The sequence below is a fragment of the Macaca nemestrina genome, chromosome 3 (genome assembly GCF_043159975.1).
Source record: "Macaca nemestrina isolate mMacNem1 chromosome 3, mMacNem.hap1, whole genome shotgun sequence".
In the NCBI taxonomy this organism is placed as follows: Eukaryota; Metazoa; Chordata; class Mammalia; order Primates; family Cercopithecidae; genus Macaca; species Macaca nemestrina.
The window spans coordinates 48,198,063-48,270,151 of record NC_092127.1 but is presented as its reverse complement, the minus strand read 5'-3'; the positions used below and the strand labels follow the sequence as shown (position 1 = coordinate 48,270,151).

Sequence of the window (72,089 nt, the reverse complement as noted above, 5' to 3'; positions counted from 1 at the left end):
CAGACTGTTTTTAGGTTGATTTGAAAAAAAATACATGCTAGCATACTGCCTGTTACAGTGTTACAACTGCACGCTCTTTCAGGGTAGGGATGGGCTGACCTATGCTTGTTTTTCCTCACACATTACTAGAGCACCAGGCCCATAACCTCACATATAGAAGGTACTCAATATGAGTAGAACTAATGAAAGAACTGCCATATAAATAGGTTGGCTTAGAGAAACAGAGGTGTGAGTATTTAATCTTCACACTATTCACAGAAAAGGTAAATTGCATAAACATGGAGCCAGACTGCCCGAGTTCAAATCCTAACTCTGCTACTTACTTCATCTTGTGCTTCAGTTCCCTGCTTGGAAAAATGGGATAATAGTGGTATCTGCCTCATAGGCTGGTCATGAGGATTAAATGAGTTAATTAAAACATGTAAAAGATTTACAACACTGCCTGGCATATGGTAAGGACACAATAATAGCTACTATTATGTAAGATAAGTACAGATCTTCAAAAAGGAAACATGAAATACAATGCTATTAAGCCCTTTCTACCCTTTCCCCTACACATACCTTTCCAACACACATGAATACACATGAATACACACACACACACACACACACACACACGCCTGTGCACAAGCATAAACCCCTCATAAAACTAAAAAGAAAAGTTCCTCACAGGCTACCATGAAAAATACTCAATTGCCCACTGGAGATCCTGATGTAGTGTCTGTCACTTTAAATGAACTCAGCCTGCCATCCTAAACCTGAGCTAGGATTATGTAAACAGCCACTGGAAGGCCTCCAAACTCTATTTCTGGAATTATTCCAAGTCATTTTCCATCTGCCAGTAATGCTAATCCTTGATCTTGGTGTGACTAGATAATCTTTTCAGATATTAATTTATGTGGCTTTCTCCCTGTATCTTTCTTTTTCAGTGCCCCTGACTACCTCCCTCTCCCTCTTTCTCCTTTCCCTACCTCCATTCAAGCTGTCCCTTGATCTCAGCTCTCTGGCTTCAGTGACTGGTGGAGCTGGGTAGAAGGTTGAGGGATGTGGTTATGGTAGAAAGCATCAGTAATCTGTAAAATGACTTACTTTCTTTGCTAAAAATCTAAGCCCACAAGGTAATTAATTATATGGGTGGTAAAACTGGTAGAAAGGTTAAGTCAATTTATGGGAGTAGGATGGTTTAGAAAAACACAAGGGGAGAAAGATTTTCTGCAATGTTTAAAAGGGTTCTATTATTGGATTGTGACAAGGTTTGCAATCTGAGGGTTTTTATCAGTAAAAGAGACCTGATTATTGTTCATTGATAAAGTCAAAACATGCATCATGATTCTAGAGAGGTTTGGCTGTGAAGTAGTCTGGGAAACTAGAGTTATAGGCGCCTCATTACAGATTTCCACATGCACAGCTCAGGTTGGAAGTGATAAAGAACAGCAGAAAGGGGGCACATGGACAAAGATTATGGACTTCTCCAAGTAATCTATGTGGACAGTAGACCAAAATCCAAAGTGCTCCTGTGCTTTGGCAATGCACAAAGTTTTGGAAATGTAGCAAAATCCCTATGGTGAAGAAACCCCAAGAAACAACAGGTAAAGCTTTCCCCTTGTCTCGTTGGATGGGGCTCAAAATAGAAATGAATTTGATGTACACAAAGTAAAGAGGTATGATGATTCTGGCAGGTGTTTTTACCATGCTGCAGTTCTTACTCTTTCTTCTGTTGGCAAAACCCTGATCCCCTTAAGGGGATTTCTGTCTCCTCCATTTGAGGAGACTTGATGAAACTGTTGGTCAAGTTTTCCTGTCTTTCTATAGCAAAAGGAGGAGGGCAAATGACCCACATTACATCAGTTAGGTTCCCCCTTTTGGACTTTGATTCTTGAGAGGGATGATGCAAATACCAAGGAGCTGTTGGATTTGATTGCCCCAGTATCAGCAGTAATTCGTTCCTGCCAACTAGATCTTCTGAGCTGCCTTCGGTTCCGCCCTTTGCAAGTTCAGTTCTTTGAGTTTGCCTTTGATTTTGAGAATTGATTCATTATGCTTCCACTACATTCTTTCTCAAGTCAGAAAGGCTTTTGGTAGAAATATAAAGTTAGAAAGAGTTGGTATTTCTTGTTACAACTCATAAAACTATCAGTTCTAGTAACTATTTTACCATCCCACTGTGCATAGCTTTGGATTGAGGAACTAGTGATGAATTGCAGTTGTGGTTGGCCTTGGCTTCTTGATAAGATATGCATTTTAGTATCTCTTTTAGCTTTACAGATTGGCCCTTTTAATAAGAGGCAACTCACCCTTTCCCCTGCCTCAGCACAAGTGACTGATTCCTTTAACTTCCCATCTTCCAGAATCTGCCTTGGAGACAAGTCCTAGAAAGGTGGCCAGCTGATCCAAAATCTCCTGATCAATTCAATGATGGTCCATCTATCTCAGTAAGTGTCAAGGTGAAGGTTTGCTCATATCCAGTGATCAAAACATGAACATAAGCTAATCTTCTTTTGATCAGTGTCTGATGTCAAGAGCTGGATTAATTTCATCCCAAAGACAAGGTGTTTTAACAATTTTTTTTTACTTCTTTGTGCTATTTCCTTTTATCTGAGTTGTAGCTTTTGTTTGCTGTACAAATGCCACGCTAAAATTTTTATTTTATTATAAATAATTTATGTCAAAATCTTAGTGAATTCAGAATTACTATTCAATTTTGAATGTCTTCATTTGGTTTTTGTAAAAAAATGTAAGTTGAATATATGTTACTGTTGTTTTGAGTTATACAATAATAAATTTAGTTTTACATGTTAGGTACATAATTTCTAAATTTTGAATGTATCTATTTCCTCCATTTTTTGTAGCAGATTATCTTAGTATTTCAACATATAATATAAGATAAAAGACACTCAATGTATTTATTTTAAAATTCTTAATAGTTTTTATTTGTAACTTATTGTATTTTAGGATAAACCATTTTCAGAATAACAAAGCAAATTAAGCTAAAACACATTTTGTATTTTCTCTCCAAATTTACTTTTATCATCTTTTACAATTTGTATTTTCTAAAGTCAACTAATCAAATATTTAGAAATGATCTCGGCCAGGTGCAGTGGCTCACGCCTGTAAATCCAGCACTTTGGGAGGCCGAGGCAGGTGGATCACGAGGTCAGGAGATTGAGACCATCCCAGCTAACACTGTGAAACCCCATCCCTACTAAAAATACAAAAAATTAGCCATGTGTGGCAGTGGGCTCCTGTATTCCCAGCTACTCGGGAGGCTGAGGCAGGAGAATGGCGTGAACCTGGGAGGCGGAGCTTGCAGTGAGCCGAGATCGCACCACTGCACTCCAGCCTGGTCAACAGACCAATACTCTGTCTCAAAAAAAAAAAAAAAAAAAAAAAAAAAAAAAAAAAAAATGACCTCAATAAGCAGAGTGCTCAGCACATAGTAAGTGCTTAAATATTTATTGTATCAATTAACAAGGCAATTTGATTGGCTTTTATTCACTATGAACTATCTTGCAAAGTATTAGACCACTCTTCTTTTTCTTGGGTTTTTTTTTTTTTTTTTTTCTTTTTTTTTTTTTGTTGTTGTTGTTGTTGTTGGAGTTTTGCCCTTGTTGCCCAGGCTGCAGTGCAGTTGTGCGATCTCGGCTCACTGCAAGCTCCGCCTCCCGGGTTCACACCATTCTCCTGCCTCAGCCTGGGAATACAGGCACCCACTGCCACACACGGCTAATTTTTTGTAGTTTTAGTAGGAATGGGGTTTCACAGTGTTACCTGGGATGGTCTCGAACTCCTGACCTCAGATGATCCACCCGCCTCAGCCTCCCAAAGTGCAGGGATTACAGGCATGAGCCACCGTGCCCAGCCTAGACCATTCTTTATTTGTCCCTTTTCATAGATCATGAGAGATTAATTCATAGATTTTTCAGTTATGTCTGTTTCCAGAAATGCTCTCAGTTTGTCCAAAGTATTTACATGAAGTAAGATTCATTCACTACATAAAGTTTTGTTGAACACCTATTATGCTTTGGACATTGGGCTGACCTAAAAGTTAAACACATGATTCCTGCCTTCAAGGAGCTTGAGAGAGTTGAATAATGAACAGATAATGATAAGAGTGAAAAATGGTAAGTGTAATTATCGGTATGTTCAGAGGACCATGACTAAACGGAAGTATACATCAGAAAGGTTTTGGGGGTTCGAAAAAGATTCACAGAAGATGAGTTTGCTGATTTTTAAAAAGTATAAAAAGTCAATAAAAGTTTTATTGCTCTGTTTGGGGCTAAGAGCCTCTCAAGCATACTTGTCTCTGCCTTGAAAATAAATCTTATCAGATAAGGCTAAAGTAGAACAATTAAGTGGCTAAACAGAAGTAGGCTTTTGCAACACCAAAAGCATAATTCACAAAATAAAAAAGATAAATTAGACTTTATCAAAGTTAAAACCTTTTTCTCTGTTAAGAGAATGAAAAGACAATTTACAGACTGGAAGAAAATATTTGCAAATCATATTATCTTGCAAATATTCTTATATTCAGAAGATACAAAGAACTTTTGAAACTTAACAATAAGAAAACAAACAACCCAATAAAAAATGAGCAACAGATTTGAACAGACACTTTACCAAAGAAGTGTGAATAGCAAACGAACACATGAAAAGATGCTCAACATCATTCATCATTTAGAGAAATGCACAAAAAAAACCTGAGATACCACTGCACACCTATTAGAATGTCTAAAAAACACAAACCAACAATACTGAGTGCTAGTGAGGATATAGAGCAATTAGAACTGTCACACATTGCTGTTGGGATTGCAAAATTGTATAGTCAATTTGGAAAGTAGTTTGTCAGTTTTTTAACATATACTTACCATATGACCCATCAAGCTACTTTTTTATCCAAGAGAACAGAAACTTATTTTACTTAAAAACCTTTATGTGAATGCTTATACATTGATTCATAATGTCCAATGGTGGAGACTATCCAAATGTCCTTCAACTGATGACTGGATAAAGTAACTGTGAGACATCCATATAGTGAAACAGTACTCAGCAATAGAAACACGCTCCTGGTACACTCAATAATGTGGATGAATCTCAAATGCATTTTGCTAAGTAAAGAAGTCAGACCACTAAATCTACATAATGTATGATTTCATTTATGTGGCATTCCAGGAAAAGCAAAATTATAGGGACAGAGAATAGAGGATTGGCAGAGGGCTGACTACAAAGAAACAGCACAATGGGAATTTTCAGATTGATGGACTGTTCTGTATTATAATTATAGTGATAAATATCACTATGTTTTGTCAAAACCATACAACTATATAACAGAAATTACATTTTACTGTATGTAAATTTTTAAAATGATAAAAGTAGAATTTCTATATTCTTGTATCTTCCCCCAAATTATACATAAGGAGGCAAACTCAATTTTTAGTAGAATGCCCTCAATATTTATAGTGGGTAAACAAGAGTATCAATTATTTACAATACATATGTGCATGTATACATATTGACAAGTGCTAAATCCAGGTTGACCATTTGAAGTACAAAAGATTGAACAGAGAAAATTAAATTTAAAATAATTAAATTACTGATGAAGCTTAGTTAGTTTGGGCTACTATAATGAGATACTGTAGACCGAATAGCTTATATACACAAGAAAAATTTATTTCTCACAGTTCTGGAGGCGGGAAGTCTGAGATCAGGGTGCTGGCATGGTTCGCTCTGGGGAGGGTCCTTTTTTGGGTTACAGACTGTCATATTCTTGCTGTATTCTCATATAGTGGAAAAGGTGAGAGAGCTCTCTAGGGTCTCTTTTATAAGGGCACTAATCCCATTGATAAGGATTCCATCCTCTGGACCTAATTGCCTCCCAAAGACTCCACCTCCTAATACTATCACATTGGGATACAGACTGTCATCTTCTGGGATACAGACTTTCATCTTCTTGCTGTATTCTTATATAGTGGAAAAGGTAAGAGAGCTCTCTAAGGTCTCTTTTATAAGGGCACTAATCTCATTGATGAGGATTCCATCCTCATGACCTAATTGCCTCCCAAAGACTCCACCTCCTAATACTATCACATTGGGAATTAGGGCTTCATTTTATGAATTTGTTGTGTGTGTTGGGGGAAAACACATACATTCAGTCCATTGCAGGCTCTTCTGCAAAAAAAATGTATGAAAATAAAAATTAAGGGTAACTCACATGGAGGTACAAAAGCATCATCAAGAAAAATGTTATGAATAGTGAGAAAGTAAGTCTTGGCTTTTGATTTTAAAGAATCTTCGTTTTCAGTTCTGGCTTACCACTGACCCTGAAATAAGTTGAAAAAAGTAGGCACTAAAAGTTCCAGTATCATCTGTATTGGGGATTCCCAATAAATCAGATCTATTTTACTAGTTAGGACTCATTTGGTTGCAAACAGCAGAAACCCAATCTCAACTAGATTAAACAGTAGGGTAATTCATTGGCCCACAGAACCAAAAGGATGATAGAAAAAGAAAGGTGTAGGAAACTGAGATAATACAATAGGTCAGATTATTATATCAGACTCACATGAATTAGTTACCTTACTCTGTGAATCTTTACTAATAATTTCAGAGACATAAGTAATATGAGACACAGGTGAAGCAGGGGAATGTTCTGGGACCACCAATGTAGGTCCACACATCTTTTCTTATATCTGGATGCATTCTGGCCCAAATTGATATACAATTACTATAAACAATGCATGAGGCCACATTACTCACACAGAAGAATGTTGTTTGGTTATGAAGCATTTTCATTTTATACCCAAATATAAAATGAAGTTTTAGGTTATAATTTACATGGTTTACATGAGACTTTCCAGATAGCCATGCCTCATAAATCCATAGATTCCAGATTTGTTTATATTAAGTGATTCCACACAGACCAGGTATATCTTTCTGAAGACATTGTATGAATGATGATTCTCCTTGTAGTTTTTATTGGTGTGTCTTCCAGAAGGTCAGCCATTCAAGGGTTTACAAAGAAATTTTTCCAGGTCACCTTTCTCATTTTTCTCTCTGGATGTGCCACCTCCTCAGTGTCTCCATGAAAAGGAGAGAATGGGTGTAGTCTTGCAGCTATTTTCTTCTTGGAACCAAAGCCTCAAGGACCTCTTAAATCAGGGACTCCACCTCACCAAGAAGTTTCTTTCTTTTTCTTTCCTTCTCATCCTTTCTATATCTCAATCTCCGCTTGACTTCATTTTGCCAATGTTCCTTCCTTATAGTTTGGAAGATGGCTACCAACAAACAGCTTGACTTTAGAAACCTTGTGCTATGGTCTGAATGTTGACCTTTCCCCAAAATCCGTATATTGGAACAGAATCCCCAGTGTGATACTATTAAGAAGCGGGACCTTCAGGTGACAATTAGGCCATGAGGGTTTCCACTCTCATGAATGGGTTTAGAGACCTTATAAAAGGGCTAGAGGGAGCTTGCTTGCCCTTTCAGCCATGTGAGGACACGGCAAGATGGTGCCATCTGTGAGAAATTGGCTTTCACCAGACACTGACTCGGATAGGACCTCGAGCTTGGATTTCCCAGCCTTCAAAATAAGTTTCTGTTGTTTGCAAATTACCCAGTCTAAGGTATTTGTTATAACAGCCCAAATGGAGGAAGACACTCCAGTAAATAGAATTATTTTTTCTTCATTTGTTTTCCTCTCAGAATCCAAGGAAAAATCTTGATGTTCCTTGTCTGGCTCATGTACCATTCCACTGTTGTTAGGGTATTCAAGTCTGGGATCAAATGAAATCAGGGGAGCAAGTTTCTCTATTTAGGAAGAGAGATAGCAAAACTTCCTGAACTGCTAAAAAATAATAGCTGAGTTCACCAAAACATTTGAATCATTCTTGTTTTAAACATAACCAGAATTTAGTCAGAATCCTAGTATTTTGTTAATTGATATATTCCTATAGACACTTTTATTCATGTTTTACTAGGTCTGAGTTTAAAGTAAGACTTTTTCTTAAAAATTACATGAAATTAATATAGAATGATTATTTTTCAAATTTTTTTTTGGAGGAGGAAGTCATACTCTAATTTAAAATAGTCTTCAAATATTTAAAAACTTTTTGGAATTTTGTATAAAAATGCTTTCAAAACCAGTTTGTGAGTTTTACAACAGAACTATTCTTATTAATTTATAAAAAATATTAAATTTTATTGTCTGTAGTCAAATGTTTTATCATTAGCATTTGTCTTAACAGGAAAAATGGAAAGTTATTCAATATATAGTGACAAAAAAAATTTCAAAAGTCTTTAGGGGTCAGACCACTAGCAAATTAACAAATAATATTTTACTCTGTAACTGCATGCTATTCCATAAAATGCAATACTGTCTATAAAAAATACAGTGGCAATAAATCCTTAAGAGTATGAGGTTTGGCACACATTAAAAAAATTTATGGTTTTTTTTGTGAAAATGCTGAAAGATTTATTTTCAGTTTTGTTTTATGATATATATTTTGACCATATGACCACTGAGTTGGGTCTCTTCTTGGAGATTATTTTATATATATATAAAATATATATATTTTTTACATATATATAAAATATATATGTGTAAAATAATCAGACTGGGTAATTTGCATATATAATATATATATATATTTAAAAATACATAAAATATATAAACATGCCATATATACATATATATACGTATATATACATATATACGTATATATATGGCATATTTATGCAGGCAAAAATACACAATTATAACAAAAAATGTGGACTCTGATCATTCTGTGTTACTGGGGAGTAATGTGCTCTGGTCACCATTTCCTCCTCCTTCAGCCTTCAGATAGACAAGGATTACTCCAACTTAATGTACTAGATACCCCAAAGGCACCAGGTCTGGGGAAGTTATTCTCACCCTTCCTGTAATTTTCAGGGTCTTTTTCTTGTGTCTTTGCTTATTAGCTTAGGACAGCCTTCAAGGAAGTTGTTTTGTTTCATCTTCATTTTTGCCAACAGTGCTGTTTGGATTCTGAGGAGGATAGAGAAAAGGCTCCCCCAAGAAGGAAAGGCATGGGTTTGGGCACAAAAACAACAGCCGCAACAGCAGCAACAACAACTAATCAGCTCATGTCTTCTTGGCTTTTGGTAAGGAGACTAACAGAAATATGCCCTCCCAAGCACAGTGAAGAAAAAAAAAAGTTCTTCTCTAGACCTTCCCAGAGGGATAACGTTTCTGTTAAGAATTTTGGAAGAATGGGTAGGACCCAGCAGAAGGGCAGGTGAGAGCAGAGAGAAAAGACATCCAAGTCAAGGCAACACTGTGTAAAATGCAGCCATTCAGGAACTGAGAACAGTTCATTGTGGATAAAGCCTGGGGTGTCGGGCCAGGAAATTTCCTGGTTTGTTAAGGAATTTGGATTTCACAATGTAAATTATGGAGTCCATTTGAAATAGATAATTGATATGAATAGGCTGCAGTTTTGAAGAATCAGTCTTGGAGTTAGAGGATAGATATGGGCAGATGTGATCAGAAGCAGGGATGAGAGCCAGCAATATTCCAAGTGAGAAAAGCAGGAGAGTTGAGCTTATGCAGGAGCAGTGAGAACAGAATAAAAATTGTCATAATCTACTGGAAGTGAGAATTGAGAGATAAGGAGGAGTTCTTCATATTGTACCAAGAAAAATCTTTGCAAAAAGTAGTTATGATAATCCACTCACCTTGCTTAAAATGCCTTCATTGCTTTCATGTTCTTCTTAGACAAAAAGATAAAATTCCTTATCTATTTACTTTTGCATCTCTAGTATTTATTATACAATAGACACTAAAGAAGTACAAATATTCTGCATCCCATCTCCTCCCTCTCCTATGAGTATGTGCCATTTAAATTGATCTATTTTGCCCCCTGAGGATGGAGAGGAATTTTAAAGAAGACAAACTGAGGTTACTGTCAGGGGCAGAGCTGGAAGCAGCATTTGGTACTCACAGTGCCAACTTTGATGTACATCATCCAAATAAGATAGCTAAGATAAAATTCTCAATAAGCTATACATTTTGATACAAATGTAAAAATTATTGTTATGCTTTTTTGCACATTTTATACTTGCTGAGTTGGTTCTCAGTCTTTGGTCAAATGTTAAGTATTTTGAGGGTCAGATATACAAATCTTGTCTCAGCATAACTGCAATCTAAGACTGTTCGTTATTTTAAAGGACCTTTTTCATATAAGTAAAACCCAGGAGTATTTTTGAGTGTAAAATTTTGTCAAGATCACTGATATATTTCTATAAATGCATGCCTTGCAGTCTTTTCCTGAGCATAGTTAATCCATTTGGGATAAACATTCTTAAAATAAAATGATCTTACATCAAACAAATATTGACATGCTTTTTAAGGTCATTTGAGACAAGGCTAGAATATTAACAGAATATTGATGCATGTGTTTTCACCAATGACTAGAGTTAAAATTCACTGCATTCATTTTATTATATAAATCTCAAGTATTAAGAAATCATATTAACTCATTTTGAGTTTTCATAGTCATTGTTATACCCTAAGCATCTAGTACAGGTACATAAGCTGTTCACATACAATGCTTGTAAGATGTTTTTCATATCCCATTTTTAAAAATAAACTTGAGGACCTAAGATGATAAAACAGAAGATTCTTTCAGGCTATTATTAATCTCTGCATGTTTCATTCTTTCTTTTCTACACTATGCTTCACAGGTAATAAAGGAAACAAAAAGAATGAGAACTGGGTTTGAAAAGGCAAAATTAGAGAGGAAAAATGGTTTTTATTATTGAGATAGATGATGGATTTACAGAGGCAGGACAAAAGATCCAGTCATTCTTCTAATGAATATTTTTGTTCCACATCAAAGCACAAATATGTTCCAGGGTTTGTGCATGAGTGGGTATTCATTATGATGAGAAATATTTCTTCTTGGGTGCCAAATAGCAGGGAATACACTTTATCCCAATTTAAAGCTAAACCCATTTTATTTATTTAAAGAGAGCTGGCAATACCTTCAATACCTTCATATCCCACAGAATAACCTCTTAGTTTCTAGCTTCTCAGGGGCAATCCCAAATTTTCTGTCTATCTTGGAAGAGGCATGTCGCTAAAATTAATTTTAAGAAACTACTAATTTCACAGTTTCGGTCAGTGAGTGTGTGTGTGTGTGTGTGTGTGTGTGTGTGTGTGTGTGTGTGCCTGTGTTAGAAGAAAGGTTGTTCAATTAAAAAGAGTTAACATGTATGATTGCTTGATAAGGGGCGAAGTGGATCTAGCATCTTCCTTTTATGAAATAAAATAAAGATGATTCCTCTATAAGATGATCTACTCTTTTTCCAAATTCACTCATGATCACTCTCGCAGTGCTTGCTTCCTAAAGCCACCTTGGGGTCTGCTTTGTTGTCATTGCTCTCCTTGCACTGGCAGTTCCTTCCATCTTTTCTCTCTTTCTTTTATTTAAAAGAGTATTCCCGGCTGGGCGTGGTGGCTCACACCTATAATCCCAGCACTTTGGGAGGCCGAGGCAGGTGGATCACCTGAGGTCAGGAGTTTGGACCAGTCTGGCCAACATGGTGAAACCTCATCTCTACTAAAAATATAAAAATTAGCCAGGTGTGATGGCAGGTGCCTGCAATCTCAGCTACTCAGAAGGCTGAGGCAGGAGAATTGCTGGAACCTAGGAGGCAGAGGTTACAGTGAGCCAAGATCGCACCATTGCACTCCAGCCCGGGCGACAACAGTGAGACTCAATCTTGGAAAAAAAAAGAAAAAAAAGAGTGTTCCCAAAGCAAAACAACAAGTTCAAAAAGATTGCCATAGTCAAGGACAGGTCATAAAGGTTTCAAACGAAGATGTCAGATGAAGAAAATGTAACAAATAAATTAGATACAAGTGGATTCAAAATTTTATAGATAAGAGGTAGTCAGAATGCCCCCCGAGTTGTGTGATTGCCCTAATCCTGGAAACCTGTGACTGTGTTATATGATCTGGCAAAGGGACTTTGAAGGTTATATTAGTTAGGGTTCTCTAGAGGGGCAGAACCAATAGGATATATGTGTATACGAAAGTGAGTTTATTTGGGAGAAATGGCTCACATGATTACAAGGCAAAGTCTCCTAATAGACTGTCTGTAAGTGGGGAAAAGAGAAGCCAGTAAGTGGTTCAGTTGGAGGCCGAAAGCCTCAAAACCAGGGAAGCCAGTAGTGCAGCTTTAGTCTGTGATTGAAGGGCTGAGAACCCCCGAGAAGCTGCTGGTGCAAGTCCCAAAGGCAGAAGAACCTGCAGTCTGATGTCCAAGGGCAGGAGGAGTGGAAGCAACTGTCCAGCATGGTAAGAAGGCAGCCAGCCAGTCTCACTTTCTTCTCTCTGCTTTGTTCTAGCCATGCTGGCATCCTGTTGGATGGTGCTCACCCACAAGGAGGGTGGGTCTTCCTCTCCCCGTCTGTGACTCAAATGTCCTTCTCCTCTGGCAACACCCTCACAGACACACCCGGAAACAATACTTTACCAGTTATCCAGGCATCCTTCAATCCAGTCAAGTTGACACCTAATATTAACCATCATACAGATTAATTAGAGATAAATTAAAATAGAGAGGTTATCCTAAATTATTTATGTGGGCCCAATCTAATTGCATGAGCCCTTAAAAGCAGAGTACTCTCTCTGGCTGGAATTAGAGAGAAGCAGCAGAAGGAAAAAAATCAGAGGGATGAAAAATGTGGGAGACACTTGACCCCATCAGTCTGTTGCTGGAGGGGGTCAAATGGAAAGTAGGAGAAGAAATGTGGGCAGCCTCTGAGAGCAAAGATCAGCCCCTGGATGACGGTCAGCACAGAAACAGGAGCCTCAGCGCTCAACCACAAGGTAGTGAATTGAACAATCCACCTAAATGAACTTTGGAGAGGATTCTTCTCCACAGCATCCAATCAGGAACACAGCCCTCCTGACATCTTAATTTGGGTTTTGTGGAATCCAAAGAAGAGAAAGCCTACCCAGACGTCCAACCTACAGAAGCTGTGAGATAAAAAATTGGGGGTTGTTTTAAGCCATTACATTTGTGGTAATTTGTTTTGGCAGCATAGAAAAGTAACATATAGAGATATGGATTCTAATCAGCTAGTTTTAACACTAAAGGTTAAAACCTACTTAGGATGGCCTTTTCTCAACTTTTACTTTCTTTTTATCAGGAGGGTTTAGTCAAGACAAAAGAAACCATTGCAGGTATTTCAAGCAGGAAGGATTTAACACAACATACTAGGCACTTTATAAACAGAAAACAAACACAAGGGTTGAGGAAACAGTCAGGAAAACTGCCTCACAAAATATGGAAGTTGAAAGACTCACAGGGAATCACTATGGATGATCTCAGTTATCTGTGGCATCACAATGAGTGATCATCAGGAGAATGTCTGGAAGCCACTGGTAAAATTTCGTTTCTGTGGTATTCCTGCCTTGCCCTGCAGGAAGAATAATAATAACTTCTTCCTCTGTTCTGCTTTCTAAATCTCATGTGACTGCCTCTCACTGGTGGAAGCTAACTCAGATCCCAGCCTTCCAGCCCCTGTACTACAGAGAAGAGCACAGAAGGAGAAATATGGCCCCGAGTGGCTAGCATATTCCTCTATCTCATTGTTTCCATTGCATCGATACCCATAGGCAGAAAATTAAGTAAGGGAAAAAAAAAGGCAAGAAAAGAAAAGGAACACCAGCCACCAAAGTACTTAGCAGTTTCAGATTCAGACATTTACAAAGTGAAATTGCAAAAGAGTTTCAATTCTTCTTTGCAAGCTCTGTTCTACCTGGATGAGTGCCATTACTCTAGGTGTCAGGATATTTGTTCTGTGTTTATACAGAATCATGGAATGCTAGCAGCTATACCTTAATTCTTTCCTTTTCAATTTTGTTCTTTTTACAAAGGAATGGAAAGTCTGTTGAGGTTACTGAATACTTCAAGTCAAGATAGCTAGTTAGTAACTAAACAGGGTTAAAGTCTTTTGAAGTATTTCTCATTTCCCAACTTAGTGTCAAGTTTTACAAAGAGTCTGATATTACTTGCAGACTAACAAGTCAGCCTGCTACTGTTTTGTGGATACTGGCAGAAGACACAAGACTCTTGGGTCAGAGACAAAGGACTTCAGTACTCATGGGACAACAGTGGCCAGAGCAGATACTATACACACTGTAGATTTGCATCACAGTCAAGGAACAGTAAGTTTGAATAATTAACTGTTTTTTCAGCAAGTGGAAGCAAGCTTGCTCTTTGTCTGGTGAGACACCTTACGTCAATCCTCAAAGTTGCTCACTGCAAATATAAATCTCAGCAATGGCCCAGCTAAACGGCCTTGCATTCTTGGCATATCAGCAAGAATATGCAGCTGAAGGACAAAGGCAAACTGCGTCTCCCGACACCCACCAAGAAAGGGAAGACTAGAGGATATGCAGGAATTCACTGTTATAACTAAAAGTATTTCATATTTACTACAGGCAAAATAGTATATTTAATATATATGTACATGCTATTCTATTTCTGAAATTTGTCTACAAGTCTGCATGTTGTTATAGTTCACTTTTCACTACCATATAGCATTGCATTAGGTGAATATGTAACAATTTATTAATCCATTCTTATGCTGAACAGTTGAGCTGATTTGCAGTCTTTTTCCATTATGCTACTATAAATATTTTTGCATATATTTCCTGCTACCTATGTTTAGAAGTTTCCCTAGAGTATTTGATTAGGTGTGAAATTACTTGATTATCGAGGCTAAAAATAACTATGTATTTATTCACAATTTGTGTTTTCTTGCCTGTGAATTCCCCATTCATATCCTTTGCCCATTTTTTGATTGGGTTGCTTGTCTTTTTAAATGTATTAAGAGTTCATAATTTCATCATGGATTCGTAGTTAAAACCAAATCTCTTAGTAATAGAAAGTAACATTTTTAATTCCCCATCTGCCCAAATTGTGGGGGATATCTATAAAAAGACTTTAATTTCTTGAGGCCAGGAGTTTGAAGCCAGCCTGGGCAATATAGCAAGAATCCATCCCCAAAAGACAAAAAAGAATCCTATAATTTCTAATATTATTTTAACGGCAATATAATAAAATCATTTTCTTTAAAGGGACCAAACAAGGATGCTCTCTGTATCATGGTTTCTATTAACTATTGTATTGGAAGTCTTACCCATATCAATAAGGCAAAAAATTGAAATAAGATATAAGGAGATAGAAAGTAGAAAGAAAATGGTCATTAGTCACAGATGATATAATTCCTAATTATAAAAGCCAAAATTATTTGTGGAAAAATTATTAGAAATGGAAAGATGAATCACATTTGTAGTTTTTTTATTTGTTTTGTTTTTCTATGAGGCCACTTCTGTGTGTATTTGATGATCTTTTATTGTGATCTCTCATGGTTGGCTGGTTTTAATCTGTGGACAATCTGGAGGCCTAAGTTGACAATTCTTTCCTCCAGTGAGTATTTATATTTGCTTCTCACTGCAGTCAGGGACCACCACAGATCCGGGACCACTTTAGTTACCTTCAGGGTTTCAGGTTAGAACCTGAATCACTGATTAAGCTCCTTGAAGTGATTGCTGGCAGGAGGCTTAATTTTCTTTTTGCAATGCTGACGTTGATTTTGCCTTCAGACAACACATTCCTTACACGTCAGCTTACATTTAACGTGCTGGTTGCAGTTGCAGCTTTTTTTTTTTTTTTTTTCCCAGGGAGAAGGTAGTGGTGATAAGAGATTTTTCTTACTTCCTATTAGCTCAGCAACATGTTAAAAATTATGTTTTATACAGAATCTAATTGCTTTGTATTGGAAGGGATTTTTAAAAAACATTGTTTTTCATTTGGCCCCATTGTTTTTTTAAAAGTCACCCTTACAGTTTGAAATTTCTTGTTTTGCGGAGTATCAAAAATCAAGGTGTGGCCAGCACTCTGGTTTCCTCCTGTATGTCCATTTTTCCATTTCTTCCTAATAACAGAACCCCAATTTTATTCTGGGTTGCAGTGTCCAGCTAAAATAAATCTCCATTTGCCAGTCTTTCTGGCAGCTAGGCATGCTCATGTAACTCAATTCTGGTCAATTATCTGAGGCCAGAGTCATTTGGTTGAAGATTGGGGAAAACTTCTTGGCAGAGGTTGACTTTGTTTTTGTGTGTCCTTTTGTCCTTTCTTCCCTTCCTCAATTTTCTTACTTAAAAGGTTAGTTAACTGTGATTATGATTGAGAGCATGGTAAAGGATCCCAAAGACTTCAGTAGTAAAGTTCTTGCCTCACTATCCTTGTCTTGGACTTCTTGTACATGAAAGAAAAACCACCTTGTTGAATCCATCATTAATTAAGTTTTCAGTTACATATAGTTGGATGCATTTTCTGCCTATTTGGTATCTGATTTTGATGTAATGTTTAATCAGTGTCTAAATATCTTTAAGTAGGTTTTAGGAAAAAACCACAGTAGCAAATCACATTTATTTTTTCTGTTTGGTAATTTAAACATATAACCACATAGCCACTTTATTGTGGCTAATTACAGAAGCAGATGGTATTAGATGCACCTATGCTTGCTATTTCAAGAAAACTTTATTGAAGCTATAATTTGATCTCATTCCAAGAGAAATGAAAATATAATTTAAGTCAATAATTATTATCTGATAGTATTTTTCATGATGAACACATCTTACACTCCCAGTTAGAAAATGATCTGATTCAATTTATAATAATGCCCTATTATTTCTTCCAGGTACAACCATTAGTTTACTTTAATTCATATCATATTGAGTCTGTTTGAAAAGCACTAAGGGTTATTTATACATTGTTTTTCCACTTGTTGCTAAGAAGGAAAGTAATAGAATTGACTATCCCTTAACTATTTCATTTATTTTAACTTACTTTGATTTTTTTTGGAGGTCTGGTAACTATTGTCATCCAGATGGCCATACTGGATAAAACTTACTTTCTATATTCAAAATTAACAGTAAATGACTTTTCAGGTTTGGAAGATAGGGCTGTTTGACTTTGCTGTATAATCTTTACCGTCAATATTTTAATCAACTGGAAAAACCTCATTCCATCTCAAGTTCTATCCTCAGGCAGAGTTGTAATAATCATTCCTAAAGTGAAAGAAAGAATTTAATAGAAGAATAGAATTTAATTAAAAGAAATAAATAGAACAGGAAACTAGAAAAAAGTGGATGCTTTCTCCACTTTGAGTTGAGGCTTCACAGGATAACCTTGAACTACTCAATCTGATTTAAATGTCTCACTTAAGTGCTTCCAGAGTTCCAGGTGCTACCGAGACAATATCTCACTGAATAATCTGGAGGACCCACTGGAGACCACTGGATGACTATAGGCTCAAGGAGCAGGCAGGCAGGACTAAAAGGTAAATAGGAGGCTAAACCATGAGCAGGGGGCTATGGATCTCCAAGAGCCAGGTAGCAACAAAAGGAACTTAGCACTTAATGTTTCTCATGTGCCAGGCACTGTGCTGAGTGTTTTATATGTATTTTCATACTTAATCCTCTCAGTAAACCTAGGAAGAAGGGACTTAGTAACTGCAGACCGAAGACATCAAACTTTATGGATACTCTTGAGCCTCTTCAGCTTCCTCTTATCTGTTCTTATTCTACTGCAGAATACAGCAGTGAAGACCTTCAAATCAAACTAAACACATGCTTGAAGGTGGGCTCGTGGGTAGGAATTTTCTTGTGGTGTTTTTTAATCTTTGCTTTTTCCCACCCTACTTAGATACAAAGGCAACACAGAAAACTATTCCTACCAGCTTCTTCTGTGTGGCAACATTTTTTTCTAACCTTGTTTCTGCACCGAAGCTATTGTCCACTGTTTGTCCCAGCTTTATGCAAGAGTCTCCAACCCAGCTTCCTACTCTTCTTGGCCACAGGACCTGTGTCTCCAGCTGTACTGGTCCATTCTAACACTGCTATAAAGAACTACTTGAAACTAGGTAATTTATAAAGAAAAGAGGTTTAATTGTCTCACAGTTCCACAGGCTGTACAGGAGGTCTCAGGAAACACATAATCATGGCGGAGGGATGAAAGGGAAGCAGGCACAATCTTCACATGGCGGAGTGGGAGAGAGAGAGAGTGAAGGGGGGAAGTGCTACACACTTTTTTTTTCCTTTTTTTTTTTGAGATGGAGTCTCACTCTGTCGCCCAGGTTGGAGGGTTGTGGGATGATCTTGGCTCATTGCAACCTCCACCTCCTGGGTTCAAGCGATTCTCCTGCGTCAGCCTCCCAAGTAGCTGGGATTACAGGCTTGCACCACCTTGCCCAGTTAATTTTTTGTATTTTTAGTAGAGATGGGGTTTCATCATGATGGCCAAGCTGGTCTTGAGCTCCTGACCTCAAGTGATCCGCCCACCTCGGCCTCCCAAAGTGCTAGGATTACAGGCGTGAGCCACCACGCCCACCACGTTGTTAAACACACGTTTAAACAATCAGATCTCATGAGAACTCACTCACTATCATGAGAACAGCAAGGGGGAAATCCGCCCCCATGATCCAATCACCTCTCTCCTCCAACATTGGGAATTACAATTCAACATGAGATTTGGGTGAGAACACAGAGCCAAGCCATATTACCAGTGTACAAATTTCTCAGTAGAATCCAAGTTCTAGTTCACTGGGGAGTTTCAGATGGTACCAGCCAAATGCCAGCTCCAGAGCTTGCTTACTGTGTGGATTCCTACTTTCTCAGTCTTTCTGGTCTCCTTGAACTTTTATCACTTTCCTGCCAGTTTAGTCATGCACTCGAAAATGTCTTTGATCTGTTTGCTTTTGTTTTGTTTTATGCAGTGTTATGTGTGCTCTATTGTTACAGAATTTCTCCAGATATCTTACCAGAAATAGAGATCTGGACTTTACTGAGGAAAAGTACTTGACAGATAATTCGGAGGTCATATTACAAAGGTTTAGTGATTAGATTGATAGGTTAGAGAGATGAAAGTGTCTGGATTGACTCCCAGATTTCTGGCTTCAGCAGATGAATTAGTGCCGTTTGTTCATTGAGCTAAGACACCAAGGAAGAGGCATCAGTTTTGGGGGAATGATGGTGAATTCAGTTTTGAAAACCCAGTTTGATAACAGATAAAACTAATTTTCAGCTTTCTATTTGTAAAGTGAAGAAATATGTACTTTACAATAGAGTTTTTATTGATATTAAATGTAATAATGAATGTGAAAACCTTAGTAATATATAAAGGGCTATGCAGGTATTGGACACTTAGAAATCCTTCTCCTACCCTCAAAGCTAATTGGTAAAAAGAGGTAATCAGAGTCTTCCTTATGACACATAGGTCCAGTGGATAATAGGGTGTGAGAACTAGGATAAAAAGGAAAACTAAGTTGCTAGACAGTTATGAGCAATATAAAGTTTTCCCAAAATATACAAACCATTTGTTAAAAGATCATTTATCTGTCTAAACATGTGATGCTTTAAAAGTACTGAGGTGAAATCTATTATGCAGTTATTTTATGAGCCACAATTATTATATGTGGAATGCTCAAAAGATGGACAACATAGGTGTCTGGATTTAGGAAGTACTTTTATGAGCTAGAAGTTTTTTTTTTTTTTTTGAGTTTTTTTTTGAGTTTTTTTTTTTTTGAGACGGAGTCTCGCCCAGGCTGGAGTGCAGTGGCCGGATCTCAGCTCACTGCAAGCTCCGCCTCCCAAGTTTACGCCATTCTCCTGCCTCAGCCTCCCTAGTAGCTGGGACTACAGGCGACCGCCACCTCGCCCGGCTAGTTTTTTTGTGTGTGTGTGTGTGTTTTTTTTTTTTTTTTAGTAGAGACGGGGATTCACCGCCTTAGTCAGGATGGTCTCGATCTCCTGACCTCATGATCCGCCCGTCTCGGCCTCCCAAAGTGCTGGGATTACAGGCTTGAGCCACCGCGCCCGGCCGAGCTAGAAGTTTTTAAAAAATTTTATTGTGGCAAGAATGCTTAACAGAAGGGCTACCCTCTAAACAGATTTTTAAGTGCACAGCACAGTATTGTTATCTCTAGGCACAATGCTGTAGGTCTCTAGAACTTATTTATCTTGTGTAACTGAATTTTTTTTGCCGATTAGCACCTCTCCATTTCCCCCCTACTGCCGGACCCTGGCAACCACCATTCCACTCTGCTCCTGTGAATTTGACTATTTTAGATACTCACATATGAGTGGAATCTTGTAGTATTTGTCCTGTGTCTGGCTTATTTCCCTTAGCATAATGTTCTTAAGTGTTCTTCAGGTTGTTGTGTATGACAGGAATTCTTTATTTGATTTAATAAAAGGAAGAAATTCCTCCTTTTTAGAGGCTGATAAATATTGCATTATAAGTGTATACACACACACACACACAGCAGATAACATTAGAAAAGGAATTTTTATTTGCAGAAATAAACAAACTTTAATTCCTGAAAGAAAGCCAAACTGAGATACATGTAAATGGGCAAGTGAAAGAGCCCTGCGTTCCGGAGCTCTCCAAAATGTCCCGGAACATTTATGTGCTGCCAATAGGTCACAAGTGTGGCTGGACCTGAGTCAGGACCCAGAAATGAAAAAAATCCTCTTGCTTCTAAAAATAATATGTGAGAAGTGCCGGTTAAGTAAAGAATACTTTTCCAAAAGATAAATGAATAAAGATTTTACCTTTCCACAAAAAGAAAAAAATGAAAAGGGGAAGAAAATTACAGAGTCACCTTCCGTAATAAACAGACCTGTCCTGTTTTTCCCTGTGTGACCTGTAAGTATTATTTTCTACTTATGTCACAGCAAATAAGTGTTTCAGAAGAACTGCTATAGATGGCTTATTTTAAGGCTTTCATCCATACTTTCCTGCCTCTATTTTAATATTTCTCTTAAAACCTTGTAGCAAAATGCAATATGCATAAATTACATAAATTATAATACAGATTGATGAAGGGTCACAGATTGAACACAGTCATCATAAGTAGGATATTTTCATTACCTTGTACTCTAGAAACCCTGCTTGTGAACCTTTGAAGTCACTACCTTCACCCAAAGGTAACCTCCATGCTAACTTCTAATCTGATTAATTTTGACTACATTTAAACTTTATTTAATTAAATCATGGTGTTCTTTTTTTCTTTGTGAGATTTGTTTGCTTAACATTATTTTAGTGACATTCATCCATAGTTACGTGAGATTGTAGTTTGTACATTCTTGTTACTGTATAATATTAATATTTTATTATATGAATATGTCACCATTCATTCATTCTCCTGTTAAGGGATAATTGGGTTGTTTATAGTTTTGGAGATGTTGCAAATAATGCTACCATAAACACTATTTTACATATATTTTATTTTATTTTATTTCATTTCATTTGAGATGGAGTTCTGCTCTTGTTGCCCAGGCTGGAGTGCAATGGCAGGATCTCGGCTCACTGCAAACTCAGCCTCCCTGGTGGTTCAAGCAATTCTCCTTCCTCAGTCTTTCAAGTAGCTGGGATTGCAGGCACCTGCCACCACACCCAGCTAATTTTTGTATTTTCAGTAGAGATGGGTTTCACCATGTTGGCCAGGCTAGTCTTGAACTCCTGACCTCAGGTGATCTGCCTGCCTCGACCTCCCAAAGTGCTGGGATTACAGGCGTGAGCCACCATGCCTGGCCTATTTTACATATATTGTAGTAAATACAGGTATGCATTTTGGATATATATCCTTTAACACATGTGGCTAAATAATTTTCAAAGTGGTAGTCCATTTACATCCCCCAAAACTGGATGAGAGTTCCAGTTACTCCACATCTTTACCAATAAACACTTGGTCACTGGTATTGCCAGTCTTTTAATCTTAGTCATTCTGGTGGCTGTTGAGGATTATTTATATATATGTTTTAAAATTAGTATTGTTCTGAAAACTAAAAGTATGGCTAACACTCCACATCATCAATCTTTTCTTCCCTCTCCAGAGGTAACCATAATCTGAAGTTAGTAACATTTCCAGCATTTTTGGTGTATATATATATCCATAAATAATGTATACAACTGATTTTTGCTTTACAATTTTACATATGTGGCATTCCAATTTGATTTTTCACCAAATATCTCCCCCAAATTTAGGAATTAGTCCATATTGATACTTATAAAGTCTACGAATTCAGTACTTAATTCAGTACTGGGCCTATTCATCTGCTTCTTCTGAAAAGTATTCAGAATAGTATTGTTCTGGAAACTAAAAGTATGGCTAACACTCCACATCATCAATCTTTTCTTCCCTCTCCAGAGGTAACCATAATCTGAAGTTAGTAACATTTCCGGGCATCTTTTGGTACTTTTACAAGGTGTGTATATGTATATAGCCATAAATAATGTATACAACTGATTTTTGCTTTACAATTTTACATATGTAGCATTCCAATTTGATTTTTCACCAAATATCTCCTCCAAATTTAGGAATTAGTCCATATTGATACTTATAAAGTCTATGAATTTTAATTGCTATTAAATAGATAGCATGCAATTTGTCCCGTTTCCTAATAAAAGGTTGCTTAAAAAATTGTGCTATGGTATCATTGTATATTTGTATGCAAATTTCTTATGGTAGAGACCCAGAAGGATGATGGTTGAATCTTTAATTTTGCACATATTTACGTTTACTTAACATTGCCATGTGCTTCTCCTAAACAGGTTTAACATTTATACTCCCAGTAGAATTACTTAAAATTTGTTTCTCCACCTTTCACCAATACTTTGATCTGCCAGGCTTTTACATTTTGGACAGTCTTTTGGGTGTCATTTATTCTGTATATAACTCTTTTGTCAGTTACATGGGTGTCAAAATTCATTCCTCTCATTTTCATTTACCTTTTTACTTTATAATGTCTTTAGTCATCCTGAAGTTTTTAAATTTTATTAAATTCATTGTTCATTAAATTTTTGGGGGTTTTTTTGTGTCTTAAGAAATCATTCTACTTTAATATCATAAAGGCATTCTCCCATGTTTTCTTATAATAGTTTTATTTTTGCTTTGTATATTTAGGTCTTTCCACCTGGAACTTATTAAATATGTGCTGTTAATAGGGATCTAATTTTATCTTCCTCCATATGGATCGCCAATAGTTTTTGCCTCATTTATTGAATAATACCCGTCTTCTTACTGATGCTAATGCAACCCGTACCATTTGCCAAATATCCAAATGTATGTGAGTCTGTATCTAGGCTTTCTATTCAGTTACATTTGTCTATTTGCTGACACCTGAAACTATGCAATATTGTTTTAATTACTAGAGCTTTATAATAAATAAAAGTATCCTTCTGCTTGTATAACTAAAATGGTCTGGGCTTTTCAATTCTTTAATTATTCTTATGAATTTTAGAGAGCAATTAACCAAATTCCATTAAAAAATCTGTATGAGGATTTGATTTGAATTGCCTTGCATTTATAGAATATTTCAGTTCCTTATAATTTTCATACCCCAAATTGCTTATTATAATTTTGTTGTTTTATATAGACAATGTTTTAGATTGACCCTATATATTAAATAAATTGATTATTATTACTTTTTGTATCCCCTCCTGCCTTTTAAATTCCATTTTCATCTTGTGAAGACCGTCCTTTGAAATTCTTTCACTGAGTATCTGTGAATAGTAAAGGTTCTCTGTCTTTGTCAGAATAGTTATTTTGCCATCACTCTTGGTAGTGAATACTGGCAGGCACTACCCGGATCCGTCTTCCTCAATGAAAGACTTATTTCCTGAGCTGCTGAGAGTACAGCAAGCCAACACAATCCAACTCTTGGCCCTCTTCAGGAGTCCTTTAACCCAAGGTCGCACTCTTCTTTGGCAGCGCTCATCCAATGACTAAATGTCATAGGTGTATAAAGGCCCAGCGCATTTCCCCTAACTCAAGACAACTCTGAAGGGATATCCCAGATTCAAAGATGAGGCCTTTACTGAGACTTCACTGCAGGTCAGCTCTTCCCTCTGCTCAATCCTGCTTCCGTTTCTTCTGCAGATGTTGTTCCCCAAAGCATTCCCTAACATACTCATTATACTCTTCTCTGACTCAGAGTATGCTTCCTGGGGAAGCCAACCTAAAACAGTTGGTGTCAGGAGTGGTCCAAGATAGTAAGCTAAGATGGGATTTATGATTTGAATCACAGGCCATGTGACTATCAGTGAGGACCCCCTCGGGGTAGGTGTAGGACAGACAGACCTTGGCACAAGGTAACAGTGCAGTAGTTAAAACTTTCATCAGTAATGAACTGGGGTGGTATTCTAATGTAAGGTTATATAAGAGTGGGTAAAATGTATCAGGCAGTTGAGAACTATGAGGGAAATAGTAATCTTAATGACAGTGGCATTGACTGTTATTGCTAAGTAAAATTGATTCTTTGAAAATAGCAAAAAGCTGGGAGTGGTTAGTTGGCTATCAAAATCTAAGAGTAAATTCCAGAAGGCCTTTTTGGTAGCAAATAAAGGGGCTTTTATCTCCTCCAGTGGGAGGGCAGAAAAAGCAGAGGAATAGGCCCAGTACTAAATAAATCCTAAGTGCGGCAGAGCTCTAAAAGAGATTATGAAACCCAGCTTGGTCGGCTATGCAAAGGTCAAGGTGCTTGATCAGAAGGAGATTCTGATGCAGGGGGAGGATCATCAGGTTTCAGTTAAAAGCGGGCAGAGCACACATTAGAGGCAGAGAATATGTGGGATGATTTGTTCACAAAGGAATGGAATCCAGAGGGCAAAACAGAAATAAGAGATGGGGAGGCTAGTACTGAAGTTCATCAGGCAACTGAAGGCACAGCCTAGCGCAGCAACCAAGAAAAGGTGGGATGTGACGCACGGCAGATAAAAGGTTTCCAACAGAAGTAAGCATGAATTTGCTGTTTGAGTCAATTGATCCAGTCCCAAATCTGTGAGTTCATTTTCCTCTTCCTTTTAGATTCCTCCTTTTTCTAAAAAAGTAAAACCAAGGGGGCCTTCCCCCGCTTTCCCTCCGTCTGCCTCCCTATTTTCCCTCGCATTTCCTGCCTTTTCTTAAGATCCTCTGCTTAGGAATGGGGCATTGGCCCCCGCAGGTGTGGGCGGGGAAGGGGCGGAGCGAACAGAAGTGGGCGGGCCCCTTCCTGTGACGTCGGCCGTAAGGGCGCTGCTGTCGTAAAAGGACGTCCGGTCCGTCTCCTAGTGTCCGGAACCGGCTGTCAGCCTCCCTGGCTCTTAGTGCCTTCTTTCCCGGAGTCCTGGTCCACGAGTTGGATTTACTGCTGTCGCGGGCGGGCCTCACGCCATTCCCTGCCCTTCGGCCCCCTGACTGTGTCCGGCCTCCCGGTGAAAGTGAGCTAGGTTTGCCCGGAGCGCGCACGAGGTAGGGTGTCCCTCGGGCGGGTGACAGTTGCGGGTCCCCAAGCCGCCTGGCGCCTCTGCCGCTTCTCCCCTGGATGCCCCTCCGCCCCGCTGGGTTCTCCAGCTCCAGGCTGGACTCCTAAAGCCGCAGTGCCACGTGCGTATTTCCTCACTTGGTGACACGCGCAGTGCCCGCAAGAAGTTGGAGTGTTACCGGAAAAGGGCTTGAACCCATATAAGTCTGAGAAGAAGATTCACTCTTTTGAGCGTGCAGAACAAACTGGAGGGAAAAAAAATGAGATTTAACTTTATCAGAGGATTCAAAGGATATCTCTGAGGACGCAGAAAGTTCATCCGCATGATCACCTCGTGATTATTTTCTGAGGTTCTTTGGCCAGGGCAGCGCGCCCTCTAGATTTTGTCATTTTACATACTGGAATGGTGACTTAGTGGTCTGGGCGTTACGTTACCGAAGTAACCACCTATTAAATGTGGCTATTTTTCAGTTGCTACCGTGCTGCTTACCACCGGTTTTTTGTTTTTTTTTTTAATTGAGCATTCAGTTCATAAAACTTCAGTTTAGAAGAATCTTGTATTTCAACTAAATAATGAAAATTAAACATACTCTTAAACATAAATTTGAACCCCGTTAAAATTACATGCTCACTGCGTGTAGAGGGAGAAGCATTTGCTAAAGATGCAAAGCAACTAATACCTTAAATGTCTTCGGAATGTTTTGACTTTGTAGTTAATAGTGTTTTTTGTTGACAGATGTTTTGTTTACATATTACATAGGAAAAATTAGACTTGTTTTACTTAAGGTGTTGGCAGCGTCAGGTCATCTGAATATATAGCTCAAAAAGGTGATATAAACTGGGTAAATAATGCTCTTTTTAATTTTTTTTTTTTTTTTGGTAATGAGATACATGATTCATTTGTTTTAATGAGGTGTAGAATACTTTATCATTGGAGAAACTTTTTTCTTAGTGGGAAAAGAAAACCAGTTTGTCTTTTAGGGTAAATTTTTTTGACGTTTACATTTTTAGAATCATAAGTGCCAATAAATGCCTTGTTTTAAGGGTCACCCGCTTCATTTGGAATAATACGTGCTTAACGTTTCGTAAGGCTTAGAATGTGCTTAGTTATCAAAAGGATAGAGTTTAACATTTAACAAGAATAAGAATACTTTGTTATACTATTTCTTAGTTTATTAAAATAGTAAATGCAGTCAATTATATCTTTTCTGTTCTCTTGTGTCAAAATAGGGGAAAATGCCTAAAAAAAAGACTGGTGCGAGGAAGAAGGCTGAGAACCGCCGAGAACGTGAAAAACAACTGAGAGCATCAAGAAGCACTATAGATTTGGCCAAACATCCATGTAATGCTTCAATGGTATCAGCTTTTTTTGATATCAGTTGATAGTTGAAAAAACCATATACTATTTTATCTGAAGTACACCTGAATAAAATTTTAGTGAAGACAGTGTTTTTGCATATATTTTGTTACTGAATTTAGTATCTCTGGCTCGTCCGTTGATTTCACTGAGTAGCAGTGATTCTTGTTGGATTTTATATTATTTATAAAACCTAGCGTATTACTTCACATACTGTTGGTGATAAAGGTAGATATTGGACAAGAATAGATAATAGAAACTTTCATTTTCCAGTTTCTTTAATGCCTTAATTTGTCTTATTAGTTGGGTTTTCATCATATTTTCTTAGCTATTCTTTCCTTTCTCTTTTCTGAACTTCCTACTTAACATCTGTTGGCTTCCTGTTCTATTACCTTATCTGCATGTGCTAAGTGGGTTAGCCCTGATAATTTCTGGGCTGCTTTGAATGGTTGCTGCTTTTGAAATATGCTTTTTGAAATACGTGAAAAAACAATTATGTCATCATTTCCTCTTTGCTTTCACTGACTGTAGAGTTATTCCAATTCTTCCTATTTCTACTCCTTTCTTTGTTTTTCTTTTCCCACTGTTTCTTTTTTTTCCCTCTTCCTTTTGTTTTGTCAAACATATATGAATTGTTTAATGTAGCTTAATTTAGCAAACGTTTATTGTGCATCTACTCTGTGCCAGGTGTTATTTCAGACACTGTGGATGGTGATACATAGATGAATTACATGGGCCCTATTTCCAGAAGTTCATAGCTCAGTTATCTTGTATATTAGGATTTGTTTGTTTATAAATGACAGAAATCAAATTAACCTTAGGGAAAAATAGTTTATTGAATGGATAATGGAATAACTCATATTGCTGGGAAGGGGAAGGATATACCTGGGACTCGGGGACAATCGGAACGTGGAACAACTTGTAGTTCTATCTTTTGCTTTTGTTTCTTCTTCCTTATTAGTTCCATTTTTTCATGTTGTTTTACTCCATTTGTTTGGTTTCATAGTTGCAGGTAGCTTGCATGTCTCACATCACATATTGTTCCTCAGAGAAGGAAAGAACTCTGAAAGGCTGGACTTGACCCAGTGCCTGTCCCAGGACTAACATTTATTGGGGTTGGTTGGGAGAGGCCAGATTACATAGCACAAATGTGACAGTGAGGCTCTCTTCTGTATGTAAGAGTCCTTTCCAGAGAAGAGAGGTGTTAGGCAGAGAAAACAATAAATGACTGGCATGCCTAAATATATATATAATGACAGCTAGATTTTAGAAGTGCTTCAATAAAGGTACAATGTACTTATTAGGACTAAGAGGTGATAAAGTTGACTGTGTGTGGAAGGGGTACAGTTCACAGAGGAGGTGGGATTTTCACCAGAACTTTCAACAGGTAGTAGGCACTTTTCAGGGAAAAGTATTAGAATAAGTAAAGACATGGAGAAGAGAGAATGTAAGACATATTTGGGGAATGGCTGACCATTAGTGACTTGAGTCTAAAAAGAGTAGGCCAACAAGGTTTGGAAAGTGGTTAAGGGCCAGATTGTGGAGAGTTTTTAAAACCATGTTTAGGACTCTGGATTTTCTGTGAACTTTATTATTTTGTATTCTCTCCTGTTTCTTATGTTCATTCTGTGATATTTTATTCCTTAACAAACAACTGAAAAATAAACTACCAATGTGTTTAGCCTCCTTCGTGATAATGCCACTTCTTCCTCTGGAATCTACCCAGACTCTCTCTCTCTTACATACCTTTGTTATTTAAGCATGGGTAGATGCTTGTATACATGGGTGGAGTTGGAGCTTTAGTGTAGTGTCACTTAAATTTTAACCTGAAAAGCAGGTTATTCTTTGTAATACAAGTAAATTTGCAGTTTTCAGTCTGCAGAAAAATTAATGTGGCATTTTTATATGTTACAGGAATGTGACAAGTGTCAGAGGTAAATTTTATTTCTTTTTCTATCTACCTTTACTAAAATTGTCCCTCTGACCTTTTATTTGACATTGACCATATTTTAAAATTTTATTTTACATGACAAGGCGGCAGAAGAATAGAGCATTTTGCTACTTTTGTAATTCTGTACAGAAGTTACCAATTTGTGCACAGTGTGGTAAGTAAGTAATAACTAAGGACATATACTTTTTTAAACTGGTAGTTCATCAATTTGAACTTGGGTGGGTTTGTTGCTATTGGTTACAGTGCTTACAATTGGTTATAATGTTATGCTTTACCATTAAAAAAATAACAAAATGTGTTATGTTGCCTACCAAAAAACTATCAAGTCTTGATTTTGTCTCTTTGATGTAATGCTGGAAAATAATTAAGGTACAATTTAGATATAGGTTACCAATAAGTTTTTTTAAACAATAAAGGATCAGATTTTAGACATAACATTTGGGGATCCTGAACTTTTAGTTATACTACCTTAGTCTTGTCAGTATCTATTTGTTTACTTATCTACATTTTGATTCCTGCTGATATTACCTGCAGTGTGTTAGACCATTGGGAATAATTTTATTCCACATTTACCTGGTACTTATTTTGTGATCAGTAGTTTGTGAGTTTGATGCTTACCATGTGATTCATGAGTTTCCTCACATGTATTCTCAAATTATTGAAATCAAGTTCCTAAGTCATGTGCCCAATTCTTAAGTATAGGTGGAGACTTGTACCCTGAAATGATTATTCAAAATAAAACTAAATGTTAGCAAGATGGGTGTTTCCCAAATAGTCTTCCACAGACTACCTGAAATACTAATGGATATTTCTTGAAAAATATATATGGATATACATTTGAGAAATATTGCATGCATCCTCCTCTCATTCTCATCTGGGAGATTTCTATTATATATTTATATGTTAGAAGTTCTGAAGACTTGCAATAAAGAAACCGTTAACTTTTTTACTCTAGATTTACATCCCTCCCCAACTTTTGATGAACAAGTATCACTTTTATTTATGAGATAATAATTTCAGGTAGAACAATTTGGGGTATGCCTCATTTAAATGTGTTTATATATAATAATATTCCAGAAAGTTAGTAGTGTTTAGGGCTATATCCCTGAATATTTCTAGTGTAGTTCTAGATTTCAAAGAATATATCTTTTCAATTCTACAGTTAATGAAAAAGAGAAAACTGGCCTATATGGAACACTCATGGTAGTTTTTATAGCCTTGTTTCACAAAACGTAATGAATGTAGAGTGAGAAAATAGACTTTGTGGAAGATTAAGAGGTAAGTTCTTGCTGGGACTTACCCATATTTTCAGTGTCTCTGGGCTTAAATTTTGTAGTGCTGTTAGATGGATGCATTTCTCATTTACTGACTCTTAGTGCTGGACATGGAACAGTTGGGTAGCTGCTGCCTCTCATTTCCAGTTCCTCTTCCCATTTCCTATTGTCTAACTTTATTCCTTAGGAAATCAAGATAATGGAAAATGGTTTCTTTTGTGTTCCATTTTGTGGAGTCTCAGATGGATGATTAATATCATTAATTCTCACATAATATCTGATAAGCAAATTTCCTGATAGTGTTTTGGGTTGGTAATTTAATTTGCTTCTAGATCAGAGGTTTAGTGGTTGTGTGGTGATTTGTAGCTGTATCACCGTATCGTTTATTATGCTTATTTGGGCACCATTTCAAAATTTTGCTGGGAAAATGTTTAACTGGGGGCTTTCTTGTAAATTTTTATGTTTGGATAAAATTACATTAACTTGATAAGTTACATAATCATTTGGTTTGTTTGAGGTATTCTGTGGAAAGAAATGATAACTTCAAACCACAATTTGTATTGTGAATTATAAAATGTAAAATTTATTATAAACAAGCATTCCTTTAAAAATATTTTGAATAATCTGAAGATTCATACGTTTTTAAACTGTTAAAATGATCATTAGATTACAAAGCATAACCTGTGATTTCTGATTTAGTACAAACAAATTAGCATATATGTTGTTGTTTAGTTCATTTTACAGATTTCTTAGTAAATTTGAAATCTGAAAAGTCTGATTCGAGTAATGAAGTCTCAGTTACATCTATTTTCTCTTTTTAGTTATGTAAGCAGTAAATACTGATTCAATTTCATTAGTTTTTAAATTATTTCCTCAGGAACTTGGGCTGGATAAAAGAGGAATTCGTGAGTACTGGTATGTATTCCTTTGCAAGACTAACAGTGCAAATGTTTCTCTTCATTAGGGAAAACAAAGTGCATGATGAAGTCTTCAGACTGTGTCATAAAGCATGCTGGTGTATACAGTACTGGCCTTGCAATGGTGGTAAGCTTCTTCTTCTCTCTTAGACTAGTACGTTTTCAAGGATAAGAAAAAGACATTCTGATCAATGGTTATTTTTTTCTAAATATCACTGCTTTATCCCTTGTTACAATCAATCTGTAGTTATCTGGATTATCAGTGGCATGCTTTTTGTATGATTTTCCCTTAGTACCCACTTGTTTCTAGCTGCTTCTTTCTTTCTTATTAGGAAATATACAAGGCATGGAAACTTTTCATGCTGATCTAAACAGAATTTCATTTATCAGTGGTACCTTTCTAATATCTCTTAACCAGGCTTCACAAAACAGTATTTAGTGTACTGAAAGCCCTGCTTAACCAATGTTTAAGCCTTTGCTTAAATAAGCAACCTAGTTCTAACGGAACCTAGGATAATAGTGTTCTTTAAAACTTTACATTTCAGAAAAGTGTATATATTTAACATACCTCTTCATTACATACAGGATTTTTTTTTAAGTAAATTCAGCTTTTTGAATAATAAAAACAATTGGATTATGTGATGTATTTTGCTCTTTTTACTAAAACATGTTTTCCTTTTAAATATGAGGTAACCAGTTTTACTGTATTGTTGTATGATTTTATGTTCAAATAAAGTTTTGTTCAAATTGTAGTCCATGAGGAAAATGATTCTATATTTATGTCAAATGGAATATTTTATTTATGGTAAATTTCCAAGAACATGTAAACTTCTATTATGAGGGAGACCTATATTTCATATGTGCATATATTATAGAAGCAAGGAGCGAGAATTATCTTGTGAATTGCTATTTATTTTAAATATAGGATTGTCAATGTTATCTTTATTCAGAAACCCTTTCAGTCTTCCTTGGTAGCTTAAGTTCAGTCAAATTTATTTTTTAAAATCACCGTGTGTTTTGAATGTGAATAATTTCTTCTTAAAACATTTAAGTAGAGTCATATATCATTAGTTATAAATTCTAGAAAAGTGATTTTCTGGATATTTTATATTTGCCTCCTCAGATTCCCCCTGAGAATAGCAGGAGAATAAGATCTGGTGTTCATTCTTTCATCTCACTCCCTACCAGGTTATCCTGGTTTGGTTTTGTCTTTTCTCTAAGGACCACATTTCCTCTCTGTATGGTCAGGTAGTCCTCTCCTGTTTGTCCTAAGTCCTTCCCTGTCCTCTGTAAATTATCTCTATTAAAACTCTTCTGGATTACCTAGTTTGAGTGTACCATCTCTTTTTTGCAAGAACTCTGGCTGATCCAAGAGAGATAGTTGATGATTTGCTAGCTATACTGATAACCCATTTTTGCAAGTCAAAAAACATTCTTCCTATTTGTTGTTCGCTACATTTGTTTCAGAGTCTTGAATAATAGAATACTGAATTGAGATTCTGAAATCCTGGCTTTAAATCTCACCTCACCTGTAATCCAACTCTGGGACTTGGATTTAGTCTTGGGCCCCATGCTTTTCCTTTATAAAGGAAAGATTGTCTGATCCTACTCTCTTAAGATTCTTTCTAGCTTTTAATATTCAATAGGTGTCAATGTTTTATTGAAACACATATTGTTATTGTCTTTTCTTGATATAGAATTGGAGAATCTTACCCTGTATTTTAGTTCCATATATTTTACTTAAAAATTTTTCCACAAAGAAGTGTAATTATTATTAAAATATAAGTTTCCATAAGAGAAAAAAAGCTGGCAAAAGTTTCATATTTCTCAGTAATTCTAGAAAAGCTATGCAATTATTTTATAAATTATATAGATAAGAAGGTGTTTTAAAAATCAGAAATGGTAGTATTTAAAAATTCAATTTAGTTACAGGAATTATTATAGACAAGAAAGCTTAAACTGTTGTCTCCTCCAAAGTCCATTTGAATTAAATTCATTTTGAGGAAAACACTTCCAACTCTGACTTAATTAAATAATATTAGGGTAAGTGTGCAGTTTACCTTTTCTTCTTTTGATACGTAACTTTTGAGTTTTGTATATTGTGGGTAGCTGTTAAGTTGTTTTTCAGAGAACCCTTTTTAATTTTGGCTTAGAGTGAGTAGTACAATTTTTTAATGAAGCTACCTGCTATCATTGAGGGTTGATAAATTGCTAAATGTATACAGTTTTTATGGTTGTCATGGTTAAGCAATGGTTGCAGGTGATCAGGTGATAATGATTATCTATTCTTGTTCCTTGGTTACAGGGTGCAATATGTGACTTCTGTGAAGCTTGGGTTTGCCATGGTAGGAAATGTCTCAGTACACATGCCTGTGCCTGCCCTCTTACTGATGCTGAGTGTGTTGAATGTGAACGAGGCGTGTGGGACCATGGTGAGTCATTGGACACAAGCAATGAGCTTCGTTATAGGTGAAGGTTGACTTGGAAACATTTTGCATGCTATTTTTGAGATTTTTTTTCAGGATACTGTCAATCCTAACTACCGGTACTATTTAGATTATCAGCATCGTTAGAGAAGGGATCTATACTATCAGTTATTGTCAATGCTAGTATTGTTTACTCAAACGTGGAGGGAGTTGGGGTGGAGCAGGTAGTCTTTTTGAGCATTGTGAGTGTTATATGAGTAGCTAGTGGATAGTAAGAGCCCCCTTTTTTCAGTTTCAGTTTAGTTTCAAGGACTTCCAACAGTTTTCATTTTAGCTTTTATCAGAAAAAAAATGGCTGAACAATTTTGGTGTACCTCCAAAGTAACTTGCCATCTCTTCTAAGCAGTTTTATAGATAGGAGTTTTTCTTAATTAAAGTTTATCTTATTTACATTTGTATTTTTTTTTTAATCCAATAGGAGGCAGAATATTCAGTTGTTCTTTTTGCCATAACTTTCTCTGTGAAGATGATCAATTTGAGCATCAAGCCAGCTGCCAGGTTTTAGAGGCAGAAACATTTAAATGTAAGTTTTTAAATATTAGATGTTCTTTATACCCAAGATTCTGAATAGTGTATTAATCTTAATGAAAAAGGAATCAGGTTTTTTTATACTGCTTCTCATGAACTGTAATTTAACTCAATCTGTATTTTCTGTTTCTAGAAAACACTCAGAACAGTCAGAATATAGTTGTAAATTTTTCAGCAGGGATGCCACTGGCATATTGGTTGGGCCAGTTCTTCATTTTGTAGGCTTGATTTGATTAGGCGTTGCAGGACTTACACCTTTCCTGGTTCAGACTACCACATGTCATTTTTACCTTCAAATTATTGTAAAAACCAAACCCTCACCCTTCTTCCTTCCCATTTCCAAATGCCCTCCAGTAAGAGATACCACCCTGTTTGTTTCTGCTAGTTGGTTCCAGTGATTCTTAGACAGGACTGTATATCAAAAATACCTGTGGAGGTTTTAAAACTAATGTGGATGCCCAGGTCTCATCCCTGGAGATTCTATCTTTTAAGTCTGTGGTGGGTGCCAGGCACCTGTATTTAACCTACACACAAAATTCTCATGTATTTTCCAGTTGAGAACCAGCATTACTGACTGGGATAATAGTATCAACTTTACAGATGTTTCTTTTTTGGAAGGTTCATTGAAATGAGACTCCATATAAAACAATAGTATGTAGTACTTGGCATTTAAAAAGCCCTTTTTAAATAGTAGTTACTATTATAGGAAAAAGACTGAAATTCCCCAGGTATTCTCTTCCTTTAATTTGGTTCTTGTTCTGTTATGAAATCCTAATTCTTACACTTACTTATAAATTTAAAGTACATAAGTCATCTCTGTAATATACATACAACATACATACTACACACATACAATATATGTGTATGCATGTGTATATAATTCTTACAATATATATAAAATTCTCAAAGATTAAAAGAGCATCTTGAAGTATATATCATTTTTGAGCCTTTCTTAGCCTTTTGCAGAATGTATAATAATAAATTTAATTATTTTATTTGCAGCATGGGAGCTTTGTGTGTTTTATAACATTTGAACCCAAAAGACAGGCAGCTGTCTATAAGGCTGTATTTCCATTGCAAGCTTTTAGTGATTTGATAAAAGACAAAGGAAAATTCTAAGAATGTAAGAATGGGATTTAAGATTAATCTCTTTCCCACAGGTGTTTCGTGCAATCGGCTTGGTCAGCACTCGTGTCTCCGTTGTAAGGTATACCTATGCATTTTTTCTTTTTAGATTTTGTTTTTAATCTTTATACCCCTCCACCAGTCCTTGGATTATATGTAGCTGTAATTAATGTATAAGATACCTTAAAATTATATAGTTTAATTCTTTTATTTTTGAGATTATGGAATTGAAGTTGAGAAGGCTTACATGACTTTCCAGTGGTCATCTAGTCACCTTGTAGTAGAGTTGTGACTAGTGCACATTTCTCTGGAATCCTGGCTCTGTGTTTTTAATGGAGAACATTCTGACCAAGGTGATGAGAGTCTATTTTAATTAATGTCAAAATGTACCTGCCTAGAAGAGTTTGGGTAAAGATTTCCAAATTTTTCTGTGTCCTTAGGCCTATTCTCTAGCATTTGTTCATCAAAGATTACTAAACAGATGTAGCCAATGCCCTTCCTCTCAGAAGCATTTCTCTAGTTCTTATATTCCTAACCCTATGTCTTATTTATCTTCCAGTTCTGTTCTAGTTTTACCAAATGGCGTTCAGGCGTTGTCTGTGTTGTTTTCTTTGTCTGGAGTACTTTTCCATCTTTGCTTACCCTATTGCCCTTCCATTCTTCATGTCGCGATTAAGACTTCGTGTCTCTAAGATGCCTTTCCCAAACCCCATGTCTGCTTTAGTGCTCTTCCCTCTGCACTTCCCCTTCAGTGCTTAGTGTCTTGTAATTGCCCTTTCACTGTCTCCATCCCCAGTTAGACCATACACTGTGTGAGAGTAAATAGGCTGTTCACCATTATTTCATTTCATCAGGGGCCTTATGAATACTGAAATATTTTTGAACGGCTAAATGTACTTACATGTCATACTCAATATAGTTAGTCTGCCTTTTGTTAGATCATTGTTCAGAAGAGTCCTGACAAAAATCATTTCTGTTAAAAAAAATGAAATGAAAAGTGTGACTGGTCCCAACAAAATTCTTAATCTTACTGCCTTAACAAAGCTATATCTTTAAAGCAATGAATACTGTCTTGTATATTTTTATATTTTTATTTACTTATTTTGCTTCTCCTATGTAGGCTTGTTTCTGTGATGATCATACAAGGAGCAAAGTGTTTAAGCAAGAAAAAGGAAAACAGCCTCCTTGTCCTAAGTGTGGGCATGAAACGCAGGAGACTAAGGACCTTAGCATGTCAAGTAAGGCCCTTAAGATACTAAGGAATTGATTTTTGCTTTCGTACTTAGACAAAGTTTATCTTTTTTTTTTTTTTTGGTCTATTTTTCTTACTGCCTCTTATTTGAAAAGATGAATGTATTCTTTTAAGCAAGTGGAATTTTACAGCTTGGGAAAATATGTCGGTAAAGTTTTTCAGTTTTACTTAAATATACCAATATTCATTTTGATATTTGGTATTTGCCTTAGTTAATGACAGCAAATACTGAAATTTAAGATAAAGAGTGATTTTTAAATTTTTGTTGAAGCTTCCTTGTTAAATAGTTGAGTAGCTATAATTCCTTCATATTAAAGTGGTGATAATCTTAAGTACTTAGAAGTCAAATTTACTCTGAAGCTATCTTAGGCGTGTGGTATTTGAGCACCTATGTTTTTTTATGTAATAGCACTACTATAGGAAATTATTTTATGGTTTTTATGTAACTTTTTTTGTGAAGTAATAACACTACTATAAGCATGCTTATAGTAATGCAGCTCCCAATTTTGTTAAAGAGAAATTTGACTCTTAACCAGACATATCAGAATGGAAGCATAATTCTAAGTGACTGACTGCCTTGTTTAATCATAGATGTAGCTGCACAGTGAGGTGAGACTGATGATTTTGCTGATCTTCCGCACTAAACTTTGTGTCACTACTAAGGCAGAAGAAATGACAGGCTTTGTTTTTCAGGGCATCTACATTGTAAAATAGCTGTCTTAAGAAAAATGTACTGATATGAAATCAACTGTATTCTGTGATTTATGTGATTTGAAAATAAACTGTCAGTGACCAAACAGAAGGTATTTTAGTTTTAAACATGCCTCATTACCTTTGGAGTGGTCTGTTGGTCTAATTTGTTTTCTAGATTTAATAAAATGACACTGTAGTTTTTATCTTTTATGGTGTGTATATAGACTCAGGTGAAAAAATTAGGAAAATATGACCTATTTTTTCATTTGGGATTAAAGCAGCCAATGAAATTCATGAAATGTTATAGAGGAAGATGAGAATGTAGAGGACTGGAACTAACCAAATGCCTTGTACATGTCTGTCTTCTATAGCACGCTCCCTGAAATTTGGCAGGCAGACCGGAGCTGAAGAGGGAGATGGAGCTTCTGGGTATGATGCCTACTGGAAGAACCTTTCATCTGATAAGTATGGTGATACCAACTACCACGATGAGGAGGAGGATGAGTATGAAGCAGAGGATGATGAAGAGGAAGAAGAAGAAGGCAGAAAGGATTCAGACACTGAGTCATCAGATTTGTTTACTAATTTGAATTTAGGAAGGACCTATGCTAGTGGCTATGCTCACTATGAGGAACAAGAGAACTAGGGGAGCTGCTTGTCCTCTAGTGGCCGTGTGTGAGAGGAGCAGGAGTGGGTGTGTGCGCTTGATGAATTGTGGGTGGATGTTCAAAAGTACCTTAGCCACTTAGCCTTGTGCGGAAGGCTAGTTACACTTAATGGGCCAAGCGATAGGATGTAGCGTTTTTATAGAATTGATAATCAAGCTTACGGCATAAGAAAAATGAATTTCAAATGTAAGATGTTTATTGATCGAACCAATTGAAGTATCATGGATTGGATTGTTACTGATTTCAGTAAAGTAGTATGTTTTGCCAATTAGATACATATATACAGGATAAAGGAATAGGATGGTAATATATTTGTTTGAAATTAAATTACTGCTTTTATTAAAAAATACTGCTTCATTCATTTGTCTGATTTTGTAAAATGTAATGAGTAAAATGAATTACTGTATTTTCCTTTTATGTCCACAGAATGAAAGTCATATGTTGTTATATTCTAAATTTTCATTAAATATTCATGTCACCTTGAGTTGTCATGATATGTGTGTTTTAGTATTTGACCTATTCTCTTTCTTCACAATGTATATCCTCAGTGGTACCTATTATTAATGCCTTAAATGTAGTGATAAGGTGACTAGTTAGCCATTTTTCAGAGATACAGTATCAGAAATAGTATTATTACAGAAGCTTTACCCAAGACATTTTATTTCTCTTTGAATAAACCTATTATTTCACTTAAGTACTTTTGATATTATATTTAATTTTTTGTTCTGTATTTTCAGTTTGTTTTGGAAAGCATTCCAATTTTTTTACAAATTGCTTCAGTTTTTGCACATACGGAAATAGGTAGTAGAGACTGTGTGGTATACACTTAAAGATAAGCAGCCCAGACCCCATCACTGATGATAGGTGGAGGACAGTCATGTCACAAGTCCCAGTTGTTACAACTTACACTGGCAGTTAATAGGGATTGGGTAGTTGTAGAAGGAAAGACAATATCTGATTGCCTGACATTTTAGATGTATGGAGAAAATGTAGCTATGAGGATAACAGGGTTGGATGGCCATTGTCAAGCCATTTTTGTTCTATAGAGGCATACTTAACAGCCAAGGACAATAACAGGCAATGGAAAGCCAGAAGTCAAAGTTAGAGGGCCTCTGGTGGCGTATGAAAAAGGGTTTCGTCTTTTGCAGTAGGACAGCTTGAAAAAACCGAGGACCAAGCCCAAGACTTAATAGTTTCTTTTTTTTTTTTTTTTTTTTTTTTTGAGGCAGAGTCTTCACTCTGTCGCCCAGGCTGGAGTGCAGTGGCGCGATCTCGGCTCACTGCAAGCTCCGCCTCCCGGGTTCGCGCCATTCTCCTGCCTCAGCCTCCCGAGTAGCTGGGACTACAGGTGCCCGCCACCGCGCCCGGCTAATTTTTTGTATTTTAGTAGAGACGGGGTTTCGCCGTGTTAGCCGGGATGGTCTCGATCTCCTGACCTCGTGATCCGCCCGCCTCGGCCTCCCAAAGTGCAGGGATTACAGGCGTGAGCCACCGCGCCCGGCCGACTTAATAGTTTCAAAGGATAAACTTCAAAGACAGTTGCCAGCCAAGGTAAGTCTATTATGCCAACATTGGCAAACTGCTTGGGAAAACCTGTGACCCTGACAGATGGAGACATCTGAATCGATGGTACTGGAGATTTTTACTCCCCAGACTCCTGAATTTCTGAGCTTTCAGTCATAGCCCACCCCTCCATGTTAAGGGCAAGCACTCCCCGCTTCATTCTCAGGCTGGATGACAATGCAGAGGCTTTTTTCCTCAGGAAACATGCTCCCTTCAAGACTTGTCCTGTCTCCAGGCCATTATAGTTAGTATCTCCAGGCCTAAAATTAGAGTTAAGTGATGATAAAGTTAAGCAAAACTCAGTTGAGGTGCTGGAAGTGAAGTGAGGGGAAACAGACTATACCCCAAAGGAACTGCAAGAATTAGGAAGAGTTGGAGGAATATGCTTGAGGTTGGAATCAGTGCTTAAGAGGATCAAAACATAAAATTAGGGAGGAGTTTGATGGCAGCCCCTACACTGCATCTTTGGATTGCTAAGAGCTATCTTAAATTAGAGGGTTTTAATACCTTGGCTAGGATCCTGTGAGACGGTGTGAACTCATTATCAGGATGGCTTCTTGAAGTTTGGAAAAAGTAATGGTCCTTTCTGAGCAAAGTCGAAACACTAGGATTACTGTGACATGGTGGAAGAATGGATTTAAAAGGTTAAGGGAATTGGGTATGTTGGAATGGATTGGAAGATGAGATGATTGTGTTCCATGGGAAGGCTCGGTGGACACACCATTGAATAGGGCCGTAGAAACCTGCACTGATGATGGGGTATAAGCATCTCTAAAAATATGTGGTAGCTCTCAGTGGGCCATATCAGATAGTAGGAAAAGAAAACAGTTCAGCTTGCTGATGGCAATGTATGACAAGGTTCTGAAAAATAGTGGCTAAAGTGGCAGTGCCCAACTGCCAAAAGTCAGGGGGTTACAGTTAATGAGAAAGTGAGAGTGGTAATCAAGGGGTCCTAACCTGCAAAGAGTTATGGAGAAGGCTAATGTAACATAGCATTTTAGGGACAAAACAAATGGGTAGCCAACACGAATACTACTCAGTTTGTCCCACTAGATAAAATTAAGGATGGATTACATGGAAGCTAAGGGTAGTCACCCCAATAAAAAGCTAGCATCCCTTGCTCAATTTCTGGGCCTGAGTCACTTCAGACCTGGAGCCCAGACTGAAGAGGTGGCTGGGTCCCAGGAGGAAAGACATGACACCATGGCATCTGTACAAGGTAATGATTCCCTTTGGTGTTTCCTCAAAGGGATCCAGAGCCATTTGCTCTGGTAATTCTAAGTTTAGGAAAGGGGAAATATAAGGGATTTCAAGGATTGTTGAACACAGAATCTGAATTGACATTGATATTCAGATAGTGTCCCTGTTGCTTCTTTGTAGGGGATGAGGGAGGAGTTGGGTTATACAAGGAGTCCTGGGCAAGTTTAAGCTTACAGTGGTTTCACAACGTGTGTGGAGGGCCAAGTGAAGCCTCTGACACTGCCTACCCTTGTGTCCTCTTACTTCAGCCAGATAGTAATACACAATAGTGTCACTTGCAGGATGCAGTACCACCCCTAGGGATCTAAAAGATGCAGAGGTGATCATCTCATCACATCTGTCAATTCACCATTTTGGCCCCTGCAGAAATTTTATGGATCCTAGAAGATGGTGATAGACAAGCTCAATAAAGTAATATCCTTGATTGCAACTGCTATGCTAGATGTGGTATCTTCGTTAGAGTAGATGCATGTGGACCAAGTATATGGAATATCATCTTGGTTCGTGCAAATGCATTCTTCTCTCTCAATAAGAGAAGGGAATCAGAAACAATTTGCATTCACACAGAATGGGCAACAATATATATTTATAGTTTTGTAAACTACACCACTTTATCCTAAAGAACAGATCTGTTACCTAATGACTATGTTGAGGCTGGATGAACAAGTGGCTAGACCATTGAGAACTCGGCAGGAGATGTGTTCCAGAGGGAGGAGATAAAGCTTATGAACTTTCAGTGGATAAACCTTATAAACTTTTTGCCATACTCATAAATTTTTCAGGGTTCCAATGGTGAGGGGCAGTTTGATGCATCTGATCTAAAGTATAAAACAAATGAAAGCATGTATTCTCTTACTCTGAGGAAGGAAGCACAATGCCTGGTGAGCCATCCTGAGTTCTGGAGGCAGCGTATGTCACACCTGAGGATAGTGTCCCGGCCAGTGTAACAGTTGATGCAAAAGGCTGCCTGTTTTAAGTGGAGCCCCCAGCAGGTAAGAGTTCTGCAGCTGGTCTAGGTTGCAGTGGAAGTAGCCCTGCTTTCTGAGCCACAGAGTGATGCTACTATATTGGAGATATTAGTGATGGGATAAGTTGTGCTGTAGCAAGCCGCAGCAGGAGAGTCACTGTGCTCATCTCTGGGTTATAGAGGAAGCTTATGCCATCTGCATTTAGAGACTCATATACTCCCAGAGGCAGAGAGAATGGTTTCCAACTTACCAAGGCCTATCTAGTTACCACCACTGCCAAATGTCACCTGTCAGCAACAGGGGCAACTGCTGCACCCTTGATGGGGTATCATCACTTGGGGAGACAAATCAGAGAGCCACCCCAGAAAGGCTAGTGGTTCATTATCAGTGGAATAGATCCACATTCTTGGAATAGGCTTACCTTTCCTTCCTGCAGGGCCTCATCCAGCATTGGTACCTGAGGGCTTATGGAATGTTTGATTCACTGGCATGAAATCCTACATAATATATGTCAGGCCATGGAATCATCTTTAAAGTAAAGAAAGCTGCAGTAATAGGCCTGTGACCATGGGATTCACTGTATCATATAGTGCACCACCCAGAAACTTCCTGCCTGACGATGTGGCACAGTGGTGTGCTGAGAACACACCGAAGCAGCAGTTCAGAGGCGATACTCCGTAACAATTTCATACCATCCTTCAAGTTACAGATATGCCTTGACCCACAGGTATTCCTATTCCAATGTGTTTCCAATAGATAAAGTGCATGTGTGGTAGGTTGAATAGTGTCACTTTAAGGTCATGTTCTTCTGGAATGTCAGAATGTGACCTTATTTGGAAGTAGGGTCTCTGAAGATGTAACTCGCTAAGATGTCAGTTAATTAGGCTAACATCTTAGGGGCTGGGCTTATATCCAAAGGTTAGGTGGGCTCATATCCAAAGATGATGAGAGGACACACAGACACACAAGAAAGAAAGCCATGAGAAAATGGAGTCAGAGATTGGCGTGATTCATCTACAAGCCAAGGAATGCTAAGCATTGCCTGCAACCACCAGAAGTGAGAAGAGAAGCATGGAACAGATGATCTCTCAGACCCTCTAAAAGTAATAAACCCTGCCAACACCTTGATATTGAACTCCTGGCCTCCTGAATGGTGAGAGAATACATTTTCTGTTGTTTTAAGTCATCCAGTTTGTGATAATTTGTTATAGCAACCCTAGGAAGCTAATATGCCATGGGAATTAGGCATGGAAGCAGGAGTTGCCACCACTCCCAGTGATTCACTGGGGAACATTATGCTTCCCAACTCTACACTCCTGGGTTCTGAATGACTAGAATTCTATGTCCTCAAGGGGATACCTTTCTTCATGGGACCCAGTAAGTACCACCATTGGATAATAAGCTGTGCCTGCCACCTTGGTATTTGTGACTTTTTATGTCTAGGGACTGTCACTGTCTTGGCAGAGATAAGTGCCTTTCTTCATCAGAAGGAGGTAGGGCTGCTCTTACCTGACGGGGATAGGGAGGATTATAAGTGGAATCCAGCAACTCACTTGAGTTTTCTAGGTGCTCCTTTGCCCACTTGTGACTATACATGAACATATATGGACATAGCCAGCAGCCACAGGCTATGAAGGGCATAGTGACTAGACTCTTCGGGATGAGGGTTTGGGTCATGCCACCAGATAATTACCAAGACTAACAGAGGTGGTAGTTGTCAGGTAACTTTAGGACCTGCCCCAGCTTCAGAGAGCTGCCTTGGCTGAAATCAGATCCTTCCCAAAGCAGACCCTGCATCTGGTGACTTAAATGACTGGTCTGGCTAATTTAGCCCAACACGGCCCATCATGACAAATAGCTATGAAGTTACTATCCCTATACAGAATCTAATAGTTGACACTTAAGAATATGGGGGTAAATATGCTGCTTCCTCTGCGTTTTGGTCATGGTTTGGCAAATTCCTTGCTGGAATACTGTAATGATGTATGTAAGGTTGACCTTTATAAGTCACCTACCAGCTTCTGCTCATGCAAAATATACTAGTCCATTTCCGAAAGTGAATAGACCATATAGCATGCTCACCTGTGCTTTAGAGAATGGCTGGTTACTTATTTGCCTAATGAGAATAAGTCAAAGAATGAAGCTTAATATATTAATCTCTAATAATATTTTGTGGAACCAGACATAGTACAATGCTAAATCAGGCATATGGAAGCATTTTAAATAAGAAATACAATGTAGATAGAGGCAAGAGCTTTCTTTTTCTTTTCTTTTCTTTTTTTTTTTTTTTTTTTGAGATGGAGTCACAGTCTGTCACCCAAGCTGGAGGGTAGTGGCCTGAACTCCGCTCACTGAAACCTCTGCCTCTGGGGGTCAAGTGATTCTCCTGCCTCAGCCTCCCAGGTAGCTGGGATTACAGGCATGCACCACCGTGCCTGGCTAACTTTTATATTTTTAGTAGAGACAAGGTTTCGCCATTTTGGCCAGGCTGGTCCGGAACTCCTGACCTGAGGTGATTTGCCTGCTTTGACCCCCCAAAGTGCTGTGATTACAGGCGTGAGCTACCACACCTGGCCTGGGCATTTTTGATAAAGAGCTTTGGTGGGAAAGCAAAATAATATGCTAACTGCAATTTGCTGATTTGTATAACTCAATTTTGCCACTAAACAGCAGCACTTTTACATTAAATCCAGGTAAAAATTCAGTTAGCATTTGCTACATGCCCATCGTCAAAATGCTAGAATACTAGGACAGATGAAAGATTTAAAGGTAAATACAGTATTATGTAAGCTGTTAAAGCTTACATTTTATTAGAGAAAATAAGACACTTATATCCAAAGGTTAGGTGGGCTCATATCCAAAGATGATGAGAGGACACACAGACACACAAGAAAGCAAGCCATGAAAAGATGCCGTCAGAGATTGGCGTGATTTATCTATAAGCTAAGCATTGCCTGCAACCACCAGAAGTGAGAAGAGAAGCATGGAACAGATTATTCCTCAGACCCTCTAAAAGTAATAAACCCTGCAAACACCTTGATATTGAACTTCTGGCCTCCTGAATGGTGAGAGAATACATTTTCTGTTGTTTTAAGTCATCCAGTTTGTGATAATTCAGTTAAAGCTTACATTTCATTAGAGAAAATAAGACGCAGTACAAGGTTAATAGTAGCTAACATTTGCTATGTGTTCTCCGTACGGCCCAAGCTGCTTTACCTGCATAGGCGCTTTGAATTCTCACAGCAGAGGTAGGGTACAGTATTTAGCTCCCTGAGCAAGCCAGGCCAGTCTCCTCACCCTGCTCTGTCTAGAGCTGTTCTAGTAGCAAGCTGCCTGTGCTGCTAATGTGATCGTGGAACCAGAGCACTGTTGTTGCTGCTTCTGTCACTACAAACTAAAGGATCTGCTGCAGCAGTGGAGACCACTGCCTCTTGTCACTTGTGGGTATAACCTGACGGCATCTCTGGTCACATGTCCTGGGGTTTTTTTATTGCCATTGAGGTATGACATACAGTCGGATTTGCTTTTGGTCCACTTTTGTGTAATGGAGAAGTGCAGGCATAGTAAAGCCTCATGGGAGTGACCTCTAACAAATGGGAAACAGAAATTAGTAGATAAACTTACTCCCTCTTCTCCACTTTCATAGTAACTTCAAATGTTCTCTCTGAAGACGTCCTGTGAAATCAAGAAATCGGCTTGTCACAGACTCTGGCCATACAGGACTCTAGCCTGTGAGGTTTCTCTCCTCTCTTCACCGCTTGGTTTCTCCTTCACTAACCCCTGCTTCTGTGGGACTGCACATTTAATATTTTCTGAGGAAACTGGGCTAACGCAGGTAAAAGTTACCAATACCAGGCTGAATGTGTACTTAAGAAAAGTACAAAGGAAATGTAGAATGCGAAAAGGTGGAAATAAGAACTGGAGTCACTGTGGAAGGATTTAAGGATATTCTAGGCTGGATACTGATGGCTCATGCCTGTAATCCCAGCACTTTGGGAAGCTGAGGCGGGTGCATCACCCGAGGTCAGGAATTCGAGACCCGCCTGGCCAACGTGGCAAAATCTTGTCTCTACTAAAAATATAAAAATTAGCCAGGCGTGGTGGTGGGTGCTTGTAATCCCAGCTACTCTGGAGGCTGAGGCAGGAGAATCGCTTGAATCCAGGAGTCAGAGGTTTCAGTGAGCCAAGATCGCCTCACTGCACTCCAAACTGGGCGACAGAGAGAGACAAGAAAAAAAAAAAAAAAAAAAACGAAAAAGGATATTCTACATGGGGAGGGACTTCCTAAACAAAGAAAACATTTTTCAAATAAACAAGCCTAGAATGTGTTCTTTAAATCAATAAATAATCTTGAAGGTGATTTATATTTTTTGATGAAATTTGTGTTATTCAATATTTTCTTTAGAAGTTATTTGACTTTTGTAGGCGTATGGTAATTTCAGTTCAAAATTGATTTTACTTTGTTAGCTCAGCATCACTGGCTCCAAAAGATTCCTAGCTTCCCTACTTAAATGTAGGAATGTTTGAAAAATCAGTATTTATTACATTTGAAGATACCTGTGTATAATTCTAAAAGAATATTTTTCGAAAGTACTCGTAACACCTTTAGAATAAGTTAATCATTTTCCTAACTCCTTTCAAAGGAGCAGCAGATATTTTCAATACAAAATTACTGATATGTTTGCATATATTTTACTGATTCATTTTCAATTTTGGGATCAAATACAGCTTCAAGTCCTGGGTTTATCATTTCTTAAATATTGAGATCTTTTCCTGAGCTTCCTCATCTACAAGGAGAGGGTAATATCTCAGAAGGCTATTTTGATGATTAAATTAGATAAATGCATCTGAATTCTTTTGTACTATTTTAGGCATAATACATCGTAGCTCATAGTTAAATCTCTGATAGGGCAGAAACCTAGAACTTAGGTGTCACTTCCTCTCAAGCTTAGCGTTTTTTTGGTGGGGTCTCATGCGGGTTCAACATGCGTATCGAGAAGTGTTATTTCTGTTTGGGGCCCATCTACCCTGGACACGGCATGATTGCAAGATGTTCAGATTTTGCAAATATAAATGTCATAAAAACTTCAAAAAGAAGCGCAATCCTCGCAAAGTTAGGCGGACCAAAGCATTCCAGAAAGCAGCTGGTAAAGAGCTTACAGTGGATAATTCATTTGAATTTGAAAAACGTAGAAATGAACCTATCAAATGCCAGCAAGAGCTATGGAATAAAACTATTGATGCAATGAAGAGAGTTGAAGAGATCAAACAGAAATGCCAAGCTAAATTTATAATGAACAGATTGAAGAAAAATAGCTACAGAAAGTTCAGGATATCAAAGAAGTCAAGCAAGACATCCATCTTATCTGAGTCCCTCTTGCAGGCAAAGGGAAGCAATTGGAAGAGAAAATGGTACAGCAGTTACAAGAGGATGTGGACATGGAAGATGCTCCTTAAAAATCTCTGTAACCATTTCTTTGGTGTACATTTGAAAATGCCCTTTGGATACTTGGAACTACTAAATTATTTTATTTTTTACATAAGGCCACTTAAATGAAAAGCAATTAAAATACATCTTTCCTACATTGCCATCTACATAACATCAGATATTACGGATGTTAGATTGCATCTCAGTGTTAAATCTTCACTGATAGATGTACTTAAATAAATCACGAAAATTCTGCTTATAACTATAGAAGTGAATTGTGGATGTAAAATGGTTATGCCATTTGGATAATGGCACTAGGCAGCATTTGTATAGTAACTAATGGCAAAAATTCATGGCTAGTGATGTATAAAATAAAATATTCTTTGCAGTAAAATATTCTCTTTGTTAATGTTATGGGGGGGATACAAAAAGGAACTAACAATTTGTATGGCAGCGTCAGATATTATTTTTATTTTAGTATTTCCTGTTTTGGTTTATTTGCATCTTAGAAGAGCATAATGACATTGATTGATGAAGCCTAATTATGCTGGACTGTTTTGACCTGGTTTAACCCTTCTCGTAGGTAGTTGTGGATGTTGGGGATGAGAACTGAATAATCTTTGCCTGAAGTGACACTACACTCTAGAATTTCCACTTTGGAGAATATTCAGTTCTAACTTGTGATTCCTGGTAGAACAAACATTTTTCTAGCTCAGCAACGATCTAGAAGCAGAGTAATCCCAGCACCTTTTAAAAGTTATTATGTGGTTTTCTTTTAAAAAGCTCCTGTTTTTGGAAAGTAGAATTTATGGGTACAACATATGTTCATTATTTTGTACATAAAATAAAACCATTTAAAAAGTAAAAAAAAAAAAAAAAAAAAAAAAAAGAAAAAGAAAAAAAAAAAAGTGAAAAAAAGAAAAAGAAACCTAGAATTTAACCAAGTCAGTGAAAATCATGCTATGCTATGGGTGTCTGTGTGTGAGGGTAATGATCTCTGCCTAAGATGGTACTGCTATTTTAATACATGTGGAAATTTGGCCAGTGTGTTTGTGGTGGTGGTTTTAGAAGAGAGGAATGGTTTGAATTTTATCTCTGTATATATGCTGTGGTTGCCAGACAGCTCAATTATTATAGCTTCCTGCAGTCTGTGCTGTCTACTGAAATTATTATCCCTGGCCCTCACTCTTTTTTTTTTTTTTAAAGCTATATTGAGGTATAATTGATGTACAATAAACTACACATATTTCAAAAGTACAATTTGACACGTTTTGACATATGTATATATCCATGAAATCATCACCACAATAAACATATTCATCACTCCAAACATTTTCTTTTGCAATCCCTCTCTCCAGTCTCTTCTCTCAACTCCCATCTACTCTGCACCTAGGCAACAACTAATCTGTTTCTTGTCACTACAAATTAGTTTGTATTTCTAGAATTTTATATTAATAGAATCATGCAGTATGTACTCATTTTGTTTTGGATTTTTTTTTTTTTTTTTTTTTTACTGAGTTTAATTATTTTGAGATTTACCCATGTAGTTCATTCCTTTTTTTGCTGAGTGGCATTCCATTGTATAGATATACCACAAGTTGTTTATCCTTTTGCTTGTTTCTTGACATTTGGGCTGTTTCCAGTTTTTGGCTATTACAAATAAAACTGCTATTTATATTCACATGCAAATTTTGGTATTAATATACGGTTTCATTTCTTTAGGTTGAATATGTAGGTGTGGAAAGGCTAGAACATATTTAAAAAAACTGCCAAACTGTTTTTTAAAATGACTGTATCTTGTTACATTTCTAGACAACTTATCTTTTTTCTTGCCAGCACATGGTATGCAATCTTTTTAATTTTAGCTCTAATGGGTGTGCTATTAGGCAATAAATATTTAGGATTGTTATGTTATGATCGAGCCTTTTATCATTATGAAATAACTCCCTCACCCTGATCCCCAATAACATTCTTGGTTCTGAAATTTATTTTATCTGATATTTTTATGGCCGCTCCAGCTATCTTTTGATTAGTTTCAATGTGGTTTACATTTTTCTAGCCGTTTACTTTTAATCGTTCATGCCTATATGCTCAAAGTAAGTCTCTTATAGGCAGCATATAGTTGGGCCTTGCATTTTTATTCAATCTGACAATCTGTCTTCTAATTGGGGTGTTTAGATCATTTACATTTAATATGATTATCATTTTTGGTTTATATTTATCACCCTGCTATTGCTTTCTGTTTGTCCCGCATTGTCTGTGTTTTCTATATTCTCCTCTTTTAAAAAAAATTCATTTGGATTAACCACATTTTTTTTGTGATTTCATTTTATATCCTTTGTTGGCCTATAAGCTATAGTTTGCTGTTTTATTGTTTTAGTGTTTGCTTTAGAGTTTATAGTACACATATCTTTAACTTATCACAGCCTTTCTTCAAGTGATATTTTAACATCTCATATACTGTACAAGAGTCTTATACATTCTTAATTCTCATAAATTTATGTATTTTTTTCTCCTGTTTCTCGCCTCTGGATATTTGTGCTATTGTCATGTGCTTTACATTTTACATAAATTATAAACTCCACACTACATTAATAAGCCTAGCTGCAAGTCCACCCAGACTCAGTTCTTTCTCTTCAGGGAGTCCACTGGGCTCCACTTGGGTTTTGCCACCCTATACTGTGGCCTGCAAAATCTCTTAAGGTAGAAGTTTGGGTAATTGCAAGACTCACTCTATTCGTTTTTCATCTTTTAGGAATTATTGTCTCTTGAATTACTTGATACCCAGTATCTTAAAAATTGTTATTTCATATATTTTGTGTGTTTTTAAATTTCTTTCAAGTGGGAGAGTAAATCTGATCCATGCTACTTTATTCTGGCTGAGGTGAAAGCTGTGATCCAGATATATTTTAATGCATAGAAACTAGTCCATTAGACATGACTTTCCTTTGGAATATTATTTTTCATCCATGTTTATAAAGATTCTTTTAGTATTTTTAATCCACCAAAGAAAAAAATGCATGGCAAAAAACTACTTGCAGTACTATGTGTATCTATTCCTAACAAAATAAACTTAGTAATATTAGTAAACTTGCCTTAAAAAATCTTGTCAGTGGTTTTTCATCAGTAAAGTAAAAATAATTCTTACTACCACCTTTACATTTAGTAGATATTTATAAGTTTTTAAAAATATTGTTAGTGAAGGTTTAATGTAAGTATAGATTTTGCTTGTCAGGAGAAACCAGGGCAATCAGTGATCCTTCTTTTTTCTTAATTTTTAAAAGATATAGTTCTATATTCAGAGATGTTCAAGGCTAACTTGTAAGAATCTTATAGTTTTGATGAGAAAACATTTTCTTCCTGCTAATATCTGTACCCTAATAAAAGTTAAGCCTCTATTGCTTCATGGTGGCTGAGAAGGTATAAATGGAAAGAATAGATCTCTGCAGGTCCTTAGGAGATTTGCAAAGTTTGAAAATGCTGCGTATCATCTGGTTTAGTTATTTACCTAATTCAGGGGTCTTCTGTATATTGACTCATCCAAACTGTTTATAGGCTGTGCTTCTTGTTTTTCTACAACTGCATATAGTTGTATCTTTACAGAAAATGAAGATTATTGTACTGAATAAACTCTATAAACTAGATCATATGTACCTAGGGTTTAAATTGATAGGCTTATGAGATCCTGGCTCATGGACAGAGATTTTTGGCAGTATTAAATATCTATCTTGATTTAATCATTTCACAAGTATACATATATTAAAATCTCATGTTGAACACTAAGTATATACAGTTTTTATTTGTTAATTATAGCAGAATAAAGCTGGGGGAAAGTTTTATCTTAGTACAGTAGGCAGAATAATGGCTTCCTGAGGGTGTTCATGTCCTAATTCCAGGAAACCGCAAATGTGTTATGTTATATCACAAAGGGGAATTAAAGTAGCTGATGGAATTAAATTTGCTAAGTACCTGATACAGGTTGACTGTGTCCCCACCCAAATCTCAACTTGAATTGTATCTCTCAGAATTTCCACGTGTTGTGGGAGGGACCCAGGGGGAGGTAATTGAATCATGGGGGCCAGTCTTTACTTGCTATTCTCATGGTAGTCAATACGTCTCATGAGATTTGATGGGTTTATCAGGGGTTTCTGCTTTTGCTTCTTCCTCATTTTCTCTTGCCACCGCCATGTAAAAAGTGCCTTTCAACTCCTGCCATGATTCTGAGACCTCCCCAGCCATGTGTAACTGTAAGTCCAATTAAACCTTTTTCCACCCAGCCTTGGGTGTCTTTATCAGCAGCTTGAAAATGGACTAATATAGGCCCTGACCTTAAATCAAAAAGGTTTTTAAAGGTGGAAGACAGGCAGAAGAGAAGATTGAAGTGATGAGATATGAAGAATTGGGTCTTTACCTTCCCAATATGACTAGAATTTCTTTGAACATGAAGTAAGGGGATGATGAGCCAAGGAATATGGCGGCCTCTAGAAGGTGGAAAAGTCAAGGAAACAAATTCTCCCCTAAAGGCTTCAGAAAGGCATACAAGCCTGCCAACACCTTGATTTTGGCCCAGTGAAGCCTGTGTCAGACTACTAACCTACAAAACTGTAGATAGTAAATGTGCATTTTTTTTTTTTTTTTCTGAGATGGAGTCTTGCTCTGTCATCCAGGCTGGAGTGCAGTGGCGCGATCTCGGCTCACTGCAAGCTCCATCTCCCGGGTTCATGCCATTCTCTTGCCTCAGCCTCCCAAGTAGCTGGGACTACAGGCGCCCGCAGCACGCCTGGCTAACTTTTTGTATTTTTTGGTAGAGACAGAGTTTCACCGTTTTAGCCAGGATTGTCTCGATCTCCTGACCTCGTGATCTGCCTGCCTTGGCCTCCCAAAGTGCTGGGATTACAGGCATGAACCACCACGCCTGGCCATGTGCATTGTTTTAAGCCCTAAATTTGTGATAATTTGTTATAACAGCAATAGGAAACGAATACACTTAGTTATCTCCCAAACCTTAGATGAAAGTGTAAACACTTTGGCATGTGTCATATGACTATAGGATCAAATGCTTTTACGTAAAACAGTTATTTCAATACAAAATTGAAATGCTTCCAGAATTTATGGTGAAGTATTAGCTAAGCCATAAGTGAGGTGCAGAAAATTATCACATTATAACTCCTCAAAGAGAAAAAGCAGAAAGTGAACACAGTCTCACAACATTAGTACTTAGCACATTGTCTGATAGTGTTTATATTAATGAAGAAATTTAAACTGACTCACGAAATGTGAAACTCTATAGTCTTTGGGATATTGTCACTAGGCTATAATTAAAACAAAAGACGCCAAATAATTGTTACTGGAAGTCATCTTAAATGCTGTATTTGGTCTCTTGGTTTCTTTATTCAACATTGTCTACAAGCGTTTTACATCAGTGAGGACCAAGTCATTAATGGAACCACAGAACAAACTTATTCTAAACATCGAAACAGTAAAATCTCTTTACAGTGCAACTTCCCTGGGCTAGATGAAGACTAAGGATTCCACATCTGAGTTAATATAAGAAACCATAAAGAGAGAGAAGAAATGCTCTGTAACGGTGTTTCAAATTTGAAAGCTTGCAGAGTCCTGAGAAAACAACTGCGGAGTCCTAGGATTCCACAGGATGTACTGGTTAAGAGGGCATAGCTCTTTTTGAGAAAAACTTATGAGTTCAACAGAGGTATAAAAGTCAGAGTGAAAATAGCAACAGACTCTTTAAATAGCTCACGCAACTCTGAAGCAAAAATAATTTTTACATAGTTAATGGAAGGAAATGACTACTGTAGAGTAGAATCACAATTATAAACATGAAGGGCAGACACACACACATTGTTATTTTACATTTTGAGATTTACATGTATTCTGTGTAACATTTCTGTAAGAAATATATATGTAACATATATGCTATATATATATTCCTTATTATACAAATTTAGTATAAAGAGTCCTCTTTTTACATGAGGCAAGTTTTTCTTAGCCTCCAAGAGAAGAAAACACAATGAAAGCAAGGTTTGCAGCATCTATATGGCTTTGACCTGTAGGCATCTGGTGCCAAGTGCTTTGTCAGCCCATTACTATGTAACACACCTGATGAGCTCATCAAATTATCTTACTTTGCTGATAGTATTTCTCTGTTTCAAAAAAGAAATGTACTTAATGCTATCAGACAATCATCATAATAAAAAAAGACTAGTGTTATTGAAGTTTTGTTTGCCTGGAAACTCTTGTTGTTGAATAAAAGGAAAGTTAAAAAAATATTTTTTTTTCCTCCAAATTTCGGTCTAGAATGCCACCCAGGCCTCTCAATCTAGCTTTGAACTTGAGTCTAAAGAAAATATTTGATCTTCTTTATCTTTCAACTTGACAAAATGTTCTTCCTTTTTGAAATCCCGCTTTTTGTTTTAAGTGTGCTTGTCCATGTGTTTTATGAAGGTAAAGCTCTTAGAGGTATGATATGAGTCTTTTTTTGTTTAACCTTTGAACATCGTCTTAAGTATCTACCCCACCAAGTTGGCATCCAAAAAATATTTCTCATTAAAATCATACTTGTCCTATAGTGGTTTGGAAGTAATAGAAGAAAGTGTTGGATTTACCTTTTTCACTTACAGGTTTAAATACTTAAAGGTAACATTTCATTTCATTGAACAAATACACATTGAGGCCTTTATGCATGGCGATGGTTAATACTCATTAAATGATTAACTGACACAGCCAGCATGACTAAGTTATGTGTTTGATACTTAAGAAACTTAAAAATCATCCATGGATTACAAAATATGCTTGTAATGAAACAAAAAGCCGTACTTGTTTTCAAATAATGTTATTTGGTCAAACGACCAAAGAATACCAGATTCCAGCTCTATAACTACTCCTTATTGCATGAAATAAATATACAGAAAAAGGGCAAACTTATACTTTATTAATAGATGATGATTTTGCTTTAATCCAATGCAGGACCCTAGTGACCTAGGCTGAAACTTGAGAAAAACTCTTTCCTAAGTGCTTCCGAACTGAAATGCCCACTCAGCGTTTCTTTTCCATGAAAATAGGATGTATAGATGGGGGTAAGAGGAGACATCATAGAGAACACAAATTGTCTCTAGTCACAATGGAGAATAATGAAGAAATATAGCTTATTAAAATATGTCATGTGAGTCTACATAAAATGACAAGGATAATTCAATCTTTGTAAGTGACATTGCTGACTCCGGGATTAACTTTAAATAGCAGGCCTCTGACATTGCCTTAATTTTTGTTAAAATAGAAGTGAGAATATTCTGGCCTGCCATAGTGACTCACATTTGTAATCCCAGTGCTTTGGGAGGCCAAGGCAGGCAGATGGCGAGAGTTGGGGAGTTCAAGATCAGCTTGCGCAACATGGTGGTGAGCACTTGTAGTCCCAGTTACTTGGAAGGCTGAGGTGGGAGGACGGCTTGAACCTGAGAGGTGGAAGTTGCAGTGAGCCAAGATTGCGCCACTACACTCCAGCCTGGGCGACAGAGCCAGACCCTGTTTCACACACACACGAAAAGAAGTGAGAATATTCGGATTTTAAATCAAACAACTTAAATCTATGAGCTTCTGCTTTATGCTAACTGAAAAGTCATTATTAGGAAAGATGTATTAGCTACTAAGATAGCCAGTAATAAGTAATAATATAATTGTGTGTAGTTCAAATAAATGCATTTGCATATCGCTTTAGACTACATCTTGAATAATGCAGCATGAATAATAAAAGTCAGCTCTTTTTTTTTCTGGAATTTGTCATTCACTCAGTTTCCATTTTAAAAAGGCACTTAATTTGGCTGCCCTTCAGAGAATTCCTGATTCTTTAGTATGCTGATGTATTCTAATATCAGAATGCTAGAGTGCAGTGACCTTCGTTTATAGTTCAACTATGAGCTAAGTCTGAAAATAGACCTCATAGTACCTATTGAGCACGCTACTTTATGAGCAAACTATATAAGGACACTATTTTTTAAGGAAAAGTAAAGAGATCTGGGTCTTAACAGGTATGGGAGAATAAAGAAAACCAACATGGCTGTGGCAGAGAGTGAGAAGTGTCTGCCACCCACAAGAAGAGGAAGAGAAGGATTCCTGCAGGGCTCCTTGCACCACTAGGATGGCTGCAAGATGAAGCTTGAATCCTATGCAGAAATGGTTGGTAGAGCTGCAGCCACACATGCAGCTTTTGGGAGCAGTACAAAATACTTGAAAGAGGGCTTAGAATCTGCACAGTCACATTTCCATCTATTCTTCTGGCTTCTACCTGACCAGGCCACTCACTCAAACACTACTTTCATCAAGATTACCAGTGGTCTCCATGCTGCCACATCCAAGGATCAGCCTCCCAGTATCATACCCTCTCCTCAATATTTTACACAGGTTGCTACTATCTTTTCCCTCAAACATATTTCGTTTGGTTTCCACCAAATCATACTCTTCCAGCTTTCCTCTTACCACACTGACCATTCCTTCTTAGAGAACTTTGCTGGCTTCACTTCCTTTCTCTACTTAAAATGCTGAATCTAAATGGTGCAACCAAATGCGTGATTGTGCACTTTCTGCCTACATGATCTTGCTACTGGTGCCCTGGGTTCTTGTAACCAAATCGTTTTAGTAGAATTGGCACCAATTCTTATTTAAAGGTCTGGTAGAATTTGGGATGTGAATCCATCTGGTCTTTGGCTTCTTTTTGTTGTTAGCAATTTTAAAATTACAGATTCAATATCACCGCTTGCTATTAGTCTGTTCAGAATTTCTACTTCTTCCTGATTCAATCTAGGAGGGTTGTATGTTCCCAGGAATTTATTCATTTCCTCAAAATTTTTAGTTTGTGTGCATAGAGATTCTCATGGCAGTCTTAAATGATCTTTTGCATTACTGTGGTGTTGGTTGTAATGTCTCCATTTTCATTTCTCAAACTCTTGGCTGCAAGAAATCCTCCTGCCTTGGCCATCCAAAGTGCTGGGATTAGAGTTGTGAGCCACAATGCCCAGCCCTCCATTTTTATTTCTAATTGAGCTTACTTGAATCTTCTTTCTTCTTTCCTTGGTTAATCTAGTTAATGGTCTATACGTTTTGTTTATCTTTCCAAACAACCACCTTTTTGTTTCATTAATCTTTTATATAGTTTTTCATTTTAATTTCATTTAGTTCTACTCTAATCTTTGTTACTTCTTTTCATCTGCTAGCTTTGGGTTTAGTTTGTTCTTGTTTCTTTAGCTTCTTGAGGTGTGGCTTTACATTGTCAATTTGTGATCTTTCAGACTTTAATGTAGGCATTGAGTGCTATAAACTTTCCTCTTATAGGAAAGTTCTCTCATAGAACTTCCAGAAGTTCTGATAACTTGTGGGTAACTATTATCATTCATTTTGAATAAATTTAAATTTCCATCCTGATTTCACTGTTAACCCAAAAATCATTCAGGAACAGATTGTTTAATTTCCATGTATTCGGAGACTTTTGGAGCTTTCTTTAGGAGTTGATTTCAGGTTTTGTCACTGTGGTCTGAGAATATATATGATATGATTTCTATTTTTAAAAATTTATTGATACTCGTTTTGTGGCCTATCATATATGCTGTCTTGGAGAGTGTTCTATATTCTAAGAAGAATGTATATTCTGCAGGTCTTAGGTAGAATGTCCTGAAAATATCTATTAGGTCCATTTGATCTAGAGTGTAGTTTAAGTAAAGTGTTTCTTTGTTAACTTTCTACCTTAATGATCTATCTAGTGCTGTCAGTGTAGTGTTGAAATGTTGAAGTCTTTTGCTATTATTGTGTTGCTGTCTATCTCTTTTCTTAGGTCTAGTAGTAATTGTTTTATGAATCTGGAAGCTACAGAGTTAGGTGCACATATATTTAGAATTGCAATATCTTCTTGTTAGGTTGATCCTATTATCATATATAATGACTTTTTTTGGTCTTGTTTTTAACTTTTAAAGTTAAAAACTTTGAAAAACTGCTTGCTTTTGTTTTCCATTTGTGTGGAATATCTTTTTCCACCCCTCTGCCTTGAGTCTGTAAGAATCCTTACATGTTAGGTTTCCTGAAGACAGCAGATGTTTGATTTGTGATTTTTTTTTTAATCCATTCTGCCAAACTGTATCTTTTAAGTGGAGCATTAGACCATTTACATTCAGTGTTAATATTGAGATGTGAGATACTGTTCCAGTCATCATGTTGATTGTTACCTAGATACTTCATTTTCTTCATTTTTTTGTTTGTTTGTTTTTTTTTTGAAACAAGGTCTTACTCTCTTGCCCAGGCTAGAGTGCAATGGTACAATCTTGGCTCACTGCAACTCCCACCTCCTGGGTTCAAGTGATTCTCCTGCCTCAGCCTCCTGAGTAGTTGGGATTACAGGCGCCCACCACCATGCCCAACCAATTTTTGTATTTTTAGTAGAGATAGGGTTTCACCATGTTGGTCAGGCTGGTCTCAAACTTCTGACCTCAGGTGATCCACCTGCCTCGGCCTCCCAAAGTGCTGGGATTACAGACGTGAGCCACTGTGCCTGGCCATATTATTGTTTTTATAAATTGTGAGTTTTATGCTTTCAAGAGGTTCTACTTCAGTGCATATTGATCCTTTGTTTCAAGACTTAGAACTCCTTTTAGCATTTTTTGTAGGACTGCTCCAGCAGTGACAAATTCACTCAGCATTTGCTTGTCTGGAAAATACTTTATTTCTTCTTCATTTATGAAACTTAGTTTCGCTGGATACAAAATTCTTGGCTAAAAGTTATACTGTTTAAGCAGGGTAAATATAAGACCTCAATCCCTTCTGGCTTATAAGGTTTCTGCTGTGAAGTCTACTGTTAGTCTGATAGGTTTTCCTTTATAGGTTGCCTGGTGCTTTTATCTCACTGCTCGGAGAAGTCTTTCCTTTATGTTGACTTTAGATAGCCTCATGATTGTGTTCCTTGATGATGTCCTTTTTGCAGTGAATCTCCCAGGGGTTCTTTGGGCTTCTTGTATTTGTGAATCTAAATCTCTAGCAACACCTGGGAAGTTTTCCTCAATTATTTCCTCAAAGAAGTTTTCCAAACTTTTTCTTTCTCTTTTCCCTCAGGAACACCAGTGAATCTTAGGTCTGGACATTTTACATAATCCCGTATTTCTTGGAGACGTTCATTTCTTTTGATTCATTTTTCTTTATTTTTGTCTGATTGGGTTAGCTCAAAAACCTTATCTTTGAGCTTTGAAATTATTTCTTCTACTTATTCCAGTCTATTGTTAAAACTTTACACTGCATTGCTGAGTGCGTTGACTCATGCCTGTAATCCAGCACTTTGGGAGGCCGAGGCAGGCCAATCACTTTTGGTCAGGAGTTCGAGAACAGCCTGGCCAACACGGGAAACCCCATCTCTACCAAAAATACAAAAATTAGCCAGGTGTGGTGGCAGGTGCCTATAATCCCAGCAACTCGGGAGGCTGAGGCAGGAGAATTACTTGAACCTGGGAGGTGAAGGTTGCAGTGAGCCAAGACTGCACCACTACATTCTAGCCCAGGTAACAGAGTGAGACTCTGTCTTAAAACAAACAAAAAAACCCAAAAACCACAAAACAAAAAAAACCCACAAAACTTTACTCTGCATTTTGTAATGCCCTAAATATATTTTACATTTCCAAACGTTATGATTGATTTTTCTTCAAAATATGTCTTTAGAAAATTTTTGACTCATATCCTGAATTTTTACATTTCTTTATGTTAGTTTTCACCTTTCTTTTATATCTCCCTGAGTAGCATAATAATAAACTCTTTGAATTCTTTGCCTGATATCTCAAAGATTTCATCTTGCTTTGGATCCACTGCTGGAGATTTACTGTGATCTTTTTGGGGATGTTATAGAACCCTATTTTGTCATACTGTCAGAATTATTTCTCTGTTTTTTCTCATTGGGGTAGACATTTTTTCCTAGTTATTCTTGAATTTATTTTTGATTCACCTGTGGTTTTTTTTTTCTTTTTCTTTCCCCCTTAAGGATGTGACTTCAATGTTTACAGTTCTTTGTAACCGAATTTGGGTTTGGTGTTTTCAGGGGTGAAGGCTCTGTATGAGTCCCTTGGTTATAAGTCTTTGTATAATAGCTTTCTTAGAAGCTGGCTATAGTAGCAATGTGCTCAGTGTATGAGCAAGTTCACTGACTCCTATGAGGTTGGAATGGCAGAGGTCTCTGAAAACTTATCTCATTCCTCTGTGGTATGCACTTATTTACTTATTTATGCCCTAGTATTTTATTTTCTGGGTTGAATAGTTCAGGCTTCAGATGAATAGGGAAGGAGTCCTTGGGTTTAAACTGGCTGTGGCTAAAGCAGGTGGGTCGATGCAATACCTAATGGGGCATTGAGGTCCCAGCCTTGACAGGTGATTGGGGACCTCTTGGTGAAATGTGCTGAGGTCTCATCAGGGGGAAGGGTGGGAGCCACCTCAGCTCCCCTGCCGGGCAGGTAGGAAAGTGAACTACCTCCCTGTCACACTGCTGACCCTGTGTTTAGCTATTCAGATCAGACAGGTAGTTATTTCTATTTTGATGTTCCATATAAACAGGGATCATGACTCTACCCTTCATGCAAGACAGACATGGAGGGCACTCCTGCCATGAGGATGCAGTCGCTTTGAGGTGTTCCAGAAAGACTGTCTACAGGTATACTCATGCTGAGCTCCCATGGGAGAAGCCCCAGCTGTGTCTGCAGTGGTGGAGGAGGGGAAAAAGAACTCCTCTTCTCCAAGATCCTTCGCAATTACCAGGGCTGCTTGCCTGTTGGGGTAGAGCCACAGATTTTCCTCTCTGAACCCAGCACTGCACCTGTGCCTCTGTTGAAATAAACTTCCCACAAGGAGAAAGTTCTGAGACTCAAGGCTTGCAAGTCTGGATTCTTTTGTCCCACAGGTTGCTTCCTTCATGTGGTGCCATCCCCCTTCCCCTAGGAGGAGGAGCCCCTGAGAGCCAGACTACTGTGAGTGCTGCTGCTCCTCTGGGTCCAGCCGCCCAGTGGGCTGTCACATTATAGGCTGGTTCTAGAGAATGTCTGCAAGGGATCCAGTGATACACCCTGTCCTCAAGTCTCTCAGAAGTGGGCACCAGCACTAGCTCTGATGGGGGTGGCAGGATAATGACACAGAATGTGAGATTTCCTTGGTTATGAATAGTCAGTGTGTTGACTTTCTCAAATTCTGGTTGCAGTAATGACGAACTGCTCACATGGACAGACTCAGGACCTCCTAGCTAGCCAGCGTTCTGCAGGCATTCTGATAGCTGAGGTCACACACAAGTTTTCTCCTTCATGAGTGCTATGTTACTCTACCTGGCAGCGCTATGTTATTCTACCTGGCAATGCTATAGTGGACTGTGTCGACTGGCTTCCAGCCAGCGGGTGGTGCTTGCAAAAAGCACCAGCTGCAGTGGCAGTGGTGGGATTTGTGCTTGCCTTATGTTACCGAGGGGAGGTACTCTGGTGTCTCTGGCAATGAGTGGGGCCATAGGGTGCCTAAAAATTTCTGTCCTTTTTGTTAAGATACCAGTGGGGGGGCAGTGGTGGAGGTGCAAAGTCAGTGGGGGCTGGGTCTTGAACGTCTGTGTTGTGGCTGTCCACTTGTGGGGCAAGCAGAAGGCCCAGTTGGGGTCAAAGGGTGGTTATGTGGCCATTGGAGTAATGTTCCAGGGAGGAGCACAGCTGCCTCTGCTGCACAGGAGAGTCTGCCTGGGAAGTGGGGAGTAGCAGGCAGCAGTAAGCCCCAGCCAACTCCCATGCACTTGGCAAGGCAGGTCTCACACCCACAGTGTTTCACTAGCAGCAGCTAGCTAGGTTCCAGGCAGCCTGTGCTCAGAACTCAAAATTGCCCCAGGCCATAAGCCTTCCCAGGGAGACAGCAATGATGGCTTTCAGGCCATGCCCCTCCCAGTCCACCTGCAAACAGCTCCTGTGCTTGCACACTTCCCAGTTGCCCTTTGGTTCTGGTCAAGGGAGTTTGTCTTCGATTGAGATTATATTGCAAATTTCAGTTGGGAACTTCTTTTAACCTGTGACTACTGCCTGAGTCAGCTGACAGACATCTGTGTGGTCATCTGTGAGGTAGAATCAGAAATAGCTTCCCTCCATCCTTACTGGAGACTGGGATTGCACACAAAGCACTTTCCACTGCTGCTCTTCTTGTACACTCCCCACTGGAGCTAAATCAGCTCCAGCACTGGGTAAGGTTAAGGCCTTCCTCTGTGGCCAGGATTCCTGGGTTCCCCACTGGGGGTGTATATCCTGGAGGCAGTTTATTCCCCTCTCACACTGGGGCCTGGCTCATGAATTTTTACCCGGGTTTGTGAACTGACAGAAGCTAATTGATTATTTTTGGTAAATGTTTATTGCCACTTATAGTGAATAAGTAGGTGCAAGCTTGCACCTCCTCATAACCAGGAAGCAAAGCAAATGTGTCAGGCTAGATGTTGCCTACCACACCAATGAGCAACCATATCACAGACATGTAACCCATTCCCTAAGCCTATTGAAGCTATAACTCTCTGTTCTTTTAGATGCTCAATGGCCTCTGATATGAAAGATTTATCTAAGGCAAATTAAGCATTATTCTTGTGTCAGAATTTGGTGAATTATCTATTGGAAGCAATCAACTAAGAATTCTCAGAACCAGCATTTGAATGTAGGATCATTTAAGGATGCAGCCTAGGGTGCTATACTTAAAATATAGGCCACAGAACTCTAAATGTTCATTTGTCCAAATATGAAGAAATGCCTCTCTAAAATTCTAACAGTCTCAATACTATGTTAAACAACTCTAAACTTATCCTGGGTGTCACTAATTTCTGCCAATGAGAAACCTATTTGTTACACTCATTATGTGCGTGATGAAAATCCCAACTGTTGCCAAAAGCTAAACATAGTTGAAGCTTATTTATTAGCCACCCCATAAGTGTGACCTTTCCAATTAAATGCGAGCTAATTATACCAGAAATGTAAATTCCTGATTTAGGTAACTGGCTTCCCCTATGTATAGACTGAAATGAGCTAACAATTTATATCACATTAGATATATTCAACAATTTTAAATAAATTACAGATGTAAATATATCAGCAAAAGATGCTACTCATTAAGGAAGACAATGACCATCCTAATTAACTGAATTTATACACAACTAGGGAATCGCAGCCATGAAGTTGACTGAATTCTTGTCAGTTACTGTAATAGGATACGTGGAACTTTATTTATAGTTGCTATGTCAATAACTGTAAATCTAAGACACATAGCCTTTTTCTTTGGATTCATATTATACATACTGTATAATTCTTTTTTGTAGTCATGGAAGTTAGCACATCCTGATCAGCTTTATCACTTAACTAAATTTTTCATTTCTTTGGCTCTTCAGAATCCTGAGGAATAGAAATAAGAATTCTCTTTAACTTTAAAGATCTTTGAATGTGATGACTTTTCATTCTTACCTATACTTTCAGGATCCTTGACTTCTTATAGATATTTTTGTTAGTTGAATCCTACATATTTCTTGTGGTCTTGAGTGACTTACAATAACAACCTATAAGGTCAGTCTACTGATATAATTGCTATTATGCCCCATTGCAGGAGACACTCAAGTATTAGAACTTCTTCTTTTCTAAGGGATCATTCTCAAGAAGAAAACATACAATGTTATTTTTAGGTGTATATGACATATGCTAGTGGGCCTCAAATGTGTATCTTTAACCCTAATTACTTTCCTGAATTCTGGAGTTTTATTTCCAGTCTTCTACTAGACATTTCAACTTACATACCTAGTAAGTATCTCAAGTAATCACGGAGAAAATCCTATTGAATTTTGCTTCCACTTCTTTAATCTCTTCCTCCATACATCTTTCTCGTGACAGTACCAAAGCACAAATATTCATTCAGGTACTCAGGCCAATAATCTAGGAGTTATTCTTGGTTCCTCTTTTTTGCTTACCCATTCCTCCTGTTCCATCCACCCCACCATTAAGCTCTGTTGCCTCTGCCTATAAACGTACTCTGAGTCACTCCATCCAACTCACCATCATCTCTCAGCAGGACAATTTCAATATATCTTCAACTGATCTTGCTGCTTCTGCTCCTGCTCTTCTGTCATCCATTCTTCATGAAGTGATTTTGTTAAAATTGAAATCAGATGTTCTTCCCTCCCCAAAACTCTCTAAAATTTTCTTACCACACTCAGAATAAAATCCAAACTTATTACCTATTTTTTACAAGATATGACCTTTCTGAATTCTTTGACCTCATCACCTAGCCCCTTCCTTACTCACTAGACACTGGTCAGAGAGTTTTTTTATTTCCCCCAAACTCACTGAGCTTATTTCTGTCGCAGGGATTTTGCTCTAGCCCTTCCCTCTGAATAGAACACCATTTCCTCTAATTGTAGGAAGGCTGACTCTTTTTGCATAATTAAAATTTCAGTGGAAGGTACCCCTTGTTGCCCTCTACCATTCCACATTATTTTAATTCTGTGCATTGCATTTATCAATACTTATATATTATTTTGTGGTCATTATATGGCTTTTCCAATAATATATACCGATCATGCCTATTTTGTTCACTACTATATTTCCAGGGCTTATGGAATATGATATATTTAATGTATATTTTTGAAAGAACAAACATTCAGAATATAATCTAGCTTTCCAAATATCTATTGATAATTTCATCCATGTGTCCCATAGGCACCTCATTATTTAATTTCATAATTACTCTTTTTTCTGTATCCCCTATGACAAAGACTGTCATCACCTGCCCATGTGATTTTTTAAATGCGCTCACAGGTGACTTACAGGTCCAGAAAAGATTATTCAGAGGCTACATTTTCTTTAATATATGAATTTGATTAGATCCCATGAATTTGATTATATTTATTAATATGCCAATTTAAGTCACCTTTAAATTTGTTTTAACCAGTTATTTATATTTCATTTATATATCTATTGTACTTAAGATTTCCTTTTGAATCACTTTATGTGACTCACTAACAAATAACACCATCAGAATTACTTAATAAATTCTTAAAAATCTAGTAAATTAAACTTATACATATGCTGAGTCTTACATTCTCTGAAATGTTGCAGTATTGTTTATATAGCTAATAAAATTTTACTTTAAAATAACTAGTAACAAGTCTAAATCAATTTCTATTTCTAGAAATAGAAATTTAAATCTATTTCTATACCAGAAATAGAAAATAAAGGGAAAAAATTCTCATAAACCTAAAATAATATGCACAGTTTTGTTCTTTTTACACAAAAATATTAATATTGAGGAGGAAGCTGGAGCAACATGGCTGAATAGAAGTCTCCAGCAGTCATTTCTGCCCACAAGAACACCAAATTGAACAACTATCCACACAAAAAGGTACCTTCAGAAGAACCAAAAAAATCAGGTGAGTGATCATAGTACCTGGTTTTAACATCATATTAAGGAAAGAGGCACTGAAGAGGGTAGAAAGACAGTCTGGAATCATCTACATCACCCTCCCCCATCCACTGGCCGTGGCTGTGTGATACAGAGAGAGAGTCCATGTACTTAGGGGAGGAAGAACACAGTGATTGTGGGACTTTGCATTAGAACTCAATGCTGCCCCATTACAGCAGAAAGTAACATGGGGCAGAACTCAGCCAGCACCAACAGAGGGAGCATTTAGACCAGCGCTAGCCAAAGGGGAATCACTGATTCCAGTGGTCAGAACCTGAGTTCTGGCAAGTCCTACCACCACAGACTAAAGTGCTAGGGGGTCTTAAATAAACTTGAAAGTCACTCTAGGACACAAGGACCTCAATTCCTGGACAAGTCCTGGTACTGTGCTAGGCTCAGAGTCAGTGGATTTGGGGTACACATGACCTAGTGAGACACCACCCAGGATGGACAAGGGAGTGTTTGTGTCAACCCAGGCAGCACAGCTCACAGCTGCGGGAGAGACTTCCTTCTTCTGCTTCAGGAAAGGAGAGGGGAGAGGAAAGAGGACTTTGTCTTAAAACTTGGATATCAACTCTGCCACAGTAGCAAAGGGCACCAGGCAGAGTCTTGAGGCCCTATTCCAGGTCCTAGCTCCCAGACAACATTTCCAGACATACCCTGGGCCAGAAGGGAAGTTGCTATCTTGAAGGGAGGGAACCAATCATGGCAGGATTCATCTCCTGCTGACTAAAGAGAACTTGGGCCTTGAATAATCAGCAGCAGTCCCCAGGCAGTACTCACCAGAAACTTTGGGTGAGACTCAGAGATGTGCTAGCTTCAGGTGTGACCCAGCATATTCCCAGCTGTGGCGGCTGTGGGGAGAGACTCCTTTCGCTTGAAGAAATAATAGGGAAGAGTAAAGAGAATTTGGTCCTGCAGCTGTGTATCCGCTTAGTAACAGTGGGATAGAGCATGAAGTAGGCTCCTGGGTCCCTGATTACAGGTCTTGGCTCCTGGATGACATTTCTGGGCGTGCCCTGGGTCAAAAGGGAGCCCACTGCCCTGAAGAGAGAGTTCCAGGCCTGGCAGCATTCACCACAAGCTGACTGGGGAATGGGTCTTGAATGAACATTAGGGGTAGCCAGGCAGTACTCACCACAGGCCTGCAGCAGTGGAGGCCACCAGGAGAGACCCTTCTGCTTGTTGAGAGAGAACAGAAAAGTGGGAAGGACTTGGTCTTTTGGCCTGGGTGCCAGCTCAGTCACAGTAGGATAGAGAGCCAGGAAGATGTTTAAGTTTTCTGAACCTTGGCCCTGGCTCTTGGACAGCATCTCTTGATCCACCTGGGGCCCAGGGAAACTCACTGTCCTGAAGGAAAGGACATAAGCCTACCCGGCTTTACCACATGCTGATTGTAGAGCTCTAGGGCCATGAGTGAACATAAATGATAACCAGGCAGTGGTTACTGCAGACCTTGGGTGAGACCCAGAGCTGTGCTGGGTTCAAATCTGACCCAACACTCTCCCAGTGGTGGTGGTCACAGGGGTGCTCGTGTCAACTCTCCCCCAGCTTCAGACAGCTCAACACATAGAGAGAGACTCTACTTGGGAGAGAACAAAAGTCTATGCCTGGTAATCCAGAGAATTCCTCTGGATTTTATCCAAGACCACCATAGTGATACTTCTATGAGTCTGTAAGAGCCACAGCTGGGCTTGGGGTGCTTCCTAATATAGATACAGCTGCAGTAACCAAAACCTTAGAGTGCAACACCCAAGTCCCTTCGAATAACTGGAAAGCCTTCAAAAGAAGGACAAATACAAACAAGCCCAGACTGTGAAAACTACAATACACAGCTAACTCTTGAATGCCCAGACACCGATGGACATCTACAAGCATCAAGACCATCCAGGAAAACATGACCTCCCCAAACAACCTTAATAAGGCACCAGTGACCAATTATGGAGAGACAGAGAATTCAAAATAGCTGTGTTGAGGAAACTCAATGAAATCCATGATGACACAGAGAAGGAATTCAGTACTATCAGATTAATTTAACAAACAGACTACAATAATTAAAAGGAATCAAGAAACAATTCCGGAGTCGAGCAATGCAGTTGACATACTGAAGAATGCATCAGAGCCTTTTAACAGCAGAATTGATCAAGCAGAAGAAAGAATTAGTGAGCTTGAAAGACAGGCTATTTGAAATACACAGTCAGAGAAGACAAAAGGAAAAAGATTAAAAAAGAATGAAACATGCCTACAAGATCAAGAAAATAACCTCAAAAGGGCAAATATACGTGTTATTGGCCTTCAAGGCGAGGTTAAAAGAAAGATAGAGGTATAAAGGTTATTCAAAAGGATAATAACGGAGAACTTCCCAAACTTAGAGAAAGATGCCAGTATTTAAGTACAAGAAGGTTACAGAACACCGAGTAGATTTAACTCAAATAAGACTACATCAAGGCATTTAATAATCAAACTCCAAAGGTCAAGGATAAAGAAAGGATCCTAAAAGCAGGAAGAGAAAGGAAAAAAATAACATAGAATGGAACTCCAATATGATTGGCAGCAGACTTCTTGGTGGAAAACTTACAAGCCAGGAGAGACCGGCATTACATGTTTAAAGTGCTGAAGGATAAAAACTTTTACTCTAGCATAGTTTATCCAGTGAAAATATCCCTCAAATATGAAGCAGAAATAAAGATTATACAAATAAAATTATAAAAAAGAAATTATAAACAAAATTATAAATAAAGATTATATAAACAAGCAAAAGTGAAAGGATTTCGTTACCTGACTTGTCCTACAAGAAATTCTAAAGGGAGTTCTTCAATCTGAAAGAAAATAACATTAATGAGCAATAACAAATCATCTAAAGGTACCAAACTTAGTGGTAAGAGTAAATACACAGAAAAAGAGAACATAACATTGTAATTGTGGTATGTAAGCTACTTACATCTAGAGTGGAAAGACTAAAAAATGAAGCTATCAAAAATAATGACAACAATTTTTCAAGACATAGACATTATAATAAGATATAAATAGAAACATGAGAAAAGTTAAAAAGTGGGAGGATGAAGTTAAAGTATAGAGTTTTTATTAGTTTTCTCTTTGCTTGTTTGCTAGTTTGTTTGTTTATGCTATCAATGTTAAGTCACCATCAGTTTAAAATAATGAGTTATATGATACCATTTGCAAGCCTCATGGTAACCACAAATTAAAAAAAAACACCATAAATTTAAAACATTTTAAAAATTAAAAAGAACCATACAACAAGCTCAAATTAAACAAACAAACAAACAAACAAAAAACCATACAACAGATACACAAAAACCAAACAAACAAAGAAGAAATTAAAACATACCACCAGAGAAAACTACCTTCACTAAAAGAAAGATAGGAAGTAAAAGAAAGATAGGAAGGAAGGAAAGAAAGAAGAGAAGAATACAAAACAACCAGAAAACAAATAACAAAATGATAGAAGTAAGTCATTACTTATCAATAATAACAGTGAACGTAAATTAACTAAAGTTTCCAATCAAAAGACATGCAGTGACTGAATGGATTAAAAAATAAGACCCAACACTATGTTGCCTATGAAAAACACAACTCACCTATAGACTAACAGGGAGGAAAAACGATATTCCATGCAAATAGAAAACAAAATTAGCAAGAGTAATTACACTTATAGCAGAAAAAATAGTTTACAAAACAAAATATATAGAGACAAAGAAGATAATTTTATAATAGCAAGAAGTTATATATAACTATTTATATATAATAGCAAGAAGTTATATAGCAGGTAGGTATAACAATTATAAATGTATATGCACCCAAAACTGGAGCACCCAAATACGTAGAGTAAATATTATTGGAGCTGAAGAGAGAGACAGACCACAATACAATAACAGTTGGAGACTTCAACATCCCACTTTCAGCATTTTGTAGACAGAAAATCACCATCCGCCCCCCGCAAAAATCAGACTTAACCTGCACTATAGACAAAACGGACCTAATAGATATTTACATAACATTTCATCCAAGAGCTACAGAATATGCATTCTTCTCCTGAACACATGGATTATTCTCAAGGATAAACCATATGTTAGGCCAGAAAACAAGTCTTAAAAATTAAAAAAAAAAAAAAAGAAATTATTTCAAGTGTCTTCTCTCACCACAATGGAATACAACTGGAAATCAATAACAAGAAGAATTTTGGAAACTATGAAAATATACAGAAATTACATTCTATGCTCCTGCATGGCCAGTGGGTCAATGAATAAATTAAGAAGGAAATTTTAGAAACATATTGAAACAAATGAAAATGGAAACACAAGATACCAAAACTTATGGGGTACAGCAAAAGCAGGACTAAGTGGAAAGTTTGTAGCAATAAGCACTTACATAAAAAACATAAATAAAGCTTCAAATAAATAACTTAATAATACAACTTAAAGAACTAGAAAAGAAGGAGCAAACCAAACTCAAAACTAGTGGAAGAAAATAAGAAATAAAGGTTAGAACAGAAAAAATAAAATTGAAATAAAAATCAAAAGTTTAATGAAATTAAAAGTGGGTATTTTAAAAAGATAAACAAAAGGAACACACCTTCAGACAAAGAGTAAAGAAAGACCCAAATAAATAAAATCAGAGATGAAAAAGGGAACATTGCAACTGATAACACAGGAATTCTAAGGATCATTCAAGGTTATTATAAGCAACTACATGCCAATAAATTGGAAAACCAAGAAGATGTGGCGCCACTGCACTCCAGCCTGGGTGACAGAGGGAGACTGTTTTAAAGAAACAAAAAAGCGTATCATGTACACACGCACACACACACACATATACATATATATGAATATATATATACACACACATATATGAATATATATGTATACACACATACTATGTACCCACAAAAATTTTTTTAAATTAACATTATAGATTTTATTTACTTAATAATTTTGATACTTAATTTAACTTTCCTGGGGTTGAGAATATAATTATGTCATCTCATACAGTTTTGAGCTTATCACCCCAAGTGATTTGTGTGGTGAACTTCTCAGTTGACAGAGGTTGAATATCAAAAAGCAGTTTGCCTGGATGTGATGTCTTACATTGTAAGTCTTATACGCAAGGTGATTTTTTTGTTGTTATGCTACTACCTGTCAGTTTAAACTTTCGAGTTTTGATGTTAACACTCTCCACGTGGGGTCATCTTGAAGTCCTTTTCCTGAATTTCCTAGTTCTCATATCTGATGAATTGGCTAACCCCTCACAATATTTTCAGCCAATTTTCTTTTCTGCATGAAGCAGAGTTTTCTCTCTTTTTGCCTTCTGAGATATTTAATTGTCATCTGATTCGTCCTGAATGTATTTTAAATATTTTTCTCACTCTATTTTTACAGTTTCAAGATCATGTCAATGACACCGTTTCAAGGCAGATATCTGAAAATAAATCTGCCTTTTTAATAAACCTTCCCCGTATTAAAATTGTTGCCTTTCTTGATTTGTTAAAGAAAAAGTTATTCACGACACTTGTTAAAGATGGTAAGGTAGACTTTATTCTGGTGGCTACTGAAGTGTGGTTTTGTAATAGGAGAGAGAGATTGGGCTCAACTTCTAATACAACAAGGAGAAGTGGGAAATTGTAGCAAATCATTAGCCCAGGAGCAGTGTGGGAGTCAGTGGATGGGAAGTTACTTAGAGAAACACTAGGGACTGAACTTTACAGGGAAGGACTAGGGGCCTAGTTAAAAAGAAGGCTGAGAAGAACCTGAACAAAGTTTGGCCAAGGAGATAATCAGTTATTTTTCTCATTCTGTTTTATAATTTCAGGATCATGTTCATGACATCACTTCAAGGCAGAAAACTGACAATAAATCTGCCTTTTAAATCAACTTTTCCTGTATCAAAAGTCACCTCTCTTGAATCTATCATTGATCTCAAATTCATTCTATCCTTTGCATCGTCACCGCCATTTCCTTAGTTCAGTTTAGGATTTTTTTTCTTACTTGGACTTTTGCTCTTCTCTACAACCTTCCAATTCCACTCTGCATTCCACACATCTGCCAAAGTGGCATTTCTTAAAATGCAAATCTGCTCATATCCCTCTGCTTAAAATCTTTTCATAGCTGTAGAAAACTGTCAGGATGACGTTCGAACTTCCTAGCAAGGCCTTCTCACCTACCCGTTCATAATCCATTCTTTCTTCCAGCCATCCTGCATCCATCTAACAAATATTCCCTGCTACCTACTGGACATTTCATCTATTGCTTTTTTTTTTTCTCTCGATAAAACCTTATTCACCCTTAAGTTTGTCTACTCCCTCAGTTTTCCCACCGCCCTCTCTTCAAATGGCCTTCAGGTAAATTGAACTAGGTACAGTTCCTCAACGATGCTATGATTTCTCATGTATTTTTGAGTTTGCTCCAGAGGTTTCCTCTGTCTGGAATTTCTGTCCCTCCTCAGCTACTGGACTACCTTGTGCTCAGTTTTAAAAGTGAAACTCAAGCATCACTTTCTCTAAGGTGTCTTCCATGACCTGTTTCCTTATTTGAATAAGGTAAAACTTTTCTGTGTTTCCTTAGACTCATGTGTGTGTGCATTAATTATGGTTGTCTGTATGTTCAAATTGTTGAGTTTTAATCTTTACATCTCTAGTGCATAGAACATATAGGGAATTCTAACAATTTCTAAAATGGGTGAATGAATGAAAAATAAGCCAATAAAAGATGCTCATCTTTCAGAATGAATGCATTTGGCCACCAATCCATTCTTACAGATTTTCTTTGACTGTAGTTTGACAGTCCAAGAAGTTTATCTTCACCTGAGGGGTAAGTTTGAGTCTCAGTCTCTTATTTGAATACACAGTATGTAGTCTGCAAAGTCCTGATGAAGAATGTGTATTTCTTGAGAGTATCTAACTCAGGGACCCAGGGTGAGAGACTATTTCCTTCTTTATCATTTATATCTATTATTGTTTACTCTCTTTAGAAAGAACCTAACTTCACTGTTTTAAAATAAAACATATATTGATACATAAGCAGAATAAGTATGGAAAAAGATTAAAAATCTAAAATAACATTGAGAAAAACCACAAAAGTAAAATATACAGAATAGTGTATTATTATCAACCAAAATTCTGCTAGGAAAAACAGAATTTTCCTAGCACCCCCGAAGTCCTCCCCCATGTATCACATTCTAGTTGCAACTTGCTCCCATCCTTTCAAATTACCATTATCATGACTTTTAGAGCAATCACTAGTGTTTTTAAGAGTAATTTTATTATCTCAATATGCATGCCCACATGATATATTTTAGCTTGACCCCTTTTTAAAAACTTTGGTATGTCTTTTAATTGTCTTTTAATCTCTAGGATCCCTTACCGTTAATTTTATTTGCTGATCCCTTATCTATTGAAGAACTCATACAATGTGACACGTAGAGTTTCACAGAGCCTAGATTTTTCGGTCTTACACTTAGTTTCATACTCACTGTTTTCTTATGTCCTTGATAAATCCTGAAATTGGGGGCCGGATCCAAAGTCTTGATCAGACTAATATTTACTACCTGTTGCAAAACTATGGGTGATTTTGTGTTCTCTCATCAAGAAACATATAAGATCCAGTTTTTTCTCTTTCGGTGATGTTAGCAGCCATACACATGGCCTAGGATTCATTGGAATCCTATTAATTCATTGGAAGTTGCAATTCTTTTTAAAATTTACTGGTATAGTTTCATCAAGTGACACTTCTGTCTTCTAGTATAGGCTATCTAATGGTAAAGTTCATATA

At 37.4% G+C, this 72,089-nt stretch overlaps 1 protein-coding gene and 1 pseudogene across 2 annotated transcripts; both read left to right on the top strand.

Annotated features, from left to right (window-relative positions):
- The first annotated feature begins 24,663 nt into the window (after positions 1-24,663).
- LOC105493289 (zinc finger protein 330) lies at positions 24,664-38,308 on the top strand. 2 transcript variants are annotated; one of them, XM_011760828.3, is made up of 10 exons: positions 24,664-24,900; positions 26,594-26,719; positions 28,635-28,654; positions 28,755-28,825; positions 30,910-30,989; positions 33,168-33,294; positions 33,767-33,871; positions 35,037-35,083; positions 36,122-36,239; positions 37,318-38,308. In XM_011760828.3, exons 2-10 carry the CDS (start codon positions 26,600-26,602, stop codon positions 37,590-37,592), a joined length of 963 nt encoding a protein of 320 aa, XP_011759130.1. In that variant the 5' UTR covers positions 24,664-24,900; positions 26,594-26,599; the 3' UTR covers positions 37,593-38,308. The 2 variants fall into 2 exon arrangements, with proteins under 2 accessions (XP_011759130.1, XP_011759129.1); XM_011760827.3 differs by lacking the exon at positions 24,664-24,900 and adding an exon at positions 25,136-25,350.
- Positions 38,309-46,365: 8,057 nt separating this feature from the next.
- Positions 46,366-46,921, top strand: LOC105493290 (probable ribosome biogenesis protein RLP24 pseudogene; annotated as a pseudogene).
- Positions 46,922-72,089: the final 25,168 nt, after the last annotated feature.

What these genes read in the sequence shown, in the direction of transcription:
- LOC105493289 (XM_011760828.3), top strand. Translation starts at nt 26,600, where the DNA reads ATGCCTAAAAAAAAGACTGGTGCGAGGAAGAAGGCTGAGAACCGCCGA. An exon ending in ACCAATTTGTGCACAGTGTG is followed by an intron (nt 28,826 to 30,909) that starts GTAAGTAAGTAA and finishes TCTCTTCATTAG; the next exon opens with GGAAAACAAAGTGCATGATG. An exon ending in AGAGGCAGAAACATTTAAAT is followed by an intron (nt 33,872 to 35,036) that starts GTAAGTTTTTAA and finishes TCTTTCCCACAG; the next exon opens with GTGTTTCGTGCAATCGGCTT.